The sequence below is a fragment of the Dipodomys merriami genome, unplaced genomic scaffold (assembly GCF_024711535.1).
Source record: "Dipodomys merriami isolate MVZ:Mamm:240054 unplaced genomic scaffold, mDipMer1.0.p SCAF_19, whole genome shotgun sequence".
Lineage (NCBI taxonomy): Eukaryota > Metazoa > Chordata > Mammalia > Rodentia > Heteromyidae > Dipodomys > Dipodomys merriami.
Window position 1 is genome coordinate 17,339,157 of NW_027203270.1, and position 60,405 is coordinate 17,399,561.

The following is a 60,405-nucleotide window of genomic DNA, read 5'->3' on the forward strand; positions in this document are numbered from 1 at the left end:
CACGGGGACTTTGTGGCTTAGTCAGGGAACCTGACAAACAGCCCAAGAATTAAAAAAAAAAAAACCCTCCATGTGGGGTTCTATTAATAGATGCATGAGCCAGGAGTCCCAGGAAGGGGACTGACTCTACCTGGGTGGGGTCAGGGGAGGCTTTGCAGATGAGGTGACCTTGACCCTGAGCCTTTAGGGACCCATAGGAACTTTCAGGCCAGACGGCCTCCCTGGAAAGACCAGCCCTGGCTGGCGGGGAACGCTGCCCAAGTCAGGCTGGGCTGTCACCTGTAGACCCAGAGCTACTGGGCTGAGGAGCCCATGCTGCCTATGACAGTGAAGCCTGCTGACCTCCGTGTGTCTTCTGATGGCACAACCAGGTTCTGAACCCCATGACCACTCAGAAACTGGAAGGGAGATTGGATATGGATCCGCAGATAACTGCCTCTTGCCCTGTTGTTTCTTCAGAGAACACCCCTTTTCTACAAAGGCAGGGGAAACTGAAGCTCAGGATGGGAAGGCGGGGGTGGAAGGGCAAAGTTAGGATGTCTGTGTGACACCTGAGTGACAATGAGCTGGAAAGAGATGGGGTGATGGGAGCAGCCCATTCATTGAACAAATATTTATTGAGCATCTCCCGGTGCCTAGCTCTGAGGGTTCAGTATTGAGCAAGACAGAAGCCACTCCCTGCTCTCAAAGAAGAGGTGGGCCAAACAAACCAGTAAAAGGCCTAAAATAGATGCTAGGGTGTCTGAGGGTGACACTTGCTGTGGGGGGGGGGGGGAAGTAAGGGAGGAGCAAGGCATGTATCTGGAGGTGAGGCTGTCATTTTAAAGATGGAGGTCAGGAAGAGGTCATGGGAGGGAAGGGAAGAGCATTCCTGGTAGAGGGAACCACACATGCAAAAACCTTCAGGCCCATGGTTTGTAGGAGAAAGATAAGGTGCTCGGTGTGATTATGGAAGATGAGAGATAAAAACCCCTATTTTAACCTAAATGTGTCCTTGACACGTGTTCATACCCTGGTATGGGTCACACATCCCAAGTACACTTGTGCACACTAATGTCAGTGGGGCTTATGAGTGTGGGGACATTCACAGGCAACCTATACACCCAGCTGTGCACAGCTGTGCTGCCATCCTGCAGCAACCTCCACAGCTTGCTGGCTCACAGCGCCCTCTGGTGACCAGACCCAGTATGGCGATTCTCTGGGGTACCCTGTGTAAGACCTGCTGCATGCACTGTGCTATGAATGCCACCCAGCCTCCGCTGCTCTGTGTAGTCCTGGCCCCAGGCCTTCCACAGCCCAGCTAAGGAGAATACCTTCCAAAACAGAGATGGCCACACCCCACACAGGGCCATGGCTTCCAAAGTGGTTCTGCCTGTGTCTTCAGACATCCCCCAGTCCAGCCACTCCCAAGCTAAGCTTTTCTCCTTGAGCTTTTATTGTTGTGACACTGGGATTTGGATTCCTGCCTTCCTGCTTCCAGACAGGTGCTCTACCCCTTGAATCACACCACCAGTCTTTTTTTTTCCTTTAGATATTTATCAGATAAGGTTTCAGGTTTTTGCCCAACTAGCTTCAGACTGAGACACTCCTACCTCTGACCTCCCCCACAATGGGGGCCATAGGCACACACCACCATGCCTAGCTTTATTGGTAAGAGTTGTGGGCCTCACTGGCTTCTTGCCTAGGCTAGCCTAGAACCTCAGTCCTGGCATGAGCCACAGCGCCAGGCCTCCTTGAGCCTCTATTAAAGAGCACCAGGAATGCCCTTCCCTGCCTCTTTAACAGACACATTCCCACCTTCCTCCCTACCCTGCCCTGCACACCAGGCCAGGCCTCTCTGACCATAACTGTTCTGTTGGTGGCCAGGAGCCCATCAGGCTGGCCCTGCTCCAACGCAGGTGCTGGCTAGTTCCTCCCTTCCAGAGGGAGCCCCTTGCTCTGCATCAGGTTCCAGAATTCACCACAGGCCAAAGAAACTGCAAGAGAGATTCCACTGCTGCTTTCTTTTTTCTTTCCTTTTTCTTTCTCTTTCGTCTCTTCTTTCTTTTTTGTAGTACTAGGGTTTGAACTCAGAGCGTTGTGCTTGTTAGGCAGGACTATACCACTGAGCTATAACTGGAGCCCATTTTGCCCCAGATTTGATTTTTGTGTGTTTGTTTTTCTGGTGTTTGGTTTGGTTTGGTTGTTGTTGTTTGTTTGTTTTCCTAGTCCTAGGGCCTGGGCATTATCCGTGAGCTTCTTTCTGCTCGAGGCTAGAATTCTACCATTAGAGCCACAGCACCACTTCTGCCTTTTTTTTTTCTTTTTTGTAATTTACTGAAGATAAAACTCACAGACTTTCCTGTACCAGCTGGCTTCAAACCATCATCTGCAGATCTCAGCCTCCTGGGTCGCTAGGATTATAGGTGTGAGCCACTGGCACCCAGCTTATCCCAGTTATTTTTAAGATAGACATATGCTGATCCAAGATTCACTTAATTTAGGATTTCTGTCATAGCTGGTTTGGCAGGTATGCACCACTGTGCCCAGCTATCAGTGCCGAAGGGATCTCTTGAACCTTTCTGCTCACAGGTTGACTTCCAGTCCCTACCCGCTCAGTCTTAACCTCCCAGGTAAATGGGATAACAAGCATGAGTCACCAGTGCCTGGCTCTGTGTGCGCACCCACCAATCCTAAAACTTGAACTCACAGCTTGGGGGCTATCCCTGACCTTTTTTGCTCAAGGCTACCACTTGAACCACAGCTCCCCTTCCGGCTTTTTTTTTTTTTTGAGTGATTAATTGCAGATAAGAGTCTCACAGTCTTTCCTGCTCAGATTGGCTTCAAACCATGATCCTCGGACCTTAGCCTCTGAGTAGCTAGGATTACAGGCCTGAGCCACCAGTGCCTGGCTATATTTTACTTTTTATTCTTTATCTACTGTGAGGTATTTAAGCGGCCATTGTTCTCAAATACCAGAGGAAGGATTCATAGTGGTGACACCATTCTTCCTGCAACACAGCAAGTACCTTTTCTACAGCACCTACTATGTGCTGGCACTTCTAAGCATGACCTCCTATGATAAACACATAACTATGCAAGCTGCAAGGCAACAGTGCTATGCTTTGCTGGCTGTAGTGTACCCAGCACACAATAGGTGTACAGGAATGTTTGAGGAGCCGAGGAAAGCTCATAGTACCCCAGGAAGACATACATTATCATCATATCCATTTAGCAGAAGAGAAAGCAGAGGGTCCAAAAGGCTGAACTGCCACTAATGATGGCAGAATTATTGCCCAAGTGCCGGTCTGTCAGATGGCAACAATTCATCCTACCTTCTCCTGTCCATGTGTCCATTGAAATGTATTGTTACACTCTGCTTCTGAACAGTCAAGTTACCCTTGAGCTTTTTCTGCTCCTTTCTGGAAAGACAGAAGCTCTTTGCTCCTAAAGGAGCCTCCTCTCTGGCCTACCGAATTCCCTGCAGGGGACACGGGCTGTGGTAGCCATGCAGGAACCCAAGGAGCCTCTGCAGAGTGCTTTTCTATCCCCAGGGTCCTCAGACATAGTCCTTCCTGTGTAGAAGATAAAGGACATGCATATATTGGCACCTGGGACTTTTCACTGAGATTGCCCTAAGGACAGCTGACAATACTATATTCTGGGTTGTTTCATTTTGTTTTGCTTTTTCAGTTGAGGGCCTTGAATTCAGGGCCTGAGCCCTGACCCTGACCTCTTTTTGCTCAAGGCTACTGCTCTACCACTTTGAGCCACATTGTCCCTTCCTGTTTCCTGGTAGTTAATTGGAGATAAGAGTCTCAAGGGGACTTTTCGGCCCAGGCTGGCTTTGAACTGTGATACTGAATAGCTAGGATTACAGGCAGGAGCCCACCAGCACCCAGCATGCCCCGCCTGGGCTTTTAAGTGAAAGGCTTGTCTTATCTGGAATCCAAAATCATACAAGTGTATTTGTATGTGTCCTAGGGTTTTATGCTGGTCCTAGGGTTTAATTTAGGACCATGACCACTAGCTTGTCTTTTCACTCAAGGTTGCCACTCTTACACTTAAGCTATACCTCCATTACTGGCTTCTTACTGGTTAATTGGGGACGAGAGTCTCTGTTTTCTGTCCAAGACTTTCTTTGAACCTCAGATCTCAACCTCCTGGGTAGCTAGGATTACATGGTGAGCCACCAGTGACTGCCACAAGGGTGTTCTTGTAACCACAATGAGTGGAAAGGACTACTGTAACAAGCACTTTGCTGGCCAGCACAACAGAGAGAAGAGAGGAGGAAGCACATTTACACTGAGTTGATGCCACAGTAGGGCCCACCCAGGGCCTGTCAACAAAGGGCTCCCTTTGGATCTGAACTGGGAAGCAACTGAGCGACCTGGAGCCCACCCTTGGTCTGGGCCAGAACCTTTTGTTGGTGGTGGTGGTGGTGGTGGTCATGGGGCTTAAACTCTGGGCCTGGGCACTGTCCCTTGAGCTCTTCAGCTCAAGGCTAGTGCTCTACCACTTTAAGCCACAGCACCACTTTTGGTTTTCTGGTGGTTAATTGGAGCTAAGAGTCTCAGGGACTTTCCTGCCCAGGCTGGCTTTGAACTGTGATCCTCAGATCTCAGTGGTGGCATGAGCCACCAGTGCCTGGCTTATCTATCTTATCTTTGCTTCAAGTCCCCTTTCATCCATCCCCAAGCTGTGCCCATCCCTCTGCTGTGATGGGGGCCTCTCACTCCCTCTCACTGGGATCCTCTTATTCCCAAGAAGCCATGACCATAACCAGCATCTTCCTGATGAAGTTTGCCTCCTGGAGACCCTGTGCTTAGGTCCATGTGCTTTTTCCACATTTACTTCTTCAGCATCTATCTTTGCCTGTCCTTGTGTGGAGTAAGATCCAGTTGGCAGACAAGGCCCCCTGCCTGTGTGAAGTGAGCCCTCTGCAGAGCTGGAGATGTAAGCAAATCCACCAGTGAACAAGAAGAAATACTTTCCCAAGAGGGGTAAGAGAGAATGAATACAAGCAAAAGCTAGCTAGCATGGAAGGAAAGCACTGGGTGGTCGAGGAAGTCTTCCCAGAGATATGTTCTGAGCCCAGGCCTAGGTAACTGTCCGGACCCACAGGACTTCAACGAGGGCAATGAACCTAAGCGAGAAGGAATGAAGGGACAAGAGACACGAAGAATGACAGCAAGACAAGGATTCTGATCAAGCTGCTAATTTTTATTTTTCACACAAGGGTATTTATATGCTTGGAATAAGGAAGCTTTTTCATTGGCCGAAGCAGCTGCAGGGTGCTTTCTTAGGACAAGGTGAAAAGGTGGTCATTAGTAGCTGCAGGGTGTTTGCTTGGGGCAAGGTGAAAAGGTGGTCATTACTTAGGGCAGGGTGAGACGGTGAAACAGCCTCAAGATGTTCCAGTGAGATAGTTGGCTCCCAACAGGTAACTAGAGCCCTAAGACCCTGAGGATAGGGAACAGACTTCAAATAGGCTATGGTACCTAGTACTCAGAGAGAGAAGGTCAGTGACAGTGACAAGAGGCATCTATAAAATTGTCAAAGTGGGCTGGGAAGGTGGCTCAGCAGTAGAGTGCATGCCTTGCAAGCATGAGGCCCTGGGTTCGATTCCTCAGCACCACATAAACAGAAAAAGCCGGAAGTGGTGCTGTGGCTCCAGTGGTAGAGCACTAGCCTTGAGCTGAAGAGCTGAGGGACAGCACCCAGACCCAGAGTTCAGGCCCCATGACTGGCAAAAAAAAAAAAAAAAGAACTCCTGGATAAACAAGCAATACAAAATAGATAATGTAGTCATAAGGTACTACATAGCTTGGCTGGGAGTGATATTTACATGACCATCACATTGTAAACATAAACACTGGTATATCCCAAACTTGAAATAGGATTTGCAGGCAAAATATAGGATTCTATTTGTAAGAGAGTGAAATCCTTATCTCCCATGATAGGTACATATATCTCCTATATTCTATGATTGCTCAATATCCAGTGGCTATCAGATATTGTTTAAAATTGAAAGGAAATGAAAATTTAAAAAGAAAACGGTATATGCACATGATAAGAAAGGGTTCAAAGGGCTGGAGGAAATGATCTTGGGGTGCCAGCTGTGGAGGGCAGGAGCTTGTTCTGTTTGGGTCCCTCTTTTTATTACTAGTGCTAGAAGCCCAGGGCCTCACAGATGCTGGACTCAGTTCATCCATGGGGTTTGAGTGAGCCAGGGGAACAGGCAGCCGCTGGCTTGTTTGTTATAGGTCTTGCTGTGCTATGTGGCTTTTTAACACCATGTACATGTCATGCTTTAATAAAACTAAAAAAGGAAACTTTAAGGGCAAATTGAAAGGACCAATGTGTCCAGGGTACAGGAAGAGCACAAAGGGAGGAGAACAGTGGAAGGAGGTGAGGTTAGAAGGTTAATGGCCCAGGTGGTGGATGGCCAAAAATGGAGTATTTTTAGAGAAACTAAGGTCATTCCAGGACTCTCCATCTGTCAGCTGCACACTCAGAGAAAAAGCCACAGTCACTAGACAGGGCCACGTGGGTGTGCACGGGTCACTGCCAAAGCTGCAGGGCACCCAGCCACCGTGGGGAGGAGCTGAGGCCCCAATTTGGCCATGTCCCAGCCACGTGGCTATCTCAAGCATCTTGGAAGTGTCACTGTGGTAGAGTGCTAGCCTTGAGTTGAAGGAAAGCACCCAGGCCCAGAGTTCAAGCCCCACAACTACCACCACCACCAACAAAAATCCTTCCCAAGCATCTGATTGGCTGTGCCTAATTATGGGACCCCTGGGCCACAGGCAGGATAGGAGAATGCTTAACATTCTGTCTGAGGAAGGAGAAAAGAGTAAACCAGGGTTCATGTGGGGCAGGCAAAAGGAGAAATCATTGGTGTCCTTGTAGATGTTCAATCTGTCCTCTGACCTCAGGAGCATAGCCTTGGGTTCGAGGTCTTGAGATGTCTCCTCCCTGGCCTGTGGGAGTCCAGTGGGAATATAAAGTCCAGTGTCCAGGCAGACTGGAAATTGGACTGGATGTGTGGTATGGCCCAGTAAAATGCTACAGAAGTGCACTAGTCTCCCACACCCATCATCCCAATGAGTCCAGGAGTATCTGTAAGGTTTTAAGGAAGGTAAGACCATGCAGGAGGTAAAGAAAGGAAAGTTTATTGGGGTGCACTCCCAGGCAAACTCCCTGGTCACAATCAGAGAGGTTGCGCAGAGTCTGGTTGTAGCAGGGTTTATATGGCCAGAGTCAGCAGGAACTTTTAGCACGTAACTTGTTTTGCGACTTTGAACAGTTTGGGGCTAGTGCCCCCCTCCCCAAAGGACAGGATGATTGGGACAGGTGGTATATAATTGGGACAGGTGCTGTAGAAGGAAGTGGTTTTTCTCAGCTGCCTCTGCCCTCCAGCCTGTCAGTATTACAGTTTGATACCAATCAAGACAAAAAGTTAGTAAGACCTCCCATCTCCATCATTAAACCAAGCATGGGGATTCCAGCCTCCTGTGATCTCAGCTCCACAGGAGGCAGAGATAGGAAGATCTGGTCCGAGGCCAGCCCTGGTAAAATGTCTGAGACCCTCTCTGAAAAGCAACTAAAGCAAAAGGGGCTGGTGACATGGCTTAAGCGGCAAAGGCTCCTGCAGAACAAGCTTGAGACCCTCAGTTCAAACCCCAGTACAGCCAGAAGGAGAAGCACTATCAAACACTGGGGTTTTCTCTGAGTTTCATCCAGCTTCCCCATGCAGAGATGGAGGCCACTGTCCTCAGAGTCTGAGAGGCCTTCTTCTACTTCCTTGGAATTAGTGGCACAACTCCAAACTTAGCCCTTTGGCTCAAGCACACTGGCTGGGCTTCCTGGCAAAAGGCCATTCAAGTGGTTGGCCTTGGGAAGCTGGTGGGGTGCAAACAGCCTTGGATGAAGAGAAGGACCAGGCCCTGGTGGAGGTGGTGGAGGAGGAGGACTGCTGGGGAACCGCAGAGAGATCCATGGCTCAGGTGGATTCAGACATGCATTGGTCAAGCAGGCACCCTGACAACAGCAGCTTCCTTGCCCTCCTGAGGACCTGTTTACACTACCCTGAGGAGGTTGGGGGGGGTTTTTTGTTGTTATTTTTCTTGTCAGTTGTGGGGCTTGAACTCTGGGCCTGGGCGCTGTCCCTCAGCTCTGCAGCTCAAGGCAAGCACTCTACCACTTGAGCCACAGCACCACTTCCAGCTTTCTAGTGGTTTTATTGGAGATAAAGAATCTCACAGATGTTCCTGCCCAGGCTGGCTTTGAACCATGATCCTCAGATCTCAGCCTCTTGAGAAACTAGGATTATGGCGTGAGCCACCAGCACCTGGCTGCACATTTTTTTTGTGCTTAAAGATTTGAGAGCCAAGAACAAGTTAGAAAGAAAGCTGTATGATCTTTCTAAGCCAGCCCCAGCCAACAGGAAAGAGCCCACACCCATGCTGCACAGGTGGACTTGGTGGCGGGGGCAGGGAGCTGGCACAGTGGAGGAACTGCTGTGATACCCCTCCCAGTAAAGAGGTCCTGCAGAGGCCAGGAAGGAGTAGCCTAGGATGCAGGGCAGGGAGGAAGGGAACTGAGCTGGCACGTGGCCTACACGAGTCCTCCTGCTGGGGGTGGGGCTGCTCTCTGTGCTTAAGGGAAGTTTATGACAGTTGCACCAGGTCAAGAATCACCATGGAGACTTGTAGACATTGACATCACAAGGAATGTAGTCTGATCTCTTTTTCTATACAAGCCCTGGGGCTTGCATCCAGGTCCTGGGCACTGTGGCTAACATTCTACCCTTTGAGACACACAAAGATATAGGTGGGAATGGAGCCCATGGAGGAATGTGAGGAACAGGAAGAGGTCACAGTGGTGGGCAGGAAGTAGATGGAAGCTGAAGGAGGAGGCCAGGCAATAAGGAGGCTTAGGGCATCCTCTGTTGGGATTAAGGGTAGGGAGCCTGCTCATCAAAAGATTAAAAAAACAAGTTGTGCAGCTGGGTGGGAAGAAAAGATAAAGTGGTGGAGAGCTAGGGCTTGGTGGCTAGCTGATCTTGGTGGGGGGTGGGGAGGTGGAGCAGGTACCACCTCCTCCAGGTAGTGTTCTGGGCAACTCCAGGTTGGAGTCCTCATCCCCCAGAATGTCTTCATCACACAGAGGTAGACAGGAGAAAGGCACCTCCAGACGAGGCCTCTCAGTAAAAACAAAGATGGGGTCTTTTCATGGCAGTCTCCCCCAGGGTACAACAAGACATCTGAGATTCAGGTCTGGGTCTTCTGTCTGCTAGCATGATCCAGGGTAAGGCTTTGTTTCCCCACTATAATTTAGAGTTTTCAGGCAGGAGTGGGTAGCTCACACCTGTAATCCTAGCTACTCAGGAGGTTGAGATCTGAGGATCAAGGTTCAAAGCCAGTCCAGGCAGGAAAGTCCAGAAGATTTTGATCACCAATTAATCACCTAAAAAGCCAGAAGTGGAGCCTTGGCTCAAGTGGTAGAGAGTAAAAACGCTCAGGGACAGTACCCCAGCCCTGAGTTCAAGCCTTAGGATTAGCATTAAAAACATTTTTGGGGGGCTGGGAAGGTAGCTCAGTGGTAGAGCACTTGCCTTGCATGCCTGAGGCCCTGGGTTCAATTCCCCAGCACCATATAGGCAAAAAGAAAAAAGCTGGAAGTGGCGCTATGGTTCAAGTGGTAGAGCGCTAGCCTTGAGCTGAAGAGCTGAGGGACAGTGTGTAGGCCCAGAGTTAAGGCCCCACAACCAACAACAACAAAAAAAGTTGCAATTTTCCAAGGTGAGGATTAGAACCATGCTGGCGTATGATCTGCACTGCTCCTCAAAGGCCAGGAGAGCTCACAGCTATGAGGGACCGCTACTTTCAGGTCCTTCTCTTGGGGCAGCCAGTCTGGCCCGAGGAGGGACACCCCTGCTGAGCACCTGTGGGACACAGGCATCTAGAAAGAGAAAGCAATAGGCCTCTCCTGGAAGTTCTGAAACACTCAGTGTCCCTTGGTAGGAGGAGGGGACACCTCAGGCCATGACATCAGGAAAGGCTTCCTGGAGGAGGGGGACTTTTTTGTCCAAAATATAAAAGACGACAGGGTAGAGTGAGAACAGTGTCCTGCCTGTCTCCTTCAACTCCTGGTCACCTCCCTAGGGCTTGGAAATGGTTGTCCCTTCCTCATGGATCCTCACAGAAACAAATCTTTTTTCCCTTTTTATCACTTTCCTGCTTATTTTGTTGTTCATTTAATGTCATCTTTTATACCCTCTTATTTATAGTTATTTATTTATTTATTTGCCAGTCCTGGGACTTGAACTCAGGGCCTGGGCACTGTCCCCAACCTTCTTTTGCTCAAGGCTAGCACTCTACCACTTGAGCCTCAGTGCCACTTCCAGCTCTTATTGTTTACATGGTACTGAGGCATCGAACCCAGGGTTATATGCATGCTAGGCAAGCACTCTACCACTGAGTCACGTTCCTAGCCCTTTTATACTCTTTAAATCCTCCCATTTCAGCAGGAAGACAGCACGCTCCTCCTTTTTACCACTGTGTAATACTTCATTAGGTGATTTTCCATAGTGGCCTTAGCCAGAGCCCCACAGGCAGGCATGCGGATCACTCTACCGTTTTTTGTCATGAGAGTGAATATCTTGTACAAAATCACTCCTCTCCTAAGTAGATGTATCTGAGGAAGATCATCCTAGGGGAGAGGACAATATAGACCCACAACAACCTCTGTACACAAGGGGGAGAGGCTGCAGGGCATTCTGTTTCCATTAGGAGAAGAGGGACAGATGAGGTGAGGCTTGCTTGGGGGGGGGGAACCACAACAGGTGGCACTTCTCAGAATGCTGGGGAGCAGACACAAAGCTAAAATAAGCTTGAACCCTGGCTTTCATGGCTCATGCCTGTAATCCTATTACCCAGGCCCTGAGTTCAAGCCCCAGGACAAGCACAAAAGAAAGAGAGTCAGAAAAAAAGAGGGAAAGAGGGGATGAGGTAAAGCAGGGACTCTGAGGGGTGCCGTAATGATTGGAAAGGATGCACACGGGCTACATGGGATGGCCCCAGAACCGCGGGTCACACAAACTGAGATAGGTCTCATGAAGGCACAAGAGGCCCAGCAGCCAAGCTGTCAGGCTCAGAAGACAGTACACAGGGTTCTAGTCCTGCCTCAGTCTCCCCTGTATATCAAACAGGACAGTCATGCTATGGGAAGAACCTCCCTGGCAGGAGACAATTACTACAGAGCCTGAGGGTGACACCTTTATGGCCCAGGTGCTGACAGTGACACCTTCAATCCAAAGTCCCTGGGGCAGAATCAATGCCAGCCTTTCAGAGCTGGGGCCTCTGCTGACAAGGGGCTCCCCTAGAAAACCCACACCCAGTGGGGCTCCAATGAAGACCATGGATGCTGTGCCAGGCTGAATGTGTGGCCAGGAGGGACACAGGGAGAGCAAGGCAAATCTCCCAGACCTCCCTTCACCTCCCCCGCCCCCAGCAGCTGAGGCCAGCTGGCAGGTTTTGATAAATGAATATTATAAACAACAAACAGGCTGGGAATGTGGCTTAATGGTAGAATGCTTGCCTAGCATGCATGAAGCACGCATGAAGTTCAGTTCCTCAATACCACACAAATAGAAAAAGCTAGAAGTAGAAATAACACTGTGGCTCAAGTGGTAATGCTAACCTTGAGCAAAAGAAGTTCAGGCCCTGAGTTCAAGTCCCAGGACTGGCAAAAACAAAACCAAAAACAACTCAGAAACCATGGTCTAGGCTCTGCGAGAGCCTGTGTCACTATCACAGAGGCCTAGCTGGTGGGACCTGAGCCAATGGATGGGGAGGAGGTGGGGAGGAGGAGTAAAGGAGCAGGTGGCTTTGGCAGTCCTGGGTTGGGAGTCACTGTCCTAGTCACGATAACACACTGGAGCAATGCAATGGCAGTGGTAATCGTGATAAGAGCAACCACACTGGATGTTACTGATTTTCTGTGATGCTCAAAACAACCACAGGAGCCAGGCACCGGTGGCTCACTCCTGTAATCCTAGCTACTCAGGAGGCTGAGATCTGAGGATCGCAGTTCAAAGCCAGCCCAGGCAGGAAAGTCTGTGAGACTCTTATCTCCATTAAAAACCACTAGAAAACCGGAAGTGGCGCAGTGGCTCAAGCAATATAGTGTTCGCCTTGAGCTGAAGAGCACAGGGACAGCACCTTAGCCCAGAGTTCAAGGCCCATGACCGACCAAAAAAAAAAAAAAAAAAAACCACCACAGGAAAATAATCTTTGCAAAACACATCTAAGCCAGTGGCTCAACATCTGTAATCCTAGCTACTCAGCAGACTGAGATCTAAGGGTCACAGTTCAAAGCCAGCCTGGTTCAAACTCTATGAGACTATGAGACTGTTATATCCAATGAACCACCAAAAAGTTGAAAATGGAGGTGTGGCTCAACTGGTAGAATGCCAGTCTTGAGCAGAAAAACACGTGAGAAAGTGAGGGCCTGAATCCAAGCCCCTATGGGCTGAAAAAACAAAAAGTACTAAACTGCAATTCAGTGGATGGATTTCAGTGTCTATGAATCTAACTCACTACAATCGTAGAAGAGGAGGGAAGATGGTTACAAAAAAAAAAAAAAAAAAGGATCCAGGTGCTTGAACTCAGGGTCTGGGTGCTGTCCCCAAACTTTCTCACTCAAGGCTACTGCTCTACCACTTTAAATCACAGCACCACCTACATCTTTCTGATGTTTAATTGGAGATAAGAGTCTCATGGACAAACAAAAACAAAAACAAAAACAAACAAAAAGAGTCTCCTGGACTTTGCTAGTCTGGCTTCGAACCATGATTCTCAGATCTGAACCTCCTGAGTAGCTAGGATTACAGGCATCAGCCATTGGTACCCAGAGGGAGGAATTATTTCGGTGTTACAAAAGAGAAAACAGAGACTGAGTATCACATGCGGAACCCAAAGTCTGGGCCCAAATGGATCATGGGACTTATCTGAGATAGTGGGACTTACACTGAGATTTATCTGTTCTGGGCTGATATTCTCATCCTTCAGGCCCTGCTTCTGCTTTTGCTGTCTGTTTCCCATTCTGTAAAATGAGTGAGCCAGGTGCAGGTGGCTCATGCCTGTAATCCTAGCTACTGAGGAGGCTGAGATTTGAGGATCATGGTTCAAAGCCAGCTCAGGCAGGAAAATCAGTGACACTCCATCTCCAATTAACCACCAGAAAACCTGAAGTGGAGCTAAGGCTCAAAGTGGTAGAGCACTAGCCTTGAGCAAATGAGCTCAGGGATAGCACCCAGGCCCTCAGTTCAAGCCCCACAACCAAAAAAAAATAAAAAAGAGTGGAGTTGAACAAGCCATGGGCCCTTCCACACAATGGAATAGAGATATCCACCTCCATTCCCCCCCCCCACCCCCTCAGTAATGGTTTTACTCAGAGGAGCTTCAGGAGTCACTGGGTGCCACCATGCCCAAACAAGGCTGAGATCAGAGAAAGCATCTCAGAATGGTCACTAATTGATCTGGGCTTCAAGTGATGAATGGGAGCTTGCCAATATAAGTATAGGAGAAAATGAAACCTTCTGGCTTGGTGCTAGTGGCTCACCCCTGTAATCCTAGCTAGTCAGAAGGCTGAGCCTGAAGATTACGGTTCAAAGTCAGCCTGGGAAGAAAAGGTCCATGAGACTCTTTTTTCCCCAGTCCTGGGGCTTGAACTCAGAGTGTGGGCACTCTTCCTGAGTTTCTTTTGCTCAAGCCTACCCCTTGAGCCACAGTACACTTCTGGCTTTTTCTGTTTATGTGGTACTAAGAAATCAAACCCAGGGCTCCATGCATGCTAGACAAGCACTCTACCACTAAGCCACATTCCCAGCACCCAAGAAACTCTGATCTCCATTTAACCACCAGAAAACCGGAAGTAGAGCTATAGCTCAAAGTGGTAGAGCTCTAGCCTTGAGCAAAAGAACTTAAGGAGCTGGACACCAGAGGCTCACAACCGTAATCATAGCTACTCAAGAGGCTGCAGTCTGAGGTTCCTGGTTCAAAGCCCTGAGGAAAGTCTCTGAGACTCTTATCTCCAATCAATCACCAGGAAGCCGGAAGTAGTGCTATGGCTCAAGTGGTAGAGCACTGGCCTTGAACTGAAGAGTTCAGAAACAGTGCCCAGACCCAGAGTTCAAGCCCCAGCACTGACCAAAAAAAAAAAAAAAAGAGCTCAGGGACACTGCCCAGGCTTTGAGTTCAAGCCCATGACTAACGACAACAAACTTCTCGATAACGAATGATAATGTCCCATATATGTCGGCAGTCACCTTATGTCTTGCTGCTATAATTCTACCACTAGTATGTCATTTCAAAGCTTGGGCGCCCTGTCTGAAGGGGACCCGCAGGATTCACAGGGAAAAGGCAGAGCTGGACCTGCTGCACCAAAGCCAGTACTCTTACTCTAGATGGAGGAGAAGATGGGCAGCCTAAGAATCGCATCCCACCCCAGCAGCATGTGTGGCTCGGGCCTAAAAACAATAAACCCTCAAGGACAATGGCCAGGCCCCTGAGTTCAAGCCCCAGTCCTGACACCAAAAATGAAAAAAATAGAGGAGTCTTAGGAGTCAAAGAAAAGAAGGAGCCTGGCCTGGCTGCTCCCTGCCAGAGGTTTCTCAGGAATCTCCCCCAGGTCTAGGCTGACAGGGCACAGACAGTTGGTGCAAAGGCCCAGAAGTGGGCAAGCACATGAGGGGGCCCTCATATCTGAGCTACATGCTTTGACCTCTCCTTTCCACTTGGGTTCTTCAAAGAGACGGAAGTCACCTGAGATCACCTACACAGTTTTATCATCCTTGCTTAGGGTGGTAGCCAGCTCTGACTCAGCTAAGCGCGGAGTCTCCCTGACCCCAGGATCTTTATCTCCTAACATGTAATGACTCATCCCTGCCTCGTTTGTTTCCAAACACCTGGATCCAACACACACTTGCTTTAATTTTTTTTTTAAATACCTACCAGGAGAAGATATTCTCAATAACTCTATCCGACCAAACACCTATAAACAAACAACGAAAGAAACTCCATGGGATTGAAACAAAAAGAATGAGGCAAAAAGCAGGCAGAAGAATGAATATCCCCAGAGGCCACAACAGCAGCTGGAAATGGCTCAATAGAAGCCACAATGAGCTGTGGCTTCGCATACAAAAATGGCTAAAATTGAAAGATGTGGCAGTCTCTCACAAAACTAAACATGAACTTACTCTATCATCATTTCTGGTAGCTATCAGGGGAGTCTGGCAATGCAGACTCTATAGGACAGATCTAGAGAACATATCGATTACAATCGCCTGGTCAATAGGTGGGTAGACAACTGGTATAAACACACAATGCGCTCGTATGTGTAATCAAAAAGAGGCAATTATTCAGGCCAACCATAGGCATATGTTGGTTGGGGGAGGAGGAGGAGGAGGGAGTGGACACTGGAAAGTCAAAGTAGTCTGATTCTACTCATAGACTGTTCTAGAAAAAGTTAGTGATGCTAAAGATCAGCGGTTGTGGTTACCTCAAAAGGAGGACCCTAGCCAAGACTAGTGGCTCACACCTATATCAAAGCTACTCAGGAAGCTGAGATCTGTAAGATTGTGCTTCAAAGTGAAACCCGGCAGAAAAGTTCATCTCCATCTCCAAAATAACCAGCAAAAAGCTGGGCTAGAGGTATAGCTCAAGCTGTGGAGCAGAAAGAGGCTGAGCAAGCATGAACAAAACAAGCTCAAAGCCCTGAGTTCCAACGCCAGTACCAAAAAAAAAGGGGAGCACCAATTGAAATCAGGGTGTTTCTATTTCCCCCAGTAGTGGTCACATGAACGTGAATGTCCAGTTTGCACCTTAATTAACAAAATAGTAAACACAGTAACCGGTAGTCATGTGATTCAGTGCCCCGGAGCCAAGCTTTGGGCACAAGGAAGAGGGAAGGGCTTGGAACTGAGGTTTGTGCCTTGAGGTCAACCAGCCCGAGCAGCCCAGAATCCTGTGTCCTCAGGATTCTCGTGTCTTCTGGCGACTGCCTCAGCTGTGGAATGGATCCTAGTGGTGGGGGGTGGGGAGCCGCTTCGGGAGAGGCTTGTGGCTTTCCAAATGGTCTTTTCTGAGGTTTTCTGCTTTCCACGGATCCTCCCCACCCCCACCCCCCACCCAAACAGTTTGCCCCACCCCCCAGCCCCAGGGATCTCGCCCTCCTTCCTCTCGGTGGGAGAGACAGCCTTCAACCCAAACAAAGCCTCTAGGGGTTAACCCCTTCCGAGCAACTGCACACGGGTGGGGTGGGCTCCGCAGCTGACCTGGGGCGCAGGCGCGTGTGCCCTTAAGGTATGTCTTTAGTACTCGATGGTTGGTCCCTCTGGAAGACGGAATCAGGCTTGGGTTGAGAATCTCCCCCAGCGCTTGCTGTATAGTATACTTAACTTAGGCGGGGGCCCGGGGAGGGAGGGGGGGCGCACACAGAAAGCGCTTAGTAAATGCTGACAGTGTGGGGGGGTGAAGGTATGGGGGGGAGGGTGGCGGGGGAGAAGAACCATTAGAATTTCCCTGCCAGTGGTGACATCTCTTTCTGGAGAAGAGTCGTGTAGGTGTGCAAGTCCGAGAGTCGGCGGCTGGCGGAGGAAACGCGAGAGCGCCGGGGGGGGGGGGGGGGTGGCAGCGCGGGGTTCCGTGGCTGGGGGGCGGAGCGCCGCGCGCGGCCCCTTTAAGAGGCGAAAGGAATGTATCAAAACAAGCGGCGGCGCGCGCACTGGCCGCGCCGCGCACGTGACTCCCAGCTGATTTCCGCCCCCGCCCCCCTTTTTCTTTCTTTTTTTTTTTTTTTTTCTTTCTGTGGCTCCGCCGCCGCCGCCGCCGCCGCCGGGTGTCAGTGTCCGCGCCGCCGCCCGCAGCTCCCGGCCGGGTCCCTGCGCCCGCGCGCGCCGCCCGATCGCGCCCTCCCCGCCCCCCCCCGCCCGGCCCGTCCGCCCCGCGCCGGTTCCCCGGCCCGCGGCCCGCACGATGGCGCACGCGGCGGCCACCGTGCCGCTGGGCGCGCTGGAGCAGGGCTGCCCCATCCGCGTGGAGCACGACCGCCGGCGCCGCCAGTTCACCGTGCGGCTCAACGGTAACCCGCCGCCCCCGCCTTTTGTTTGCCCGCCAGTTGCTCCCCGGCCCGGGCCCCCCGCACGGGGTGGGGTGGGGTGGGGGTCCCCGGGGGCGCGCGGGGCGGAGGAAGCCCCCGCGAGGACCGGCGCGCGAGGGGATCCCCCCACCGGGGAGACCGACGGCAGCGGCCCGGACCTGGGCCACAGGCCACTGGCACCTGCTTCGGCCCGCTGGTTTCCGGTGTCGGCCGGCCGCCCCGCGGAGCACTCAGCCGTGCCCCTTTTCTGGTCCGAGGGTCCTGGGGCATCTTGCTCCCCCTCCATAGAAGCCTTGGCTTTACTGCTCAAGAGACGTGGAGGGGCGGGAGGGGGGGGGGGGAGAATCTCCGAAGGGTGGGGGGGGGTGTGCGGTGCGGGTGGGGGAACCTGGGGGCTGCTGGAGAAAAGGGGTTTCTGTCCCGTGGGGGAGGGGGACAGGTAGGTGTCTCTGAGAGTTTGACCAGTTTGCCTCGGTTTCTCCATCTCCGTGGTGGGAATAGCGCCAGGTAGCTTTCTCTTTTTGGCTGGCGGGGTGAAAGACTGGGGGGCTCGGTGCTGCAGAACAGAACAAGGGCTGATAAACATAGACTGATCCTTATTTTTTAAACCACAAAGCCAATTCAAGTCTTAGCTTCCTGTAGTTTGTGCCAGCCCACACCCCCTTCCCCTAGGTTGTCTGAGGGGTTGAAAATAGAACTATGAGATCAAGGACCCGGAACTCTCTGAATCTCCCACTAGGACTCTCTGGGGAAATGGCCCAAGCCCCTTAGAGACTCCTGCTGTACCCATCTCTGAGAAGGAAAGGTGGAGGCCCAGTAGGGAAGAGGCTTGTCTAATGTCTGCTGGGATTGCATCTCCCTTGGTGTGGCTTCCCAAATGTGGCTGCCGACAGGCACAAAGTCAGAAGGAGCCTGGGATTCTCTTTGGGTGGCCTGGGTGTGGAGCCAGGCCCCACTGTTTGCATGGCCTCCAGGATATAACTGACATATGCCTGTGACAAGTGTGACAACTCCAACCTATTCCCTCATAGAAGTAAGACCTGCTGTAATAGCCGGACCACCAATGATACTGGGGGCCCTGTCCACTGTTGTGGAGAGAGGGAGGCCTTGCGGCTTTTCAGATCCTCTTCTGAGGTATTGTGAGATTCTGGGTGGCTCTGGAGGCCATTAGTCTCAGTAGGGGAGAGGGAGGGACTCAGAGAGGGAGAGAGGGATAGCAGCCAAAGGACAGCCCTCCAACCTCACCATAGTCATACACTTGCCCCTCTGGAAGCCACTGCCTTGTGGCCAACTAGAAAAGTGGCCTGGATCCTCCCAGCCTCCAGGCAGCTCTTCCCTGGTCTCCGGGGCAGGTCCTCCTCCAAGTTTCCAGGCCATGCTGTCCGGGCAGATGTATATCTGAGGGCTCAGACAGGTGGTCTGTCCTGCCTGGCCAGCTGAGCTAAGATAGGGAACAGGTGTGGATAGGGGCTCCTGCCTCCAGGGCAGCAGCTACCTCTACCGCTCTGAGGAACTTGAGCAGTCAGGAGCACATCTAGGCTGTCATTCTCTGCCTTCAATCAGTCATGTGCCCCCAGCTGTCCCTGAGGCAGTGCTAGGCTGATGATGGTTCTGAGCAGGGGGGAGGGGGAGTGGAGAGGTAGGGGGAGACATCTGAGCTGCTTCACTGGTTAAGCCCTTGAGTTGGAGAAGGCCCTGTGCTCTGCCACAGGGAGTGGAGTGGAAGCTGGAAACCCAATCCCCTCAGTTCCTGTTGATACTGAGGCACAAGGAAATGAGTGATTCACCTAAGGCCTTGTATCTCAAGGTGGAAGAGCTGGGATTCCGTCCACAGTGTTTATTGAGCACCTATTGTGTGCCTGAACTCTTCCAGGTACTGGGGACTTGCAGGGCTGATGGTCAACAAATAAGTGATAAAGACTCAGGACCAGGTGCTGGTGCCTCGCATCTGCAATCCTAGCTACTTAGGAGGCTGAGATCTGAGGATTGCTGTTCAAAGCCAGCTTGGACAGAAAAGTCCATAAAACTTTTATTTTTAATTAACCATGAAGAACCCAAAAGTGAGCCGGGTTCCAGTGGCTCATACCTGTAATCCTAGCTACTCAGGAGGCTGAGATCTGAGGCTCATGGTTCAAAGCCAGCCCGCACAGGAAAGTGTGAGACTCTTATCTCCAATAAACCACTCAGAAAGCCGAAAGTGGCGCTGTGCTTAAGTGGTAGAACACTAGCTTTGAGCTGAAGAGCTGAGGGACAGCGCCCAGGTTCTGAGTTCAAGGTCCACAACTGACAAAAAAAAAAAGCCAGAAGTATGGGACTGGGAAGGTGGCTCAGTGGTAGAGCACTTGCCTTGCATGCATGAGGCCCTGGGTTCGATTCCCCAGCACCACATAAGCAAAAAGAAAAAAAGCCGGAAGTGGTACTGTGGCTCAAGTGGTAAAGTGCTAGCCTTGAGCTGAAGAGCTGAGGGACAGCACCCAGGCCCAGAGTTCAGGCCCCACGACCAGACCCCCCCCCCCAAAAAAAAAGCCAGAAGTAGAGATGTGGTTCAAGTGGTAGAGTGCCAGCCTTGAGCAAGAAAAGCCAAGCAAGAATGTGAGCCCCCGTATTGGCACAGAAATACTCAGGTGAGAGGTAATGCAGGGAGAGGGTTATGACAGGACCAGGCTGCTGTTTGGATTTAGGTGTCTAAGAAAACCCCTTCCCAAGAGAGAGGCATGTGAGTATAGACCCAGAGGAGGCAAGAAACAGCTGAGAAATGAATGTTCCAAGTAGAGAATTGAAAGAGCAAAGGCCCTGGGGTAACTAGTGAGCACTCAGACCAGCAAGGATCCTTTCCAGATAGAGAGATGAAGCTAGGAGGTGAAGTTAGCGTGAACTTGTGTGAATCTGGCTTTAACCTCTTTGCAAGGTAGGTTCCCTCAAAGGTCCCAAGCAGAGAACAGAGGTGTAGCCCCAGCTCCTTCTGGCTGTGCTGAGGGGGGGAGGGTCTGGCAGGATAGGGCAGAGAGTGGTCACTGCAGGAATTCAAGTAATGTGAGTAGAGTTGGAGGAAAAGGTCCAGGTTCTAGACAGACATGGCAGGAAGCATGGCTAGGACTTGGTGACACGGTGTGTGAGAGGAGGCTCCAGCTCAGGCTCATCTGAGCCCTCATGCCGATTCTGAAGTGCAGGCTGTGCTGTGACCATTTTATAGGTTGGAAGACCACGGCACAACTAAGCTAGGATGGAGCCACCAGCCTCCCTGTGAGAGTTATCATCTAAAGGTTATCATCTAAGTTATCATCTAAGAAGCTGGGAAAAGTCCCAGTCCTGTCCTTTCATACCTGTTCTCTCCCACCTCAGCCAGAGCTAAGTGTCCCGTTTACTACAAGAGGAAGTGTCACTCAGGTTCCACAACCTGGGGTTTTCTACATCCTCCCACTTTGAAGACAGGAGTGCTGGGGCCCAAAGAGTCAGCAGCTGTCTTTGCCCTCCCCTGGCACTCTAGAAATTGCAAGACAGACTGCTGCACTCAGTCCCTATGTGAGGTCCTATGTGACCCACAGTGGCCCCCACAGGAGCCCCCAATATCCGTAGTGCCCTGCAGCATCCTGTGATGCCTGCCCAGAGCAGGCAGCCTGAGCAGGCCAGGCATCATGACTAGCTGGAGCTGCCCTTGAATTCCTCCTACTGCTCTGGGCTAGAGACAGCACCATCCCCATCCCTGTACAGGCCTCAGTTTGCCCATCTGGAACTTGGGAGCTGAATCATAGACTCCCTTCTTGAAGCCTGGAGGAGACTCAAGGATACCAAAGACCCAGAAAGCCTCCTAACCAGTTGGATCCTGTTCTGATGTCCAATTTGCTGTTGGACTCTGCCTGTCAATCTTCCCTTTGCAAGACCTAAGGGGCTGTGAGTACAGGCAACATGTAGGAGCTAATTCTCTGGTGCTTTAAAGTTAAATTTCTTGGGCTGGGAATGTGGCTTAGTGGTAGAGCGTTTGCCTAGCATGTTTGGAGCCCTGGGTTTGATTGCTCATTACCACATAAACACAAAAAGCTGGAAGTGGCACTGTGGCTCAAGTGGTGGAGTGCTAGCCTTGAGCAAAAGAAGCTCAGGGACAGTACCCAGGCCCAGAGTTCAAGTCCCATGACTGGAAATAAATAAATTTAAAATTCTTGAAATGCAATTTGCTTTACAATTAAAATACATTAAATAGAATTTGATTTTAGAAAGTAGAAAAAAGGGGCTAGGAATGTGGCTTAGTGGTAGAGTGCTTGCCTAGCATGCATGAAGCCCTGGGTTTGATTCGGTACAAGAAAAAAAACAGAAAAAGCCAGAAGTGATGCTATGGCTACAGTGGTAGAGTGCTAGCCTTGAACAAAAAAAGCTCAGGGACCGTGCTCAGGCCCTGAATTCAAGCCCCAGGACTGGCCAAAAAAAAGAAAAAAGAAGAAAAGAAAAGAAAAAGACTCAGCACTGCCGTGTTTTCTGTTAGGGACTGGGAATCATGTCTTCTAACCTCAGGGCCTTTGCTTAGGCAGAGCCTTTTGCCTGTCCCGCCTCTGTTCTTCCCTTGGCTGCTTCCTGTGTATCCTTCACCTCTCAGCTTAGAGAATCTGTCCTGGGAGGCCCCCCTGGCTGCCCTGGCCACATGGCCCTGGGCTCCCCAGCTTATTTCCTTCATACACACACACAGCTCCCTCCATTTGGAGAACCCTCAGGTTTGCCTTGACTTCTTTCTGTGCACATCTAAACCACAGCAGGTCCTGCCTGGAACATTTTTGGAACTGTCCTCTGCTCTTTCCATCACTCATCAGAACAACTGATTGTCCCCACCTACCCCCTCACACCACCCACTGGGCTCCCTGCCTCTCTCCAGGCTGTCTCCCCCATAGAGCCACTCTCCTGCGCTGTAGAACCCACACACACCACTTACAATGGCACGTCCCTTCCCATCTTCTACCCTGATCCACTACAGCCACCCTGGCCCAGAGCCTTTGCATAGTTGTTGTTTTGTTGGTGGTGGTGGTCCTGGGACCTGAACTAGGCCTGGGTACCACCCCTGAGCTCTTCAGCTCAAGGCTAGCACTCTACCACTTGAGCCACAGCGCCACTTCGGGCTTTTTCTGCTTATGTGGTGCTGAGGAATTAAACCCAGGGCCTCATGCATGCAGGGCAAGCACTCCACCACTGAGCCACCTTCCCAGCCCCTGCATGGTTGTTCTTACTCCTGGACTTCTCCCCCGACCCAGCATTGCCCACAAGCCTCCACTGTCCCCTGACATATTAAGTGCTCTTGTTTATCTCTCTTAGTCAGTTATGGCATATCTCCTGTTCATTTTCCTCCTGACTCCATGCCTAGCACTTGAACACTGCCTGGGCTTAGTAAACATTTGATGGATTGATGGATGGATGGATCGATGGATCATTGAATGGATCAATGGGTGGATGAGCAGATAGATGGATAGTTGAATGGATGATTAGATAAAACTAGTGAGTGGGTAGGTATGTGAATAGAAGGATGGATAATTGAATGAGTGGATGGGTGGATGGGTGGAAGGGTAGGTGAGTAGGTAGATGGATAGGTGAGTGGTTAGGCGGACAGAGAAATGGAGAACCAAAATTGTGATTGAGCAACTTCAGTTAAATCCCAGCAGGATTTAGGTGGACTAGTGAGCTTCCTTCAGGTCTGGGAGGAAGCTCATCTCAGACAGGATCCAGCAGGGGTCTAGCTGCATCTGGTGATGGTCTCATCCTTCTCTGTTCTTATAGATTTGCTATGCCCTGCTCTGTGTGCCCAGATAGACTTCACAACACTCCAGTCTTGGGAGGAGGTGGATATCCTCCATGGGATAGAGAGGGCTTGTGTGCTGAGCATGTCACAGCCCTCTGAGGGATATTTGCTCATATCCTCACTTTTATGGATGAGCAAATTGAGGCACAGAGAGGTTATTCAGAATTCAGCTACAGTACTACTCCAGTAGTCTGGCTCCAGATGCCTGTCCCTCCACCCAGGCCTCTACATCTGGCTTCTCTGGGACCCACAGAGTCTTTGCCCCTGGAGTTTACACCTCAGTGGTCTCTGTCGTTGATCCTTCAGGATGCCATGACCGGGCCGTCCTTCTGTACGAGTATGTAGGCAAGCGGATCGTAGACCTGCAGCACACAGAGGTCCCTGATGCCTACCGCGGGCGTGGCATCGCCAAGCACCTGGCCAAGGTAGGTGAGCAGCAGACATGGTCAAGGGCTGCCACATTCCTTTTTTTTTTTTTTTTGCCAGTCGCAGGGCCTGAACTCTGGGACTGAGCTCTGTCCTTCAGCTCTTCAGCTCAAGGCTAGCGCTCTACCACTTGAGCCACAGGGCCATTTCTGGCCTTTTCTGGGCACTGTCCCTCAGCTCTTCTTCCCTCACTGTACTACTGAGACACCTGCCTAGCCCCCACACTCCTTCTTAAGACGAGAGTTCCAGAGTTGATTCCAGCTTGCTTCTTGGCCAGAGCTCAGCCCCTCAAACCTGGCTAGTCAATGGGTTGTAGCAAGCAGTAGGTGGGCACTGAACAGCCTCCTTGCTTTCCCTAGTTTCTAGCTACTAGCCCCTGATTGATACAGTCTGGTACAGCTGGACCTGTAGGTCCACCACAGCCTGACTGCCCTGGGGCTCCAGACAGATGAATGTTCTGGTCAGTGGGTATGTGCCCCATTCCTGTCCCAACCCCTTTTCTTCTCTGAAGCCTATCAAACCTCTAGTTGCCTGGTTAGCAGGTTGGGGTGTCATGATGATTATACCTGCAGCAGGTAAGACCTTCAGTGTCCCCATGGCTGGTCAGCAGCCTCCACTGACTGTATCCCCACCACAGCCCCTGCTCCTTTATCCTTCTGTAATACTTTCTGAGCCAGGCTGCAAAGCTGATATCTGCAAAGCCCCATATCTGTGGAGTCATCCTGAATTCCCAGGGGGTGAACCTCAGGCACTGGCCCAAAGTGGGAGAGTGGTCAGCCATGGAGCCTGGAGGCTGCAGAGGGGGCCAACCGCGGCCCCCAGCTCAAGCTGGGCAGTGTAGCCCCTGGGTGCAGGCTTTAGATTCTGATGGTTGCTCTCCTTCTGCCTGGTCCCAGGCTGCCCTGGACTTTGTGGTGGAGGAGGACCTGAAGGCCCACCTCACCTGCTGGTACATCCAGAAGTACGTCAAGGAGAACCCACTGCCGCAGTACTTGGAACGCCTGCAGCCATGACCCTGGCAGGCGGGAGCGCCCCCTGCTGGCCTTCCACACGGACCCCACCCAGCTGTGTGCTCTCAGGACCCTGCTCCCCCTGGGACCAGGCTCAGAGTTATTTTTGTAAGGACGGTCAGCTGCAGACCTATATCCGGGTTCCTGGGGCTGCTGGCAAAGGATTCAGATCGATCCAGGGACCCAGGCAAATTGCAGGCCAGCAGCTGTGGTCCCTACAGAGCTTCTCAGAGGCCTTCTGCCCTGGCCAAGCGGGATCCCTGCTCCTTGATCAGCAGAGGCCAGGGTGGGGCCCGGGCACCACTTCCTGGGCTGTGTCTTTCCTACAAGTGAGGAGGATGCTCTCACTGGAGCCAAGAGGAGCAACAAGAAAACCTCGTGTGCCAACTCCAAGGGTGGTAGCGCCGAGCTTCACCTGCGCCAGCGCTGCCTCTTCTTCTCAGACCTCAGTGCCCTGGCCCAGCAGTGTAGACATGGTGGAGGGTGACACTCCCTCACATGGGAGATAAAAGTAGTGGAGGAGCTCTGGCTCAACATACACATGAACATACATGAACACATGTGCAGGAGGTGGAGACAGACTAGAGGGCAGTGAATGTCTTCCTTTCCTTGGTACCGTCATCTATTACCATCTTCTGTATCAGCGTTGTAGGAAACCTTGGTCCCTGTTCCAGCACCCTCTGGGCCTGACAGGCATTGCAGCATCCCTGCATTCTCTGGCTGTTTTGTTTTTTTTTTCTTTTGGCCATCCCTACCTGGGTTTTCTCAGCGGGATTGCCTTGGATCTGGGAGAGGGAGGGAGACGCACCATCTTGCATCACTCAAAAGGAAGAAGCATGTCAGCCCAAGGGATCTCTTTCCTACCATCAGATGTTAGAGCACCTGTGGCGAGCACATTCTGTTCCCTGACTTGACTTCAGACCCTTCCCATACCCACTGCCCTGGGTGACAACCTGGGCAATGCACCAAACTCACCTTGGTGCTATGGGACCTGCCCAGCGGGGCCTAGTGATGTCTCTGTAGAGGCTGCTCAGGTCTCTGAGGTCTGACCTCATGCCCTGCCCCCTATAGAGGTCAAATCTGATCCTGTTCTCAAGGGCTGGCAGAGGACCCCAGGAGCTAAGGTCCCTTACAGGTTGCAGTACCAGTAGTCAATCCCTAGGGGTGAATTACACCTTCCAAGATTGAGGGCACCCGAGGCTGGGCTCTTGTTCCCAGAGGCTGCTGGGACATCCCATGTCTCCCTCTCCCAGTACAGGGGCTCAGGGAAGTAGATGCTGGGATACTGGTCACCTGGGGAGTGGCATGCCCCAGGACCTCTGGCCTTTTTGCTATTGCCTATCTGGGCTTTCTCGGGTCACCTTGGGACTAGGAGTAGGAGGGAGGTCCATTGTCATCCAAACCTCCATGGTAACCCCTCTCTTTGGTGTTGGGTTAGCCTGGAGGTGATGTTTCCACTCACCTCCTCACTCTCCAATCTCAGCTTCAAGACCCCCACTCTCCCCAGCTATAGCCACTCAGGGGCCCATACACCTGCACAGACACCCTCCCACACCCAGATCTGCACCAAGAGGCCTGTGGGTCCCTGAGCCCCACCACTGTGAGTCACTGGCTTGGGCCAGCATGGTTGCCTTCCCAAGCACCCCACTGCATCCTGGCCTAGCCCGATTGTCCCCCCAAACCTGAGATTGCATGCTGGGTTCTGACCACAGGTAAGTCCTGTGGTGGGCCTGCGTCCATAACAGTACTTGAAGGAGGGACCTTGGGCCTGGGAAAAGCAGCAGGGGCTTCCTCAGTGGGTTTGTCCCAAGTTCCTGCGGGGGGTGACCTAGACATCCTCACCGCCTCAGCTGCCTTAAAGTCCCACTGATACCATTCTGGGGGCTCCACACGGCTGTGCTGGCCTGATCTGGTTATTGAAGTGGCAGTAACCACAAGTCCCGGTCTCCCTGGAGCCCAGCCCCATCTCAGCCCACACTGCCCAACCTGGTCCCTCTGGTGCTACCCGCCCCCCACCATCTGCCTGGCCTCCTGTCTTACCCCCTCTCTATCCTGAAACACTCCAGGAGTCCGTGGTCAGATGCTGGTCACTCGGGGTCCTGGTAAATACAGGGCAGAGGGACACGATTCCCCCCCCCCCCAAGCAGATGAGGTGTTCTGTTCTCTCCCTAGTCTTCATAGGTGATAACTCACGTGCCTTTCCTACTCAGGACCCACCCCCACTGGTGTCTGGGCTCCCTGGTCATTTCTCAGACAAATATCGCATGACATACATGTCCCTTATCCTGTTTTAGCTGGTGAGAGGCTGAGGTATAAGGACGGACATAGAGCCCCAGGGGAAGGAAGGAAGGGCAGACCAGCCACCTGGAGGGGTCCCTCATTGTGCCCTTTCGGTGTCAGCCCTTTTCTCATTGTCATGCCGCCTGCATTGCTGGGGACAGCCACACTCCAGAGAAGATGAGCCTCTGAGGCATTGACTAGGGCCCAGCTCAGGTCTCCCAGCACAGGGGTGCTGCTGCTGGTGTCAGGATTCCAACACTGATCTCGGTGACTTTGTCATCTGTAGCCCATTTGAGCCATCCTGGATCCCCTACCATGGCCCACCTACACCTCCCCACCTTCCAGGCCACACTACAGCCCCTGAATGACAGCTTTATAGAGATTCTTAGGAAGAGGCCAGATATCACACAGACGCAAAAGTCCAAGTTAGTGAGTGAGTTAGTCCTGGGATTTCTGGCCCAGAGCTAGGAGATTGGGGCCTGACCTTGGTAAACACCTGGAAAAGCAGGCAGGAATCTGGCACAGGCTGAGGGCCACGACACTTTCCACCTACCAAAATAGGAAGAGACACAGCAGTTAGCTGCTCTTCCTTACTCCTTTCAATTTCCCCCCGCAGTCCCAGGACAGATCAGTTATTAGGCCTCTTTGATAGATGAGGGTCAGAGTGACAGAGGTCATTAGCCTATGGCCAGCACAGCCTGAGGGACCAGGATCCAAAACCAGTTCCTGTCCTTTCTAGTGCTGGGCTGGCATGTGGTAACATGGTCTCAGAAAGCAATAAATAGATCAGACTAACAGCAACTTCCTTGCTCATTCAGAAGGTTAGGATGGGGGCTCTGTCTTGAGCTAAGTGTATGGCTTATCTGGAGTACCTTTCCAGCATGGAGGAGGCTGGGTGACACTCTTAAAACTGAGGCCGTACATGGAGATTTGTGGACCACCTGGCCACATACACTGTCCTCAGCTCAGGACTTGAGTTGGTTCAAGTTCACCCATATATCCCTTTAATATTCTCAGGGTCCCACTCCTTCCAGATCAATGCCTAACATTCACATAAAAGATCCAGTAAGGTCGTGGATTCAACTTGTACTGTAACCCACGGCCTGCAGGATTGAATTTAGTATTGTGTTTTCAGTTGTATCCATCCTATGGCTACAAGATATTAAAGATGCTTTTCTGGTTGTCAAAGATGCTCTCTGGCTTTCTGTTGGTGCCTCGGGCAAAATGAGTGATCATATTCTTCCTGCTGAATGTCTATGGTGGTGGGCAACCATCAGCCACTCCAGGGTCACACTAGGTGTTGGCCCCAGGACCGCAATTGTAGTCAGTCACCACGCAGGCCCTTGGGCTTTGCTTTCAAAGGACATTTCACTGTCAGGAGCTGGTGGCTCACCCCTGTAATCCTAACTACTCAGGAGGTTGAGATTTGAGAAATGCATTTCAAAGAGCCAGCCTAGGCAGGAAACTCCATGAGACTTGTATCTTCAATTAATCATCAAAAAGCTGTAAGTGGAGCTGTAGCTCAATGGTAGAGTGCCAGAATGCCAGCCTTGAGCTAAGGGACAGCAGCCAGGCCCTTGAGTTCAAGCTCCAGAACCAGCACACACACACAGTGTTCACTTATAAGTACTGGGTTTGCCACTTGGTCCATTTTATGCTGTCACAGCAGAATCCTTGAGATTGAGTGATTTACAAAGAACAGAGATAGAGACCTTGCAGTTGTAGAGGCTGGAAAGGCCAATGAGCCAACAGGGCTCTTGCTGCATCATCCCATGAGGAATGGCAAAAAAGCAAGAAGGCATGTGCATGCAAGAGAGAGGGAGACAAACTCATCTTCACAAGTGGGCCATTCCTGCAATAATAACATTAACCCATCCCTGAAGGCAGAGCCCTACCTTAAAGAGAGTCCTACCTTAAAGGTCTCTCAGCACTTACCAGTGCCGAGACTAAATGTCTGTTGGAAACTAAGTGTCCATAACATAACTTTTTTTCTTCCATTGTGTGATTGAATTCAGGGCCTAGGCACTGTCCCTTAGCTCTTTTGCTCAAGGCTAGCACTCTATCACTTGGAGCCATAGCACGGCTTCCAATTTTCTGCTGTTTAGTTGGAGAATCTCATGGTCTTTCCTACCCAGGCTGACTTCAAACTGCAGTCCTCAGATGGCAGCCTCCTGAGTAGCTAGGATTATAGGTGTGAGCCACCCATGCCTGGCTAGCACCTAACCTTTGAGAGACACATTTGAACCATAGCAGCACTGAAAACTCCAAGCTTTAAGGTACCCATTATCCCTCCTAATAATGAGGTAATTCGTAAGTTCCAGCCAGATAAATACTCAGGTGCCCAGCTTTGAGGGACTGTTTGCTAGGAAGTCACTCTTGCTGCCAGGAACAATATCAGCTAATTACAGAAGCAGAAGAAATGGAGACTTCCCAGGTGCTTCAAACAGAGAGAATTTTGGTGTAAGGGATTGGCTGTGAAAACTTGGAAGCAAAATAGAGGTGAAAAGGTGAGATTATCCTTTTATTGGTAACACAGGAAGCTGTCTTTACAACAGAGACTGAAGGGACAGGAAGTGTCAAAGTTGTGACCACAGCAGGGCTAAGGGTACCCAGTAGAGAAGCTCACTGCCTGAGGCACAGCTAGTTGTGTCTGCTGCTCCCTGCTGTGGCCACTACTAAAAACACTGCCAAGCCTAGAAACCTTGCTGTCCAATCCCCAATCAGAAGTCCACTGGCCAAGGCTTGGGCAGATGTAGTATGCAGGCTACAATCCTTCTGTGACACTGAGGAAGGGAAGGGATCTGGTAGCCCACAGACCAGTAATCAGGATAAGCAAGAACATCCTTGCCTGCTAGGCATATGGCATGTGGCCTACTGCCAATCCATTGATCTGAATAATGAGACTGGGTATAAGTCAATGGTAGAGCACTTGCCGAAGGCTGAGTTCTATCCCTAGCACTCCCCATTCAAAGCCAGAAAGAAGAGAGAGAATGGTGGGCACCAAAGCCACAGAATGGCTGTTAGGAGGGCCGGTCACCATCATCCTAGTGTTGGCCCTTCACCAACTACAGTGCTACAGGAAGCAGAAGCTGGCTTCTCCTGGGAGGAGTACTAGCCTAGAGCAAAAAAAGTCCAGGGACAGTGCCAAGGCCCTGAGTTCAGGTGATAGGAGCAGCACACACACACAAATCTCAGTAGTTCTTGCAACCACCACCACCTCTATGTAGTTCCCAAACATTCCCATCACCTCAAAAAGAAATCTATTCCCATGAGCAATCATTTCCCATGTCTTTCCCCCAACCTCAGCTCCTGGCAACCACTCATCTGCTTTCTCTTTGAATTAGCCTATTGTGGACATTTCCTGTCAATGAATCAACGTTTCTTCTCTGTCTCTGGCTTCTTTACTTACAATAAGCAATGCTCTCCAGGTTCACCCATGCTGTAGCATGGACGAAAACTGCATTCATTTTTGTGGCTGAATAATTCTGCACTGGCTGGACCAGCCACCTGGTGTTTATCTGGTCATCTGTTGATGAACACGGGCACAACCATCTCTTGACAACATGAACAGTCCTGCTGTGTGCACAGGCCCCATCTTCCCTGTGTGCCGAGACTCCTCGCAGTCCCTCCCCTTCCAGCTCCTTCACGCATAACTGTTTGCCAGTCCACTGTGCCCCGGCCAGACACACTGCATGCTTGCAAATCAGTCTTCTCTCTGGTCTCCAATTCCTGCTTTCTATTCGCCTCCCACTTTGAGGCAGAAGGTGGTCAAGACAGGGCATGGGTGGGACAGGAGAAGTCCCATTTCATTTTGTGTCCTCCCAATTCATGCACTGAACCTTTGTATTCTTTTCACAGAATACTCAAGGCTTTAAAAAGAAGGGAGGTTTATTTAGATCAGTTTTGGAGGCTCAAGGCCAGTCCTCTCTATTTAGCCTCTAAAGAGGGCTTTGGGGGAACATGGAAGATGGCACAATCCAGGGAGCACATGAGAGATGGGGAGATGAGATCATGTGGCAAAACAGGAAGCTATAGCACTAGGTCAGACTAGTCCTGCTCCTTTATAACAACCTCTCTCACAGGAACTACTGCATAGAACCCCAAGAAATTGGTAATTACATCAATTATGTCTAAAAGCAGGTCTAGTTACATTTTGTTAGGCCCCACCTCTTAAAGGATCCCTCACCTTCCATAAGGCTGCATTGGGCACCAACCTCCAACATGTGGACCTGGGGGGGAGGGGGGAGGGAGAGAACACATTCAAGTCATACCCAAAGTGTTATAAACCTGAACCTTCAGTACCTCAGAATGTGACTATATTTAGATATTTAATTTTCAGGAAGTAATTAAGGTTAAGTGAGGTCATAAAGGTAGGGCCCTAATCCTTTAGAATTGGTGTCCTTATAAGATTTCTCTGCTTAGCCGGGCGCCGGTGGCTCACGCCTGTAATCCTAGCTACTCAGGAGGCTGAGATCTGAGAATCTCGGTTCAAAGCCAGCCCGGGCAGGAAAGACCGTGAGACTCCTATCTCCAATAAACCACTAGAAAACCAGAAGTGGCGCTGTAGCTCAAGTGGTAGAGCGCTCGCCTTGAGCTGAAGAGCTGAGGGACAGCGCCCAAGCCCAGAGTTCAAGCCCCATGACCGACAACAACAAAAAAAAAAGATTTCTCTGCTTATCTCTATCTGGCTATCTGTTTGCAAGTCAGGAAAGGCAGCTGTTGGCACCTTAATTGTGGACTCCTGGCTTCTAGAACTGTGATCAATAAGTGTGTGTTGTTTAAGCCACCCTTACCCCAGCATAAGCCGACTAAGATGCTTCTTCAGGGTACCCTTCCCTATAGCAATCTTCTTCCCCCATCCACTTCTAATTAAATGTCTTGCTACCTCATCTGCAGAGCACCTCCCTGGAAATATCAAACTCCTGCCTGCCTGTACCATTGAGACCTCTGTTCCTTGAAGGTTGGCTGGCCTACTATGGCTGCCATTGGTCCAGCCTGATGCATGCACCAGCTAACCAGGAATGAGATGGAAAAATGGATAGAAAAAATATCCTAGGCTGCATGGAAGCTTTCTATGAACTCGCTCAAACTACATTTAACCAGCTGGTCAACTACCATCATCAATCCAAGGCTTTCTTTGATAATGTTTGCCTGTGGAGAGACAGGTGAGAATAAGGTGTGTGGCCCTGTAGGATCAACAGGAGATTTGGTCCCCATGTGTGGGCGGGTGCTTAACCTGTTTGTTTCCAAGCTCATGAAGTCAACACTACTAGATATCCCACCTGGCTTATGGGTGTCTCAGGAGGTGTCATAGGTATGAAATGAGCTATAAAAAGCAAAGGGAGCCGGTGGCTCACGCCTGTAATCCTAGCTAATCAGGAGGCTGAGATCTGAGGATCATGGTTCAAAGCCAGCCCAGGCAGGAAAGTCCATGAAACTCTTCTCTACAATAAACCACTAGAAAACCAGAAGTAGCGCTGTGACTCAAGTGGTAGAGCACTCACCATGAACTGAAGAGCGCAGGGACAGCACCCAAACCCAGAGTCCAAGCCCCATGACCAACAAATAAAAAACAAAAAACTTAAAAAAAGGACTAGCCTAGCCGGGCGCTGGTGGCTCATGCCTGTAATCCTAGCTACTCAGGAGGCTGAGATCTGAGGATCACGGTTCAAAGCCAGCCCGGGCAAGAAAGACCATGAGACTCCTATCTCCAATAAACCACCAGAAAACCGGAAGTGGCGCTGTAGCTCAAGTGGTAGAGTACTCGCCTTGAGCTGAAGAGCTGAGGGACAGCGCCCAGGCCCAGAGTTCAAGCCCCACAACCGACAAAAAAAAAAAAAAAAAAAAAAGGACTAGCCAGGTACCAGTGGCTCACACCTGTAGTCCTAGCTACTCAGAGGCTCAGATCTGAGGATCATTTCAAAGTCAGCCCAAGCAAAAAAGTCCATGAGATTCTTTTTTTTTTTTTTTTTTTTGGTCAGTCATGGGGCTTGAACTCTGGGCCTGAGCGCTGTCCCATAGCTCTTCAGCTCAAGGCTAGTGCTCTACCACTTGAGCTACAGCACCACTTCCAGTTTTCTGGTGGTTTATTGGAGATAAGAGTTTCACGGACTTTCCTGCCCCAGCTGGCTTTGAGCTGCGATCCTCAGATCTCAGCCTCCTGAGTAGCTAGGATTACAGGCGTGAGCCACCAGCACCTGGCCTCCATGAGACTCTTACCTCCAGTTAGCCACCAGAAGCCACAGTGGAGCTATGGCTCAAGTGGTAGAGTGTTAGCCTTGAGCAAAAAAGCTCAGGTACAGCAGCCAAACCCTGAGGTTAAGCCCCAGGACTAGCCAAAAAAAAAAAAAAAAAAATATAATTATCAAACCAGCTTTGCTCTGCTCACCACACCACATGATAACTTAGCCTAGTTTGCCTGGCTCTCCCTGTAGAGAAACCCCCATGTCCTGAGAGCCCTCCTCTGCAATAGGGAAAGCCGGTCACTCTACACACCTCCACTCTGAGTTGGCTGGGCAGGTGAGCTTGACAACAGGAACACTGTCTACTCACTTCTGTATCACCAGGGCTTTTTCAGGCTTTGCTCAGAGCAGGTGTTCTGCAAGGCTTTGATGACAAAGGAATAACATGTGGCCCGTGAATCCCAAAGCCTGCCAGGTGGAGTTCAACACATTTCTTGGTGTCATGTCACTCACTCAGGAAGACACTAGTATAAAAAAGTGGTAAGCTGGGTGTCGGTGGTTCACACCTATAATCCTAGCTACTTGGAAGGCTGAGATCTGAGGGTCACAGTTCAAAGCCAGCCCAGCCAGGAAAGTCCAGGAGACTCTTATCTCCAATAAACCACCAGAAAACTGGAAGTGATGCTGTGGCTCAAGTGGTAGAGCACTAGCCTTGAGCTGAAGAGCTGAGGGGCAGCACCCAGGCCCAGAGTTCAAGCTCCTGACCGACAAAAAGAAAGGAAGAAAGGAGAGAGAGAGAGAGAGAGAGAGAGAGAGAGAGAGAGAGAGAGAGAGAGAGAGAGAGAGAGAGAGATTGGTAATGCTAGACATGGTGATGTATGCAATCCCAGATACTCAGATGCAGAGATTAGAGGATCAAGTTCAAGGGCAGCCTTGGGAAAGTGTTAGTGAGATCCCCTCTCATTTGGTAAGCCTGGCTTGGCACACACCTATTATTCTAGCCATGTGAAAGGCCAATGTTAGGGGAATCAGGGTCCAAGGCTGGGAGAAATATGGGACCCTAGCTGAAAAATTGTGGAAGCAAGAAAGGGCTGGAAGTGTGGTTCAGTGGTAGAGCACCTGCCTAGGAAGCACAAGGACCTGAGTTCCAACTCAGTACCACAAAAAGGGTGGGGCTCATGGTGCTGGTGAGCATGTGTGTGCAATCCTAGCTACATAGAAGGCTGAAATCTGAGGAACTTGGTTTGAAACCAGACCAAGCAGCAAAATCCGATAGACTCATCTCCAGGTAACCAGCAAAAATCAAGAAGTGAAGCTATGGTACAAATAGTGGAGCACTAGCCTTGATAAAGGCTAAGAGACAGTGTCCAGGCTCTAGTACTGGCACAAAGAGGAGAGAGGAAAGGGGAGGGGGGAGAAGGAAGAGGGAGGGAAGAAAAGGGGGGGGGGAGAATAAAGTAATTGTAGAGGGGAAAGTATATATTTAATGTATGGGAATATCAAACACTATCAGATAACACAAATTAGAAAAGCACTGTGAGCAACATTTTTAAGAAGTGAAGAAACTGTAACATTTTTACCTCAGTAAGCTTTTCTTTTTCTTTTTTTTTTGGGGGGGGGGGTGTCCAGTCGTGGGGCCTGAACTCTGGGCCTGGGCGCTGTCCCTCAGCTCTTCAGCTCAAGGCTAGCGCTTTTTTCTTTTTGCTTATGTGGTGCTGAGAATCGAACCCAGGGCCTCATGCATGCAAGGCAAGCGCTCTACCACTGAGCCACCTTCCCAGCCCCCTCAGTAAGCTTTTCTAAGGCATCATCTCTTTAAGAGGGTCAAACAGGGAACCAAGGGCCTGGGCATATGAACCTGAGCCTCACAAATATAAGTACTCTACCACTTGAGTCACATTTCCAGCCCTATTGTTTGTATTTTGTTTTTGAGACAGAGTCATGTTATGTAGAACAAGTTGGCTTTGAGCTTATAATCCTATTCTGCCTTTGGGAGCAGCTGAGATTACAAATTTGCACCACCATGTCTGGCCTACATACCTTTATTTTCCCCCTTGTGGTACTAGAATTGGAACTCAGGGACTCAGGGACTAGGCAGGCACTCTACTTCCAAGTCAGACCTCTAGCCTCTCTTTATCATTGTCATTGTTATCATCGTGTGTGTGTGTGTGTGTGTGTGTGTTTGAACTCAGGGTCTGGACACTGTGTACTGTGTGTGTGTGTGTGTGTGTGTGTGTGTGCGTGTGTGTGTCTGTGTTTGAACTCAGGGTCTGGACACTGTCCCTGAGCTTTTCTGTTGAAGGCTCATGTCCTACCACTTCAAGTCACAGCACCATTTCTGGCTTTTTAGTAGTTCACTGAAGATAAGAGTCTCATGGACTTTCCTTCCCTGGCTGGCTTTGATTCGCAGTCCTCAGATCTCGGTTTCCTGAGTAACTAGGATTACAGGTATGAGTCACTGACATCCAACTTATTATTATCTTTCCCAACCCCACCTTTTTGTTGTTTCTGTTGTTCAGGTCTTGGGGTTTAAACTTAGGGCTTGGGTGCCATTCTTTTTTTCTTTTCTTTTGCCAGTCATGGGGCTTGAACTCTGGGCCTGGGCACTGTCCCTCAGCTCTTTAGCTCAAGGCTAGCACTCTACCACTTGAGCCACAGCACCCACTTCTGCCTTTTTCTGTGTATGTGGTACTGAGGAATTGAACTCAGGGCTTCGTACATGCCAGGCAAGCAGTCTACCACCGAGCCACCTTCTCAGCCCCTTGGATGCCATTCTTGAGCTTTTGTGCTCAAGGCTAGTACTCTGCCACTTGAGCCAAAGCTCTACTTCTGGGTTTTTGTTTTGTTTTGTTTTGGGGTGTTTTTTTTTTTTTTTGGCCGGTCATGGGGCCTGAATGCTGGGCCTGGGTGCTGTCCCTCACCACTTCACCTCAAGATTAATGCTCCAGCCATAGTGCCACTTCTGGCTGAGGAATCGAACCCAGGGCCTCATGCATGCAAGGCAAGCACTCTAACCACTGAGCCACTTTCCCAGCCCTTGTTTTGTTGTTTTGGTGTCTAATTGGAGATAAGAGTTTCATGGACTTTTCCTGTCTCAGCTGGTTTCAAACTGTGATCCTTAGATATCAGACTACTGAGTAGCTAGGATTATAGGTGTGAGCCACTGGTACCCAGTGCACCCCCCCACACACACACTTTTTTTTTTTTTTTGCTTATGTGGTGCTGAGGAATCAAACCCAGGGCCTCAGGCATGCAAGGCAAGCGCTCTACCACTGAGCCACCTTCCCAGCCCACTTTTTTTTTTTTTAATTGGTGGTGGGGCTTGAACTCTGGGCCTAGGCACTGTCCCTGCACTCTTCAGCTCAAGGCAAGTGCTCTATCGCTTGAGCAACAGTGCAACTACCAGCTTTCTAGTGGTTTTTTGGAGATAAGAGTCTCATGGACTTTCCTGCCCAGGCAGGCTTTGAACCGCAATCCTAATATCTCAGCCTCCTGAGTAGCTAAGATTACAGGTGTGAGCCACTGGCGCCCGGCTTAAAATTCTATTTTTGGGGGGCGGGGGGAGGGTCTGGTCCTGGGGTCTGAACTTTGGGCCTGGGCTCTGTCCCTCAGCTCTTCAGCTCAAGGCTAGCAACTACCACTTGAGCCACAGCGCCACTTCCGGCTTTTTTTTTCTGCTTATGTGGTGCTGAGGAATGGAACCCAGGGTCTCATGCATGCAAGGCAAGCACTCTACAACTGAGCCACCTTCCCAGCCCTTAAAATTGTATTTTTGAAACTCATTTTTGTTGCTTTTAGTTGAAAATTTGAAGCCTTCTGTAGAACTACTATACCAAAAATATGTTTCTGGAAGATTCTCCTTTCCCTACAAAGCTAAAATAAGTACAATTTTTTGAGCATAACGTTTCTGCTTCTCTAACAGTTCTGTGAGATGGGCAGTGCCAATGGTGTCTGCAGTCTTCATCCCACATTCACCTTTCTACAGATCTATGTGTGATTACTTGTCACTGGTACAGCTGCAAACTACATTTCCCAGATGCCCTTGTCAACTGTTTCTGCCAATGAGAGGCCTTGCGGGATGTTAAAAAATGAAAGGGACAAGTCATTAATGCCATTCTCTAGACCTGACATCAACTGCCTGTCAGTAACACCTTGGTAAGGGTTCCTATTTGGCAGCTCAGGAACCTGGCTTTTGGAAATAGTTTTTCATTCTCTTTTTTTAACTTTAGCTGGAGGAAACAGCTAACTCTAGTTGTTTGTCTCTGAGTTTCCTTCTGCTCCTGCTTTTCCTATCCTTCCAACAACTTTGTCAACAATACCCTGGATTCACTTCTTTCTGTTTGAAATACCTAGACTATATTTTCCTAATTAGATACTGTAATATAAAATAGCCCCCACTTTATAGTTGAAAAAGCTGAAATTCACAGACAACTAACAACCAAAGGTCTAAAATACCTATTCTATTTCACTGTGTTCCACTTTTTTTTTTTTTTTGTCGGTCGTGGGGCTTGAACTCTGAGCCTGGGTGCTGTCCCTCAGCTCTTCAGCTCAAGGTAAGCGCTCTACCACTTGAGCTACAGCGCCACTTCCGGTTTTCTGGTGGTTTATTGGAGATAGGAGTCTCACGGTCTCTCCTGCCCGGGCTGGCTTTGAACCGCGATCCTCAGATCTCAGCCTCCTGAGTAGCTAGGATTACAGGCGTGAGCCACCAGCACCCGGCTTCTATTTCACTGTGTTCCACTTATAAGTAAAATGATCCATACACATTCCCACTTTGGAACATTCTGTGTGTAGCCCTACAATTACATGTTCTGTCTTTACTCAGATCCTGTTCAAGTGTTACCAATCAAAAGACATCTTTTGTAACTCAGTCACCCCATTACATCATAGTGTCTTTTCCTCTTGGTATTTATTGCTCTGAAAGTACACATTCACTCAGTTGTTCATCTGGTTGGAATGTAAAGTTCCTAAGCCCAGGAACAATGTTTGTCTGGCTAAATGTTATACCTGTGTGCGTGGAAAAAAAGCTGCCTGGCATAGTCTGCCCCACCATTATTTGTTAATGATGAATGAGTGAAAAGTGTGGGAAGAGAAATGGTCTATTATTTATGAGCAGTTAGAGGGACATGCCCTTTCCACTGGCTGCCACCTGTCAGCTATCCAGAGAGCACCTCTGCAGTCACCCCCAGGAATCCCAATTTCTATGGCTAGGTAGTACCCTCAGTAAGCACTACTCAGGTAATGTGCTGAGTGAGTCAACCTGCCCAGGAATCTTCCAAATAGTGTCTATGTACTAATAGTGATCAAGACACCATGCTGTGAGGTTCTCAGTACGTTGGAAGCAGATGGCCATCTAGAAGTCAAGGGGATGGAGGGAAAGCTGGAAAGCTGGACCTCCTGTATCCACAGCTGTTTGAGCATTTTTATTTACTCTGCACTACACAGTGACCAGGTACCTTTGTCATTAATGACAACATATTTCCAAAGTACTTCCGGGGCTGGGAAGGGGGCTCAGTGGTAGAGTGCTTGCTTTGCATGCATGAGGCACTGGGTTCGATTCCTCAGCACCACATAAGCAGAAAAAGCCAGAAGTGGCGCTGTAGCTCAAGTGGCAGAGTGCTAACCTTGAGCTGAAGAGCTGAGGGACAGCGTCCAGGCCCAGAGTTCAGGCCCCACAACTGGCAAAAAACAAAACAAAAACAAAAACAAAGTAACTTCCGGAGGCACAGTAGCATTATTTCTGCACCTGGATGACCTGGGTTCAAATCCTTCCAGTATTCCTTATGCAGAGTGGCCTCTGTGTAAGTCATTTAGATCTTTGGTGTCTTGTTCTTCTCATTTGCAAATGACAAGGTTGACAACAGTATCACTTTCATAGGGTTAAGATCAAGAGGTAACTCAAAACATAGGCTGGCACTGGGAAACCCTTAACAACCAGTCGTTACTGTTACCTTGGACTTGGTCCTTTTCTAGGTTCAATGCATGTGTCATCTCATGAAATACTCCCAGCTGTCCTCTGAAAAGAGGTATGAATATAACCACCGTGTCACAAAAAAAAGGAAGCTGACACAGAAAAAGTGCATAAGCAGCTTACCCTGAAGTGTGGCACCATGCTTAACACTTGGTGTTCTAGAATTCCTGGGACTCCCTCTTCATTGCCACCCCAGTCCAACAAAGAGACACATGCACAGGTAGTGACAAGATAACATGGCGGTCATTAGGAGATTTCTAGCATGTGCCACATATTGACATTTGGAAACCAGGAAACGAAAACCAGGAACTTAGGCGGGTGCCAGAGGCTCATGCCTGTAATTCTAGCCACTCAGGAGTCTGAGATCTGAGAATCACAGTTCAAAGCCAGCCCAGGCAGGAAAGTCCCTGAATCTCTTTATCTCCAATAAACCACCAGAAAACCAGAAATGGTGCTGTGGCTCAAGTGGTAGAGCACTCACCTTGAACTGAAGAGCTGAGGGACAGCGCCCAGGCCCAGAGTTCAAGCCCCACAACACACACACACACACACACACACACACACACACACACTTATAAAAAAAACAAACACAGGAACTTGCAGGGCACCAGTGGATCTCGCCTGTAATCCTAGCTACTCAGGAGGCTGAGATCTGAGGATCGAGGTTCAAAGCCAGCCTGGGCAGGAACATCCATGAGACTCTTATCTCAATAAACCACTAGAAAACTGGAAGTGGTACTGTGGCTCATGCAGTAGAGAGCTCGCCTTGAGCTGAAGAGCGCAGGGACAGGGCTCAGGCCCAGAGTTCAAGCCCCAGGATCTACAAAACAAAACAGGAACTTGTTAAGAGACCAGACAGGTCCAAAGTCTTGAAAGGTGACTGGGTGGGAAGGGCATTTAAAGCAAAGCATGGCACATCTGTGGACCCACAATTCCTCAGAATTTTGCCAGCGTTGGCAAGTTTCAGGCAGAGAAGGGAAACAGTTGCAGCTGCAGAGTCAGAAAACAACTAAACTAAAGAGGGCTTGTACACTGTGTTAGGGAGCAGGATCTGTCTGCAGGTGAGGAGGGACTGCTGGGAACTCCAAGAAGCCCACATTTTTGTCTGCAAATGGTAGAGGGCTTCTCAGTGAGTCACCACTTTACCTGCTGGCTTCCTGCTCTACCTTGTTGGGTTCACCAAAGTAGAGTGGAGTACTCACTTTGGATCTGGAAACTTCTGGTACTTTAGCTCCTGTAATTATGTTGCCTGTGGAGGCAAAAGAGGGACGGAGATGTTCATAACATGTAAGGATTCCCCAAGTAGTCCATAGATCGGAGGTGGCAACAACTTACAACAGTATCCTGAAAGGGAAATGACAAGTCCTAAACAGGGACTGGGCACGTGTGCTGACTGGCTGTCCAACCCATGCCCTCGAAGACACTCAAAGATAGTGATGCTGTGTAAGAATGCGACCTGGAAAGTGATTGAATCCCTACCAAAGAAACCCTATTTCCTTTACAGCAAGAATCAGTGTCATCGCTAGTTCTCTTCTTTGCTTTTGGCATATTTCCTCCTACAGCCTGCACCCCTAAACAGGAACCTCCAAGCAGCAGGGGCTGAGTCGGCTTGGTCTTCCAAGTATCCCAAATCCAGATGACTGGGGGGAGGGGGGAGCCAGGGACTGCTTCCAAGGAGGGCTGAGTGGCGCCTCCGCCCCGCGATGACCTCAGCAGGACTAGGCGGCCTTGAAGGGCAGGGGAGGCGAGGCCCAGGCCTGGCGGGCCGCGAGGGCGGGCAAGTCGAACGAGCGAGCCGACGGGCGCGCACTGGGAGCGGGCCCGGGCTTCCCCGCGTGGCGCTCTGGGAGTTGTAGGCTCTTTCTTTCCCCTCTCCTTCAGCCACAAGCTCTCCAAGCCCAAGGACGTCCAGGCGGTGGGCACCCCGACTTGCAGGCTACGACGGTGGGACGAGCTCCTTCAGTGGCACCCGCCCCGCGCTCAGCTGCGCGCCCGCGTCTCGGCGACTACTTCCGGCACATAGCATTGTGGGTGTTGTAGTCCGTGCCCCGTCGTCTGCCTCGCCCAGGCCGCTCGCTGGACTACGTTTCCCCTCGGCCTGCGCGCCCTTCCGAGCCGCCTCGGCGCCAGCCCGGGGCGAGCCGAGTGTCTCCAAGATGGCCGCGTGGGGAAGGAGGCGTCTGGGCCCAGGCAGCAGCGGCGGCAGCTCCCGAGAGAGGTGAGGCCGGAGGCTCGCGGCTGCCGTGCGGGTGGCTCGGGGACCGCGGCCATGGGACTTCCACGCTGTGCGTCCTCTCCACCAGGTCGCGGCTCCTGTCCCTACCCGTTCTGGGAGGTCGGAGGGGGGGGGGGTCCAGGTGGAGCGGGCCGGCCGCGGCCTCGGCGGAGCGGAGACTCGGAGGGGCGGCGGCGGCTGCGGTGGGCCTGGTAGTGCGCGCGGGGGCGAAGCCGGGCGCCGTGCAGGCCCGGGGGCCGCCCAGCTGCCCAGGGCCCAAAGTGGCGTTTGAGCTCTCGCCCGCCCCGCCACGCACGTGGCCGTCTGGGTCGCTGTCCCCGACGAGACGAGCACGGGGCTCTCGGGGGAGAAAGGAAGGGAAGCTCGTCTGGGCGAAGGGCCGCGGGCAGGGCGTGCGATTCGCGCGTTTGCTGGGGCCTCCACCCTCCCCCAAAGCGCCTCCCTGGTTGGGGCCCGCCGCCCCCTCTGAGGGCGAACCTCGCGCCTTCCCGAGGATTCTACCCGTTCCTGCCGTAAAGTCCTTTAAAGTGACCTTTCCTTATGGAGGGCGTGCGGGTAAAGCGCTAGGGGCTTGTTTATTCCAAGATGGGCCTCGACTTAGGGAACTGATTTCCAGGAGAGACAAGAGTGGAGTTGTTGGCGTGTTTGGTGTTGAAGTTGCAGGGTTTTTTTGCTTCTGGAAAGCATTTTCAGCTTGGAGTTACTCGAAGCTGTTTAGAAGTTTTTGATGACGAGTCTCCATTGGTGGGACCACCTGGATTAAACTGTCCTATATCCATTTTGCCACGGCTTTGACTAGTATAGAGGTCAGAAGAAAGTTTTGGCTTTGCTGTTCTTTGGGCCTTTTCTTTCGTGAGACTCGACAAACAGAAAAGTTCTTTTTCTCAAGTACAGTGCATTATCCCTTTTCTCTGATTCACTCCCTTGCTCTTTGTTGTCTGAAGCTGACTTTCCCAGCCCACAGGATTCTCCTGTTTGGAAGTTGTGATGGCTTGCTTTTTTTATTGTTTGGTTCAAAGCTTAATCCAATGTTTTGCCTTTCCTCTTTGGAAAAGCAGTGATAAATCATTTATTTTTCTAGCACCATTTCGTATTTATCTGACCAATAGGACCATGAAAGGAAGTTATCTCTGGTTTCTAGATGCCTTAAAAAAGTACTGGACACTTTAAAGATCTTTAAGCATTAATCTCTTAGCAATAGGGAATGACCTGCTTAGAACACTGGGTGTCAGAAAAGGCGATTCTTTTCTCTGGATACAAATATCTATGAGGTCAAATAGGGGTGCCTCAGACATGGTAAGGAGCCTTGCCAACAGAAGTTAAGCTTTTATTGACCAAAGAAAATAGAATTGTTTTTTGTTGTTGTTGTCTTGAAACAAGTGTTAATTCAAATAGTTGGCCAACCAGCAGCCAGCCCACAAGCTGAATCCAGTCCTTCAAAGTCTGAAGAGAATTTAAGTTAGGTGCCAACAGATTTCACATAAAACTCCCAGCAAAGATGGATAGTGGCTGACTCTCTTTAGTCAGGGCCAGTGCTCTCTAGTTGTTCATCATTCTCACCTGACAGCTTGACTCATTGTCGTTACCTGCCTAGCTCTGTAAGTGTTCTGGTTGCAACCTTCGGCCAGGAACTGAAGGCTCTACTCAGCCATGTAGATTCTGTGTGTCAGCCAGCAGTGGGGTTTCTTGTTTTGTGGCTTGAGAGTCGCCATCTGCTCTCCTTCCAGATAATGTGGAGAGTGGCTGGAGGCTACCTTCTGTTTGCCTTGGCTGTAAGATCCTAGCCAGCTTCTGTGGGAAGTCACTACCCTTAGCCTCTCCTAAGATCCTCCCGGGACGAACCTGCCTCCTGCCCTGGGGAGCTGACTGAGGCACACCTCCATTCCAGCTCACTGGGGGGGGGGGGGGTGAGTGTTTGGGTGGAGTAGGCTAGATTAATTGATTGCCTAGCACCAGAGAATATGGGGCCTGAGTGTTACTGGCTTCCAAGGCTGGAGGTAGGCTGTTTATGGCTCTAAATGACTTTGTTCCGTGTCACATTCAAGCTGACTCAAGTTTCAACTCCCAAGTTAAGAGCACTACCAGAGCTGTGGATCACACCTGGTAGGAGAGTCTGCCTCAGGCTGAAACTGAAGGAATTGAATGGTCTGGGCAGGGGCTGGAACAGGGCAGTGCTTTGGCCAATTTGGTACATCTGTCTGGGGCCCTAGACTCTAGTCCCTAGGCTTTGGCTGGCTTGTAGTCCTTTTCCTCTGATTCTGGGGTCTTGCTTTATCTGCTTCTTGAATGTAGGAACTGCTCTTGCATTAAAGTTGAATGAACTACCATAGCAAGACAATAGCCACTGGCCACATGTGGTGATTACATTTAAGTTAAAATAAGTACAGTAAAGAATTCCACTCTTCAGTCTCATTGATCACATTTTAAGTGCTCAGTCTCCACTTTTGGCTAGTGGCTACCATATTGGACATACTGGAGAATATTACCATCACTGCTGAACGTTCTATAGATATAGACTGTGTTGGTCTATACTAAAATAGGAGGGGTGAAAATAGCAAATTGATAGCTGCTTGCATGTTGATTTTTCTCTCCACTCCATTAAATCTAGGGAACCAACAGTATTTATAATGAAGAACATCAGACTCTGAGCTGTAACCTGAATTCTTGTCCAAAATTCAGCATACTGGCAGCCAGCACATCAGACAGAGTACCACTTGTCCTGCGGCATCTTTGAGGCACACTTGCCCATCTAGGAAAGCACAGATTGTATTCTGTGTGTACTTCCACCTGTGTGCCAGCCTGGACCAGCGCACAGACAGACTATCTTACTTGGGCTGCTTGGTGTCACTCTCAGGGCCCCTGAGCATCCCTGAGTTCTCCGTGATTGTCGGAATGTGAGTATAGCCGTGTGTTCCTGAGTTCCTGTTTTTATAATCATGTGAAGGTGTGCTTGATCTTCATCTGATCATGATGTAGGGTGGCCTGGGATGTTGATATTTGGGGGTTAGACAATTTTCTGCAACCTATGCAGTCACCACCCTGGCATTTGTTAGGCAGCCATTTCCCTAGGGTTGCTGTGGGGTCATCAGCATATCCTTCCCTGCTATGCCATTTTGTTGAAGGAATGTGCCTTATCTGTGAAGCCAGGTGGATGAGGTCTAGATGGACATGAAGGGTTTAGAGTCTACTCCAGCTGGCTCCAACTGTCCATATGGGAGAGTTGATTCACATTCGTAGGGTGATCAAACCCTTTTCTGTTCTTCCTTTCCTTTTAGAGCCAGGGATATACAGATGTATAGATTTTTTTTTTTAAATATTTTTTTTAGTCATTGGGAGGCCTGGGAGCTGTCCCTGAGCTTTTTTTGCTCAAGGTAGCTCTACCCCTTTGAGCCACAGCACCACTTCCTGTTTTCTAGTGGTAAACTGGAGAGAGTCTCATGGGCCTTTCTTGCTTGGGCTGGCTTGGAACCGAGATCCTCATATCTCAGCCTCCTGAGTAGCTAGCATTACAGACAGGAGCCACTGGTGCCTGGCAAGCTTAATATATTTCATTTATCAAGTGACTCCATTCTGGCTCATGTAATGTGGGAGTTGTCCTTTCCTTGGGTTTTAGGTGAGATGTGCACCTGGCACCAAGTCTGTCAATGTGTAGCCACTGTGGGCTATGATGTTCTGCCCAGCTGGTTAATGAAAAATGGGTCAGTGCCCACAGTTGGGCTGGGCAGTACATTCTGCTTGCAGACTTGGATGTATATCTTAGGACCTATAGTGGTTCAGTCTCTTTGGCGTTCATTGTCTTGACATTTCCATTTTCCTTGATTCACTCAAGCAGTATAGATTCTAGTTGCTTTGTTTTGTATTTCTGAGGTTCCATGCTGTAGGCCGAATGTAGGAAGTTGCATCTAAGGAGAAGGGGCTCATTTGTCTCCAGAGAGGTGGGATAGGCTAAGGCCCAGCTTTAGCTGGGCTTCTCTACCTGGCCTGGGTTGAGCCTGTCTTCAGTGAGTGACAGGCAGTAGGTTGAGGGAGGAAGTGCTCTGTGAGTAAAGGACACGCAGGAACCTCCCATCTACGCCCATGTTCTGTCTCTGGTGCTAGCAGCAACTGAATGGGCACAGAATTTTTTTTTTTTCCAAGTCATCTTTCATAATTTTAAAAAACGCTTATTTTTATTAAATAGTTGTAAAAGGGATTTCAGTTTCAGAAGTCAAAGTTATGAGTACAATGCATCTTTTTGGGGGGGGGTGGGGGAGATCACTCATGAGGCTTGAACTCTGGGCCTGGGTGCTGTCTCTTAACTCTTCAGCTCAAGGCGAGCACTTTACCACTTGAGCCACAGCACCACTTCCAGTTTTCTAGTGGTTTATTGGAAATAAGAGTCTCAAGAGGCTAGGAAGGTGGCTCAGTGGTAGAGTGCTCGCCTTGTATGCCTGAGGCCCTGGGTTTGATTCCTCAGCACCACATAAGCAAAAAGAAAAAAGCCAGAAGTGGTGCTGTGGCTCAAGTGGTAGAGCGCTAGCCTTGAGCTGAAGAGCTGAGGGACAGCACCCAGGCCCAGAGTTCAGGCTGCACGACCGGACCCAAAAAACAACAACAACAACAACAAGAGTCTCAAGGACTTTCCTGCCTAGGCTGGCTTTGAACCTTGATCCTCAGATCTCAGCCTCCTGAATAGCTAGGATCACTGGTACCTGGCAGTACAGTGTATCTTGATCAGTGGTCTCTCCCATTTTCCCCCTTCTCATCCCTACCCTCAAGTTCTGTAGTTCATAAACACTGAATATAATGACTGCATTTTTTCACCCTTCCTCCTTTTATTTGTGAGTCACAAAGTTCTTAGAAAAAGGCAATAACCATCATGTAGTCCTAAGAGCCCTTCAGATAGGGGCTGTGTACAACTTTATCTCTGCTGTGCATCAGGGCAACCTTGAGCCACTTGTGGCTATCAGGTCTTGAAATGTTAGCATGCCTGAGGGGCTGAGTTGTGGGGTTTTTGTTTGGTTTGGTTTTTGTGTGTGTTGTTTTTGTCGGTTGAAGGGCTTGAACTCAGGGCCTGGGCACTCTCCCTGAGCCTCTTTGTGCTCAATGCTAGTGCTCTACCACTTGAGCCACAGCGCCACTTCCAGCTTTTTCTAAGTAGTTTAGTCTCATGGACTTTACTGCCCAGGCTGGTTTTTAACTACTGTCCTCAGATCTCAGCCTCTGAGTTGGATTACAGGTGTGAGCCACCAGTACCGGGCTGTTGTTGTTGTTTAATCTTAAACAGCTACAGATTCTTGAGTGGTGCTTTGCAACTTCCCCCTTTGGTTACATACCTGGCTCAGGTCCTGAGGTCACTGCAGTGCTTTGAGTAAGCCAGGGCCTTTGGCTCTATTTGACAGGAGAGAAATTGGCTCAGAGGAGCTAGGTATTTTGCCCTTTGACACAGGGCCAGTGAGTGAGAGGCAACTTGAACCCTGGCCCCTAGACTCCCACATTTGGAGCGCTGTGTCCTTGTTGCTGAGGCAGAAGAGCCACTCATAGTCAGCAGACTGCAGAGTAGGAGGGTGGCCTCCTACATGTGATTTTCTCTGAGACCAAGGCAGTATCAGGTGCCATGCAACACAGGTACTTCTTAGTGTTTGGGCCTCTCTCTCTGTGCCTATGTTTATGTTGATCTTTAATTCTGTGGCATTTAACTTGACTGCTTCATCTTTCTGCTTTCTCCTGTGTCCTGAGGAAGCAATACTTTGTTAGGCAACATGGTTTCCTGATCCTGTGGGTAGAGGTAAAGTCTAGCATACCTCATATCACATGTGGTGGTCAAGTGACCACATGTTTATGAAGTAAAAAGTAGCCTGACAGACCACCTCCTTTAAAATTTCAGGCACCACTTCCCCTAATTACCATAATAGCTTTTCTCTTCCTGCCACTCATTACAAATATTTCTGCTAATGACTTTGGGGAACTTGTTACATTCAGTCCCAGAGCTGGGAAGGTCTGGTCTTGTTGGAGCTTGAGCAGCGAGCCCTGCTTTGTATTGTAGATGTGAGCTTAGGCTTGATCCCTGCCTGAGAGCCTAGGGCCACAGTCCAGTAAATGGCATACACTACAGCCAGGAGCTTCCACAGCAGTTAGGTTCTGGGTCTTGCAAGAAGCAAGGATGGTAAAGGCTTACAGGGCAACGTGGCCAAAGCTTGCTTACATACAACAGGGAAATGGTGTTGCCTCCTTCTTCCCTAGTTAAGACCTGCAGGGTGTGAGGCTAACATCCTCACATAAGACCCTTCTCAGGGCTGGGAAGGTGGCTCAGTGGTAGAGCGCTTGCCTTGAATGCATGAGGCCCTAGGTTAGATTCCTCAGCACAAATAAGCAGAAAAAAGCTGGAAGTGGCGCTGTGGCTCAAGTGGTAGAGTGCTAGCCTTGAGCTGAAGAGCTGAGGGATAGCGCCCAGGCCCAGAGTTCAGGCCCCACGACCAGACCCAAAAAACAAACAAAAAAAAAGACCCTTCTCATTATGGTGGGTTGGGCATCTTCCCTGTGGCTTCCCCACAGATACTGGGAAGAACCCAAAGCACAAGTGAGCCACCTCCTCCTGTCCTTGGAAGTAGAGGCCCCAAGTATCTGGTCACTCCAAGAAATACAGGTTATCAAGTGGGATTTTTCTTTTTTCTTATTCGAGAGGATTGCTGCTATGTTCCCCAGGCTGATCTCAAGTTCCCTAGCTCAAGTGATCTTCCTAAGTATCTGGCACTGCAGGTGTGTGCCACTGCACGCAATTAAACTTTTTTTTTGCCGGTTCTGGGGCTTGAACTCAGGGCCTAGGCTCTGTCACTGAGCCTTTCTGTGCTCATTGTGCTCTACCACTTGAGCTACAGCGCCACTTTCAGTATTTTCTGAGTAGTTTATTGGAGATAAGTGTCTATAGATTTTCCTGCCCAAGCTGGCTTTGAACTGTGATTTTCAGATCTCAGCCTCCTGAATAGCTAGGATTACCAATGTGAGCCACTGATGCCCAGCTATAATTCTTTTTTTCCTCCATTAGAAAAATCACTGTTTTTGAATTCAGGGCCTCAAGCTTTGTTTTGTTGCTCCTGGCTGGTGCTCTACTACTTGAGCTACACAGCTTTTTGCTAGATAACTAGAGATGTAATTGTGCAGAGTTCTATCCTGTCATCTCATATCCTGTCAGGAGGTCTCAGCCTCCTGAGTAGCCAGGATTATAGACATTAGCTACTGACAACTGGCAGTTGTTTTGTTTTTGTTATTTTTTTAAACAGAAAAGCTTTTTGGTGTATAACACCATTGATATTTCTCATATATCTACATTGGGTTGTGAAAAACTGTATGTTAAACACACAAGTTAGGTTTCTAATGTGACAGAGTAAACGTACTATAACATTTTATTTCTTAAAAATATGCTAAATGAAAGAAGGCAATGAGGGGCTGGAAATGTGGCTTAGTGGTAGAGTGCTTGCCTAACATGCATGTAACCCTAGGTTCCTGTCTTCAGTACCACATAAACAGAACAAGCCAGAAATGGCATTGTGGCTCAAATGGTAGGGTGCTAGCCTTGAGCAAAAGAAGCTCAGGAACAGTGCCCAGGCCTGTTCAAGTCCCAGGACTGGCAGAGAGAGAGAGAGAGGAGAGAGAGAGAGAGAGAGAGAGAGAGAGAGAGAGAGAGACTCAGCAGTAGAGTGCTGGCCTTGCATGCATGAGCCTGGGTTTGATTCCTCTGTACCACATAAGTAGAAAAAGCCGAAGTGGTGCTATGGCTCAAGTGGTAGAGTGCTAGCCTTGAGCTGAAGAGCTGAGGGACATTACCCAGGCCCAGAGTTTAGGCCCCATGACCAACACTCCCCCCCCCATACACACCCCTAACCAAACTTGGCAGGAAAGCCTATGAGACTCTTATCTATAATCACCCAAAAGCAGGAAGTAGAGCTGTGGCTCAAATGTTAAGAGTGCTAGCCTTGAGCAAAAAAGCTCAGGGATAACATCCAGTCCCTGAGTTCAAGTCCCAAGACTGGCATGTACAGGTGCGCGCGCACGCACACTCCTCTCTCTCTCTCTCTCTCTCTCTCTCTCTCTCTCTCTCTCTCTCTCTCTCTCTCTCTCTCTCTCTCTCTCTCTCTCTCTCTCTCTCTCTCTCTCTCTCTCTCTCTCTCTCTCTCTCTCTCTCTCTCTCTCTCTCTCTCTCTCTCTCTCTCTCTCTCTCTCTCTCTCGGTTAGAGGTGCAGATCAGTGGGAGTAGGGCTTGCCTAAGATGTGTCAGGCCCTAGGTTCCAGCCCAGCCTTGAAGAAAAAATAAAAAGGGGAAAAAATGTAAATCCAAACTACAGTGAAAAGACCACATTAGGATAGTTACTGTTCAGCAGGAAATAACAAGTATAGTCAAGGTTGTGGAGATGTTGGAACCCTGGTGTGCTGCTGGTGGGGAAGTAAAGTAGTTATAGCTGCTGTGGAAAGCAGTGTATCGAGTCCTCAGAAAATTAAACATAGAATTGTATAATCTAACAATTCCTCTTTCAGAAACATACCCAAAAGAATTGAATAGATTCTTGTTCACCTGTGTTTATAGCAGTGTTACATAATAGTCAAAAGGGAGTAACAACCCAAGTATCCATTGGCATATGTATGGATGGATAAACAAAATGTGAAGTAGTTGTACAATGGCATCTCATTCAGCCACAAGGAAGGAAGGAGATTTTGGACAAGGTACAGTATGACTGGCCCTTGGAGATATTATGGAAAAAAAATGACCAGTTACAAAAAGAGACACACTATGGTAGTCACATAGTAGAATGTGGCTGCCAGAGGTTAGAGTGGGAAAATGAGTTATTGTTCAATTAGTAAAGTTTTGGTTTTGCCAAGATGAAGTTCTAGAAATTGGTGGCACAATAGTTGTGAATGTATTTAACACTACTTACTGTACACTTCAAAAGATTAAGGTAGTTAATTTTGCTTGGTGGATTTTACCACAGTTAGATAAATAAAAAGCTTGTGTTCGCCATGCAGCTTTTCAAGTGGAAAACTACTTGCTTTGGCCCATGGGAGCTCCCCCAGTCAGAAACCACCTTACTGGTGAAGCTTTTTTTGGGGGAGGGGAGGGGTCCGGTCATGGGGCCTGAACTCTGGGCCTGGGCGCTGTCCCTCAGCTCTTCAGCTCAAGGCTAGTGCTCTACCACTTGAGCCACAGTGCCACTTCCAGCTTTTTTCTTTTTGCTTATGTGGTGCTGAGGAATCGAACCCAGGCCCTCATGCATGCAAGGCAAGCACTCTACCACTGAACCACCTTCCCAGCCCATCTTCTTGTTCTTCATAGTTGCCCATTGAAGCCAGTCTCTCTGTGTGTGTGTGTGTGTGTGTGTGTGTGTGTGTGTGTGTGTGTGTGTGTGTGTGTGTGTGTGTGTGTGTGTGTGTGTGTGTGTGTGTGTGTGTGTGTGTGTGTGTGTGTGTGTGTGTGTGTGTGTGTGTGTGTGTGTGTGTGTGTGTGTGTGTCAGTTGTGGGGCTTGAACTCTGGTTCTGGGCACTGTGAAGACTAGCTCAAGACTAGCGCTCTACTACTTCAGCCACAGCACCACTTCCTGTTTTCTGGTGGTCTATTGGAGGTAAGAGTCTCACACACTTTATTATCCTGGCTGGTTTTAAAACACGACCCTCAGATCTCAGCCTCCTGAGTAGCTAGTTTTACAGGCATGAGCCACCAGTACCCAGCTGTAATTCTTTTTGATAAATAGTATTTTAAATATTCAGAGGAATTACACCTTTGGGTTCCTGCCCTGAGGGTATCCTCCTTTATTTACTCTGTGTGAATGCTTAGAGCTGGGGCATTCCTTTGCCAGTTATCACCTGAGCTAGTTTATTGTAGTGTAGTGATAAGCTGAGGGCCAGTCACAAGTAGTAGTGGACTGAGGTGCTTGAACAAGGTTGTTGTTGTAGTGTATCAAGACAATGACCCTGTTTCTTAAGTTTCAGAGATTGCCAGTTTAAAAGGATCAAAGGTCATTAAGAAGGGACTCCTTTTTCTTTCTTTAGCCACTTAGTGCCATCTCCAGTGACAGTCACATTATCAGGTCTGTATCTCCTTCCAGAAATGCTTGGTTTATATACAAGCAAATACATACCTTAAAAAAAAAAAAAGCAGGGTGCCAGTGGCTCACCTCTGTAATCCTTGCTACTCAGGAGGCTGAGATCTAAGCATTGAGTTTCAAAGCCAGCTGGGGCAGGAAATTCATTGATACTTTATTTATTTATTTTTTTTGCCAGTCCTGGGCCTTGCACTCAGATCCTGGGCACTGCCCTTGAGCTACTTTTGCTCAAAGCTAGTACTCTACCACTTGAGCCACATTCTCAGCCCTACTTTTTTTTTTTTTTTAAGTTCACTTATTTAAGTAGTTCTACAAAGCAATTGCCATTTAACAAACCAGTTTATGAATACAGTATATCTTGATAATGTCCCTCTTTCAACATTCTTGGAGATTAAAGTCTCATCAATGTAGACTCTTAGTTGAGGTCATTTTACACATGCAATGAAAATTTTAAAAAGATAGGGCTGGGAATGTAGCTTAGTGGTAGAATACTTGCCTAGCATACATGAAGCCCTGGGTTCAATTCCTGAGTACCACATAAACAGAAAAAGCTTGAAGTGGTGCTATGGCTCAAGTGGTAGAGTGCTAGTCTTGAGCAAAAGCAACTCAGGGACAGTGAGTTCAAGCCCCAGGAGGTCCTTTGGGTGTAAGTGTACATAAATGAACTCCTGACTTGGCTTCCACTCCCAAAATATGCATATGAAATTATCTCCAAATCAAAAACCAAAATCAAACACTTGTTCATCAAGGAAATCAGAGAATCTTCAACCTGTACTGCTTTTCAAAAAGAGAGAGATACTTCCAGCAAGGTAATAGGGGCTCATACCTACCTACTCAGCACACTAAGATCTGAGGATTGAATGAAGTTCAAAGCTAGCCCAGGCAGGAAAGCTTGTGAGATTTCTATTTCCAATTAACCACCAAAAGCCAGAAGTGGAGGTGTGGCTTACATGATAGAGTGCCAGCCATGAATCAAAAAGCCAGGGAAAGATCCTGAATTCAGAGCTGCAGTACCCACACAAAAACATTAAAAAAAAAAATTTCCCATGTCCCCACCATCAGGCCACTCAGGTTCTAAAGTGCATGCCCTTAGGAGTTAAGGTCAGCTTGTGATGCCTTGAGTAGTTCAAAGCCTCTTTCTAAATGGCTCTTGCCCATGCTGCAGAAGCAAAAGCAAGCCACTTGAGCTGGGTGCTGACTCTCCTGGGGAGGTTAGCCATCAATTTTTGAAGTAGAATAGTTGAGAGTCCATATGAGCATTCTAGGTACAGACCCATGCCCTCTAGAACTTATGTGTGCAGTGCAGAGAGCATCCCATTCCACACAGTGTAGGAGGAAGTGGGGTCCTGACAGCTTTGTCTATTTCAGGACAGAGGAGTTCCTGTGCTTCATATGCATTGTTGGTGTTGGCTTGACCATTGCCATCTCCTTCCTTCTGTTTTGAATGAGATCCTAGAGATCTACTCTTGAAGATTCTATCTTGTCCTAGTGGAGCCTGAGACTTCTTCCTTACCTGGCTCTGAGTTGTTCCTGCTGCCAGGCAGATAGATATGCAGGAAACCGCTTGTTCTGCAGCTTCAGTGTCTATCCATTGATGCTCTTGCTTGCTTGGTTGGGTTTGCTCACATTTTGTTTTGTCAGTCCTGGGGCTTGAACTCTGGGCCTGGGTGCTGTCCCTGAGCTCTTCATCTCAAGGCTCGTGCTCTACCACTTTGAGCCACAGCGCCACTTCTGGTTTTTCGGTGGTTAATTGGAGATGAGTCTCACAGACATTCTTGCCTGGACTGGCTTTGAGACATGATTCTCAGATCTCAGCCTCCTGAGTAGCTAGGATTACAGGCATGAGTCACTAGTGCCTGGCTTTTTGTTTTTGCCAGTTCTGAGGCTTGAACTCAGGGCCTGGGCATGATCCCTGAGCTGCTTTTGCTCAAGGCTAGCAATCTACCACTTAAGCCACAGTGCCACTTCTGGTCTTTTCTGTTATGTGGTACTGAGGAAATGAACTCAGGGCTTCACGCATGCTAGGCAAGCACTCTGTCACTAAGCCACATTCCCAGCCTTGCCTCTGTTTTCTCTCTTTATAGTTGGGCTAAGTCCATCCATGGCAGATCTGGTATACTGGGGCTCCAGACAGCTGAGGTGACCTTAACAGGCATTGGGGAGCTTGTCAGTAGAATCTTCTCTGGGAGTTTGAGCACTAGGTGGTCACACCTAGATGTACACATACTAAGCGAGTATTCTAAGACTTCCTGCAGTGAGGCCAGGGTGCTAGAGTCTTCCACTGACCTCCAACCTGTAGGGGTCCCAGGCATGCTGAGACTTAGGCACATACCCACTAATCTGTCTTGACAAATGTCAGGAGAAATCTTTTTCCTGGAACCTGCCCAAGGCCTTGGGGGTGGTGCTCTGCAGAGTGGCTGGGGCAGCATGGCTCTGAGTGGATGTGGATGCCAGCTAGACATACAGAAGGAGCTAGAGACTGGTCAGGAGTCAGGGGAGGTAGCATCTGCTCACTGATGTGTTTCCAAGATGGAGTGGTCTGTTGAACTGGTTGTTCTTTACTGGGATGAAGTAGCTGGGTATGACACACAGCTACGTTTTGATTAGAACACTCTGTAACCCCAAGTTGACACCATGTTTTGCTGAGTGTTCCATAGGGATGAGTGCTCACCTCTGACACTTTGCACAGCAAGGTGTCCTGGGATTACCTGAAAGTCAGCAGGGCTCAAGTGCCTTGGAAGCAGTGGCTTCTCAGGTATGTGCTTGGTTACTCTGGCTGGGTGCCACTGTCCCTCAGCCTCTGATGGACTTGAGATATGAAGGAAATCTCTCCTGGGACGCTCCCATTTGGGAGTGGAGCCCTTTGTCCCTTCCTATCTGGGCAGGGGTGGGGTGGGAAGTCACTCTGTTACTTAGCACAGCCTTTTTTTTTTCTTCCTTTTTTCCCTTTTGTGGCATTTTCTGGCCAAGTAGTATAGGCTGGCCTTGAATTCAAGGTCTTCCCACTTCCAGTTCCTGGGATTATAGGTGTAAACCACCATTCCTGGCTTTAGCACTTACTTTGATTCCTGTGTGATTGAGAATTATTCAGCCTCTTGCTTGAAAGGCAGCCTCGGGCTTCCTAAAGATGTCTTAAAATGCTGGATCCTGCTTGGGAGAAACAACTGCAGTGACCTCCTTTTCACCTTCCTCTCCTTTGAACTTGTTCCAAGGGGAGAAATTCCACAAAGAGCCTTAATAGGAAACCCTGTGTCTGTGATGGGCATGCCTGGCTGCTTTGGCCTTCTTGCAGGCTGAGCTCTCCTCTTCACTTTCCCTCCCTCCTCTCCCCCCTCTCTATATTTTATATGTATATTTGATGGTACTGTGGATGAGCCTAGGGCCTCACAAATGGTAGACAAGTGCTTTGCCACTGAGGTATACCCAGTCCCCTTGCTGAGGCTCCTGGTAGGACCCCAGGGAGCAGCTTTTTCCCTAGTGCACAGTTAAATCAGGGTTTGTTATTTAATTAGAAGGTATTGTCTGACTCTAAACCAATGCCAAATAAATAAGTGAAATTAAAAGTAAAGCATTAGGCTAGCTGCAGATGATGACTCATACTTATTAGCCTAGATATTCAGGTTGCTGAGATCTGAGGATCATGGTTTAAAGCCAGCCCAAAAAGGAAAATTGATGAAACTATCATAAAACCGGAAGTGGCGCTGTGGCTCAAGTAGTAGGGCACTAGCCTTGAGCAAAAAAGCTCAGGGACAGTACTTAGGCCATGAGTTCAAGCCCCAGGACTGGCATTAAAAAGTGTCAGCTCTAGCCCAGAAATGACAACAAGAAGGATTTATTCATCACATTGTCCAGTAAGGAGCCCGTTTTTTTGGGGGGGTGGGAGTGGTGGGGGGCAGTCTTAGGGCTTGAACTCAGGGCCTAGGCACTGCCTCTGAGCTGCTTTTGCTCAAGGCTAGCACTCTCCACTTGAGCCACAATGCCACTTGTGGCCTTTTCTGTTTATGTGATACTGAGGAATCAAACCCAGGGCTTCATGCATGGCAGGCAAGCACTCTACTAAGCCACATTCCCAGCCATCTTCTAAGTTTGCCCTTAGTCTGATTGTTACCCTCCTGACTCCATTTTATTTCTTCCACTTTTGAAGGACAGCTGGGGAACTGGGATCACCCTGGGCTGAACTGGTGACGACCTTGTTTTAAGCATCTTTACTAGGTATTCCTGTGCTGTGGTCACTGATGTGTAGCCGTTTCCTGTAGTGTGCTTGCCCAAGACAGGCTAAGTGGCTGTACTTTCTATGTCTCTGGGCTCTTACTACTAGCCAATGATCAGCTACATGTAGGTGATCTTTATGACTTAGTGTACTCTCTCCTAGAGAATTCAGAGGTACATGAACTTGGGTAGAGGAGCAGTGACATTCCAGCTCCCTGAGCCAGTCTGACTAGCTAAGGAACTGTGGCTGCTTTTCACTGAAACATTTCATAGAGATGGCTCTACATGGGGACCTTGTGGGTTGAAGTTTGATCCTGCCTGGTATACAAGTATCCCTGTGAGGCTTGGAAAAGGAAGGTTTCCTGGCAGACAACTGGTGACATCAAACTAGAAGTAGATGCAGACAGGCTGAAGCAAGCCTCATGATGATGATGGCTCATTTTGTCAGTTTGACTAGATTGAGGGCTACCTAGGAGATTAGTAAAGCAGCATGTTGGTGGTTTGCTTAGTCGATGAATGGACTTGTGAGCTGAATACACTTACGGGAAAGTGGAAGATTGGAAAGTAGGGCCAGGTTGGAAGGTCAAGGGATGAAGTGTCTTTGAGGGGTCTGTCTTGCTCTGTCCCTTTCCTGTCTGCTTCTTGGATGCCATGGGGTGAACATTCTCACCTACCACACCATCTCCACTATGATGTCTTGCCTCACACAGGCCCACAAACATGGAACCTGCTTACCATGAACTAAACCAAAATAAACCCTTCCTACTCTATAATTGTTTCTCTCAGGTCTTTTGTCAGAGCAACACAGTCTTAACACATGACAAGGAATGTGCAGCTCTGCATTTAGGTTTGCCTGACACAGGTGGAGAAGATTCTGGGTTAGTGGGAATTCTACACTGGTGAGGCCTCAAGTGGAATCCTCAAATTGCCTAGTACACCTTTCAGCCTATGATCATTGATGGGGCTAAGGCACAGCACTGGATACCCCTATCTTCACTTGGTCAGGCTCATGTTATCTAAGTGCCAGGAAGAAGCTGGGATCAGACTGGCCTTGGGGTAGATCTCCATGCACAGTTTACAGGGCCCTTGTGTGAGTGATAGCAGCTCTCTAGATGACAGTCCTGGGTTGTTTGTGGAGAAGTCTGGCAGGTGGTGGTTCTTCCTTTTTCCCCACCTAAGTTGAGAGCTACTGCTCAGGGCTGTGTATCCTCGGAAGTGGCTGGGTCCACCACCTCTCCTGGTCTCCCAAAAGGGCCTTGTTGCAGTGATGAGCAGCTGTGCTCTGTAGAGTTCCTCACCTTAGCTGCTTTCCTTCTTTACCTTTTGCTCTGCAGGCCAAGGGTGGCCTGTGGTAGGCAAAGAGCAGGGTGGGTTAGCATTAGTTGTCCTGGAGTCTCTTCTCACTAAATGCCTCCTCCCATTTGTAGGTAACTGGAGAAACAGGAACACTGTTGAGCCTGTGCTTCTGTTATGCTCCCATGTCTGTAGCTCTGTGGACAGAGGCTTTTCTTTGAGCCCATGCTGATGCCCTGTGCGTGTACAGTAGCTGGTCATCTCCAACACTACAGCTCTTCTGTGTCTGTTTCACTATTTCTTGCCTTCACATAAAAAATCTTTAGTGATCTTGTGTGTTGGGTTCTGAAGCAGATAAACAGAGAAGATGCTCCCTGGCATCTGTCCCCAAGCCTTACCAAACACAATTCATGCTTCTCACCCTAAGTTCCTTGTCTCTCTCCCTCCACCAAAGGGTAAGCTTGTCGGCCACGGACTGCTACATTGTGCACGAGATCTACAATGGGGAGAACGCCCAGGACCAGTTTGAGTACGAGCTGGAGCAGGCCCTGGAAGCCCAGTACAAGTACATTGTGATAGAGCCCACCCGCATTGGTGATGAGACAGCGCGCTGGATCACCGTGGGCAACTGCCTGCACAAGACGGCCGTGCTGGCGGGCACCACCTGCCTCTTCACCCCATTGGCACTGCCCCGGGATTATTCCCACTACATCTCCCTGCCTGCCGGCGTGCTCAGCTTGGCCTGCTGCACCCTCTATGGGATCTCCTGGCAGTTTGACCCGTGCTGCAAGTACCAGGTGGAGTACGACGCCTATAAACTGTCCCGCCTGCCTCTGCACACGCTCACCTCCTCCACCCCAGTGGTGCTGGTCCGGAAGGACGACCTGCACAGAAAGAGACTGCATAACACGATAGCATTGGCCGCCCTGGTGTACTGTGTAAAGAAGGTTTACGAGCTCTACGCCGTATGACTGCAGGAGAGCAGGTCGCGGAGCAGAACCACACAGCCCACAAGAGACGAGAGGACTCAGATCGTCACAGCAACACTTTGGGCTCTGTGAGGCAGCAGAGCCTGGGAAGGTGTTTGGTTTCATACTTGTTATTTTTTAAAATAACACAGATCATGGGTATACCAAGGGTTTTTTCAGCTCATTACACTAAGGTATGGATTTCCATAACCCAGGACTGGGTCCGTGGCTGTGGAAGTCTGACTAGGTGGTGGAGTGTGGATGGAGGCCAATGCTACTGATGGGTGTGAACGCGCTTGGGGGTGGGGGGATGTCTTTAAGTGTATTGTTTAACTGCACCATTCAGAGCCAACCAGAAGCTGTTGACCATTAAAATTATGAGAATTTCAACTCTTGCTGTTCTCTTTCTATGCCTATGCTGCTATATATGTATGGGTCATGACCTGTTTATTGCTGCAGTCCCTTGTCAGCATTTGTGGTGAGGACAGGCCTAGGTCTCAAATGAGGCCCGCCAGTCTCACAGCTTGCCTTGCTCTCATCATTGCCAGCACTGCTGATGTGCTGTTTAGTCAAGGTAAATAAGGTAGAAATGCCACAGGGGCTGGCTTCCTTTGGTTTACTTGGAGACCTTGGGTCCAGCCCTCCTCCAAAGGTCTGATTTACAAGGACACAGCTAACATTTCTGCCTTTTCTAAAGTTCCTGATGAAGACAGAATTCACTCCCTGGTCCCAGGCCATAGGAAGAGCCCTCACAGCAGTCTGTAAGCATCCTGGCTGGGGGGCTGCCTTGTCCACAGAAGCCCAGTTCTTCCTGTGCTTGTCCCTTATCAAAAGGTGGATTGTGTAGTCTGGCATGCTCCCTTTATCTCCAGCTGTTCCAAAGAGCCATGTAGTAGGGTGTGTACATGGGTACTGGCTGCCACTAGCGCCTGGTGCAGTGTAGCACTTCCAAAGGGTAGAACTTAAGACACACCAGTTAACTTTCACCCACTGTATAGACATGAGAAGTCATGAAGGGGTGCTTACCCGGGATGCAGAGGAAGGAAGGCATTTTTGGTAGAGAAGATCCAGAGCTTTAAAAAGATTGTGGCTCAAGTAGTAGAGTGCTAGCCTTGAGCAAAAGAGCTCAGAGACAGCAGCCAACCCCTGTGCTCAAACCCCAGGACTGGCACACACACACAAAATGTGGCTCATGACCCCAGCAAGTTTTAAGAAACTTGAACTTAATCCCAAGGGTCTAGAAATGCTGATCGCTCAGTTGAGTGCTTGCTGGCAAGAAGACATTGGGTACATATTGTTTATGTGACAGATTGGTCATTAGGAACAATGAACTGATCTGGCAACAGGTAGTCCCAAAAGGCCCCAGATCTCTTTTGTGTAGGATGAGTTGAAATTAGTGCCTATGACCTCTGGTACTTGAGCACTGACTGGCTTCAAGCCTATGGGCAGACATAGCATGGTAACTGGTTTTGTAACAGATGCTCTGTGTCTGGCCTGGCCTGGCCTGGCCTTGTTCTTTCTGTACATCAGATCTCATGGAGGAGGTAGCTGGGGCCTGACAGGGCAAGGACCTGCAGTCAGCTGGGCAAATGCCCTCATCCAAAATAGTAAGAGGCGCAAATAGCGGCTTGTTCACCATTCCCTACGCTGCACTAAACAAAGAGTCTTGTGTGGACTAACCCAGATTCTTAGATGGTATCTTGGTTATCTGGCCAGGGCCAGGTGGCAAGTACAACAGGACAGCAGTAGGTATGCTTGAGGCAAGGTTGTGGGAGGGGAAGCAAATGTACATCCCACCACAACCAGCAACCCCCACATAGTTTCTCATAAGTACCTTCTACTTTTCAGTGATAGACCACAAGGCTTCATACAGTTTTTCCAGTTGAGAAGAAATAAAGGCCACATGATCTGGGTTATCTTGTGGAAAGGTAACCCCACGGGTCAAGACTTCCTACCCCAGTCACTTTCAGAGCAGCAAAGAGGTCTGCATTAGAGGACAGCTGACAGGAACTGGGAAGGGCTGAGCTTGGTGAGCTTTTGCGTTTGTGTCTCCTCTGCCTCTGGGCTTTAGATTTCACATCTGGCTCATGTGCTGTGAGCCTAGGAAGTGTGCACTCTCCATGCACTGTACACTGCACTGAAAGCTATTGAGGGGTTGCTCTCTGACTCAGGAAACAGGTGCCTTGCTCCTGCCCACAAACCAGACCCTAGAGCAGAGTAGAAAACAAAATTTATCAGGTATCTGAAAGCAGAACCAATTTTTTAAAAATCACACTTTTAGGATCTAAGGGGCTAGGAATATGGCGTAGTGGTAGAATGCCTGCCTACCATGCATGAGTCCTGGATGATTCCTTTGTACACCCATAAAAAACAAAAAGTTATGGCTGGGCGCTGGGTGCTTACACTTTAATCTACTCAGGAGGCTGAGAGCTGGAAGATTGAGATTTGGTGCCAGCATGGGCAGGAAAATTTAGGAGTCTTATCTCCAATTAAATAGTAAAAAGCCACTGAAACTATGGCTCAAGTTATAGAGTGCTAGCCATGAGCAAATGGCTAAGGGAAGCCGGGCACCAGTGGCTCAGGAGGCTGATTTCAGTTCAAAGCCAGCCTAGGCAGGAAAGTCTGTGAGACTTATCTTCAACAAACCACTGGAAAACCAGAAGTGGCACTGTGGCTCAAGCGGTAGAGTGCTCGCCTTGAGATGAAAAGTGCAGGGACAGCACCCAAGTCCAGAGTTCAAGCCCCACGACCAACCCAAAACAAAAAACAGCTAAGGGAGAGAGCTCGGAGGTCCTGAATTTAAGCCCCAGGACTGGCACAAAAAAAGAAAAAGGAACA

At 49.5% G+C, this 60,405-nt stretch overlaps 2 protein-coding genes across 4 annotated transcripts; both read left to right on the forward strand.

Annotated features, from left to right (window-relative positions):
- The first annotated feature begins 16,951 nt into the window (after positions 1–16,951).
- On the forward strand, positions 16,952–27,825 carry Natd1 (N-acetyltransferase domain containing 1). Its single transcript, XM_070027528.1, has 3 exons — positions 16,952–17,127; positions 23,228–23,346; positions 24,244–27,825. The coding sequence occupies exons 1-3, from the start codon at positions 17,022–17,024 to the stop codon at positions 24,358–24,360; spliced, it is 342 nt and encodes a 113-aa protein (XP_069883629.1). The 5' UTR covers positions 16,952–17,021; the 3' UTR covers positions 24,361–27,825.
- On the forward strand, positions 23,259–57,957 carry Tmem11 (transmembrane protein 11). Of its 3 annotated transcripts, XM_070027525.1 has the most exons (4): positions 23,259–23,346; positions 31,534–31,802; positions 40,672–41,008; positions 57,054–57,957. In XM_070027525.1, the coding sequence occupies exons 2-4, from the start codon at positions 31,712–31,714 to the stop codon at positions 57,568–57,570; spliced, it is 945 nt and encodes a 314-aa protein (XP_069883626.1). In that variant the 5' UTR covers positions 23,259–23,346; positions 31,534–31,711; the 3' UTR covers positions 57,571–57,957. The 3 variants fall into 3 exon arrangements, with proteins under 3 accessions (XP_069883626.1, XP_069883627.1, XP_069883628.1); XM_070027526.1 differs by lacking the exons at positions 23,259–23,346; positions 31,534–31,802 and adding an exon at positions 43,635–43,920 and having other exon boundaries at positions 40,927–41,008; XM_070027527.1 differs by lacking the exons at positions 23,259–23,346; positions 31,534–31,802; positions 40,672–41,008 and adding exons at positions 41,075–41,093; positions 43,635–43,920.
- Positions 57,958–60,405: the final 2,448 nt, after the last annotated feature.

Coding starts and splice junctions, on each gene's coding strand:
- Natd1 (XM_070027528.1), top strand. CDS start 17,022: ATGGCGCACGCGGCGGCCACCGTGCCGCTGGGCGCGCTGGAGCAGGGC. Junction 17,128..23,227: donor GTTCACCGTGCGGCTCAACG/GTAACCCGCCGC, acceptor TTGATCCTTCAG/GATGCCATGACCGGGCCGTC. Junction 23,347..24,243: donor TCGCCAAGCACCTGGCCAAG/GTAGGTGAGCAG, acceptor GCCTGGTCCCAG/GCTGCCCTGGACTTTGTGGT.
- Tmem11 (XM_070027525.1), top strand. CDS start 31,712: ATGAACTCGCTCAAACTACATTTAACCAGCTGGTCAACTACCATCATC. Junction 31,803..40,671: donor GTTTGCCTGTGGAGAGACAG/GTGAGAATAAGG, acceptor CCTCTCCTTCAG/CCACAAGCTCTCCAAGCCCA. Junction 41,009..57,053: donor GGCGGCAGCTCCCGAGAGAG/GTGAGGCCGGAG, acceptor CCTCCACCAAAG/GGTAAGCTTGTCGGCCACGG.